This window comes from Spea bombifrons, chromosome 6, assembly GCF_027358695.1.
Source record: "Spea bombifrons isolate aSpeBom1 chromosome 6, aSpeBom1.2.pri, whole genome shotgun sequence".
NCBI lineage: Eukaryota > Metazoa > Chordata > Amphibia > Anura > Pelobatidae > Spea > Spea bombifrons.
In genome coordinates, this window is record NC_071092.1 from 37,189,781 (window position 1) to 37,261,869 (window position 72,089).

Below are 72,089 nucleotides of genomic sequence, written 5' to 3' on the forward strand. Positions count from 1 at the left end.
CTGGAAACAGAAGAAAATAATTAAAATGGAAGGTTCAAGTACAATGGTTTACCCAGCTATACTAGAAAGTAACATGACACTTGTTTCTGATTTTGACTGCTGTTATCAGTAGAGACCACAAGGGGGTGATACATGCAAGTGCCTATAAAGAAAAATTCCATGAGAAATCAAGACCAGAAAACACAACAAGAACCCATTCACACTCAGCATGCACAAACTAGAACTCCAACACATTTCCGTTTAGCAGCTGTTTATCATTTCGTTTGGATCCACTTGTAAATCCTTTAAGACCTCGACTGTGTATTCCCATACACTGCAGTTTATTTCAAAACATTACAATAGTCATCCATGCTGGCACTCATAAGGTTAACAACATAACCCCCCATGTGTCCTCCTCCTGGAAAGGCAGTCCTTTTCCTTACCTTTGTGTGCCAATGTCTTTTGGCAGCACAGAATATTAAGTGGGCTACAGTACCCTGGTGAAACTCACAAACATCTGCACATTAGTGTAATTCAATTTAAGTGTTTGATATTGCTTTAGATGTATGTATCTGTTCCTATATAGTTACTATTTTAATTAAATATTACAATATTTACAAAATTGGGTGAATTTTCTTTCTTTTCTTAAAAAGTATTTAAAGAAATTTTAAAAAAACCACACACACATTGTTGCCATTTTCAAAATAAAGTGATTTGACAACAGCAAATCTTCCTCATAGTTTGTATTCTCCTAAACTTGGAAACCCATATAGTGATCATCAGCTTGTGTGCAGCGGCTCGGTCATGGAAACCTATTTCATGTTTTAGCTTCTTTAATGCCTGAGGAAGGGACCTAACAACTTGCTCTTGAAAGCTTGCAGTTAAACTCTCAGCCAGTAAATGGTATTATCTTAACTATACTTTTCTCCTGTGAAGCTCCTCACGCACGGAGCTTGCACTGATGTTGCTTCCGGAGGCAGTTTGGATCACTGCATTGAGTGATGCTACAGAGACAGGCGATTTTTATACACCATGTGCCTCAGCACTCAGGAGCCTCACTCTATGAGAGTGTGTGGTCTACCGCTGTTATTACTCCTAGATGCTTCCACTTCACCATAACAGCACTTACATTGGACTGAGACAGTGGACCATGCCAGAAATTTTACATACTGGTTGTGTCAAAAGTACCATCTTATGATCGAGCCAATGCTTGTCGGCTGCCTATTTGCTTGATTTTAAACACCTGTTAGCAATGGGTTTGGGTGAAACACCTAAATTCATTTAGGAGGGGTGTCCATATACTTTTGTTCGTAAAGCGTATATCATTTTGCTACAAAATGTTCAAGATATAAAAAATAAGAACATCAAAGACAGGTTTTAGTTTCTTAGATTTTTATTTTAAATTAACATATATTATTATTTCTGTCATGTATTTTCCAGAAATACAACAGTTGGAACCATTATCTGCAGTTTTTAACTCAAGTGTTACCATCAAAATACACATCAGGATGTTAAACAGTATGCACATAGGATAACGTCTGCATTCAATACTCTCTGTACCAGAATTGTCGATATGGTTGTAAGCACAGCTTACGACGAAATAGACTCCGTAACGTGTTTTAAAAATGCAATATTATCTGTCAAATCCTATACAATAGCCAGGGTGTGACTGTAGTAACTAGGGAAACTTTTTCACATATACATCAAGAAATCTTGCATACCTATCAGCTTTTGAATACCAGCGTGTACTGAACTGGGTAGCATGTCCTTCTCAGGGACCACCGTTTATGTTCAGCTGAGCTGACTCAATACTGCCATCCTATGGTTTGGCAGGTTAATTACACCGCACATGCAGTAGCAGCCAAAGCAAGTGCTTTAAGTACGCACCAAGAGGCCCCTTAGATTAGTGGATCCTGCAGACATGACCTATTGTCTTGTTATTAAATATGACAGTAGTCTGCTGACACCACCATTTTTATTTTGTACTGCAAGTTTTGGCATATTAAAAATATGTAAACACAGAAATTAGAAATAAAAAGCATTTCAACTCTTTGAGGCTGAGATCTGAGTGCCTCAAGTCTGTTGAGAAGAGTAGTCTAAAAGTCTGTTACCATAATCATGTTAGCATATTGGCATTTGTCATATAGAAAAACTACTTCTAATGAGACACGTTGGTGTCCTGTCTGCATAATGATATCCACAAATGACTGTCCACCTGTATCCTATCTCCAATCCACTTGTTTCGTGGTTCATGTTGATGATGTTGAATAGTCAGACTTGAAGAATCGACCTGGTCGTCAGTCAAGGCTAAGATCTAGCCCACATCATGGGCCGATAACAATGGTACCTGGTCTGGAATTTTCCATTGAGCTTAGCTGCTCAATGTTGTCACTTTCTCCTCTGCCCTGTTCGTTGTTCATGTGAAAGATAGCTTAAATTTGCTTAAGGAAGAATGGTGTGACAAGTCCTTGTAAAGAGGGGATTTAATAAAACGAGGGTATGAATCTTTCTCCATCAGAATGCGCGCTTGTTCTTGGGCTGCGTCGAAGCATGTTCTACTGGCAATCTTCATTTGTTGGCGAGTGAGCTCCCTTGTCTGATGGTCTATATTAACCTGAACAAAGAAAAATATTCAGTTTAAATACTATTTTCAGAAGCATTTCTTAGAAAAAAATTGCAATCATGTATGATAAGTAAAACATTATTCCTGATCCTAGCCCCATGCCCCAGGCAGATCTCTTGCCCCAGGCAGATATTTTTTTTGCATCATTCATATAAATATATTTTCCTGCCCAAACCATTGCACTCAAAACGTTAATGGCAAGATCTGCTCTGATAGAGTTATCAGCTGGACAGAGCTTGGTGTATCAGACGTTAGGTGTCTTATCCAGTTTTTTAACTTGAAATATTAAACTTTGGTTTAGAGCAGCTTTTCTTCTCTGACGGTTAGAGATCCACATTCATTTTAGAATTTCTGTAATTGTAAATTCCCAGTTGCGAGCTCTAAAGTACAATTCTGTTCTTACCTCTTGCGGCGCTCCACTCTGAAGAAATTCTTGATATATGATTTGAGCTTTGGCTCTCAGCTTGCTGTCGGACTCTATCATCCTGTACTCTTCACAGGCCATCCAGAATTCCAGGTTTTCTTCACTGAATTCTGTTTTCAAGAAGGTTTGGAACGCTAAGAGTCCATCTGCAGACAAGAGAAAACGGGTTAAATGCTGCTGCACTGCATAACTTCATCCATGGTGCCATTATTTATCTCTAATATTTTTTTTTCATCCTTGCTCTATGTTTTCCATAGCCTGTATTAATAAACCTAAACATAATATTTCACATAATTGGATCACTTCCCAGTATTCACCCGTCTTTGCGCTATATATAGCTCTCTTACGGGAATTGGTTTATTCTACCATGTGATGGAAAATAAATCTTACCTTTGCTACTAAGCAGTTGTCCAAAAGATTCCTTCAGTTTCATTGCTTCTTTTTTGGAGTTGCTATGGAAAAAAAGAGGCTGATATGAGATCATAGCAAACACAGAACCTCATACCTCCGCAGTATATTAATGCCATGATAATAAAATAATTACTAGGCGATCGCCTGCTGCTGTCGGAATACAACCCTATCACTCTTAATCACATAAGAGTCTGGATTCTGAGTCCTATTGAACCAGTCCACAGGAGTGCTGGCATTTTACACAAGATAACAAGCTGGTTGAGGGTGATGTGTGTTGTAATGGGATAGCAGCTGGACATCTGCTGGGTGCCCAAGAGTGGCATATATTGATGGTATAATATGAGTTATATTATTACACATATTATGTTTCACTTAAACAGTAGTGTATGTAAAGGTTATATTTATCCTATAGCTTCCATGTAATACTAAACGCAGTCTATTTCCAGTAACCCGATGATCTTTGGGACACAGTGATAGGGTGAAACATCTATTAAAGCATTTATTAAGCTATTTACATAAAGCTGGAAACTTACTTGTTCAGTGTTCTGTTCTTTGCTCTCTTCTTGCAAACAGTTGAAGCGAGAAGATGATGTCCGATCTCCAGTTTGTGAATTAAGTTGCCAATGGATAAGCGTAGCTCTTTCGCCCTGTAGCATAAAAGGCATCCAGGTTACAGAAAAAGCAAAATACATCTTATTTCCTACCATGACTCGCACGCTAAGGCTTTATTTGCCTCGTAAAAGCGGGGCTCTAGAATCCTCTGGGTCCATAACCACGGGTTTCTTACCATTCAGGGCAGGTACAATGTGTGTCTGCATGTCCTCTACACATGATTTCAGTTCTGAATCCCGACGCTGCGATCCTTGCCTTTATAGCCGTGTGGGTTTGTTCAGCCTCCTTAGTAGGAGGATCTGAACGTTACATACATGGGAAGAAGGTGAAAAAATGAAACCACCTCCCACGTCATCTATGCCAGGGTAAAATACAGGGACGTGTTCCTTTTTTTTAAAAAAAACAATTGCCTTTGTTTTCTATCCACCAGTCAGAAGCACGGATACATAAAATAATTGCAGAGAAGATGCAGATAGATGCAGAGACGCAGTCACAAGGAAATGGAGCAAAAATGCCTTTTATTATAAGACAAGAAAAATCCCTGGCAGTAGAATTACGCAATTGTACTGATTAGAACTGGAGGGGATATGGCATTGGCATTGCGTTAACACTTTCAGTGTTGAACAATTGTGCCTTAACAATAGGTCTTTTCCTTGTGCTTTTTTCGCTGCTTGTTCTGCATGCTTCATGAGTTAATAATAGGAAGTCGGCGGACCTCCGGTGACTGTTTTACAGTTTTTACGTAGGTTTCTGTACACGTTAAAATACTAATGATTATATGCCGGACATAGGAAGAATGTGCTGATAATTCGAAGCTTCCAGCTTCTACCTAATGGCATTTGCGATTGATTTATTCACCAATGACGTCAGGCTGCTCCATATCTCCCTAACTATGCCCAGAGGCTAAGCTTAAAAATATATATAAAAGTAAAAATAGACCTGTATTTGGCTTGTACACAGTTACATGGCAAAAGATATTACACGCAGTCCACGGTTCCGATTCTCTTCTGCACAATATATATGTAGGGGAAAATGTTGAAAAAAAACCTATATATTTAGCTAAGACGTTACTTGAGTATAGACCAGGTCAGATATTGAATTGACTGAAATTAGGCTCCTGATTTATTCAACATTTTATTCAATGAGACTATATTGCTCTGCCACACATTGATGTTTATTAAATCTTTACTTGTTAAAGTAAAAAATTACTAAAGGGTTGGTTTGGTAAATTGTGTGTTTAGAAGACATAAGATCTTCTTCATTATGATACATGCTGAACTTGCTGTAGTTCACGGTTCTAATATATAGTTACTAGACGCATAGTTCTCAGATACATAGCCCACACAAAATGTGCCAATAGTAATTGCTAAAAGGTTTTAGGTTTTTTTGTTGATTTACAATCTGGGTTCTGGGCAAGACCTGTGGATGCAATCTAGGTGTTGAGGAAAGTCCTAAGTGTGCAATCTGGGTGCCAGGACTGTCCTTTGGAGGTTGCGACTTGTGATCTATGTCTACAATTTACATGAATTATTTATTTGATCTATACCGTCTATGTAACTTCACATGTTATTTTCAGTTGAGCTGTACCTGCAAGACAGGGTTTGTGTGTTATTTGTTTGCTGTGTACCTGAAATGCTATTTTTCATGTGTTATTTATTTATAACTGCAAATATAGGCTTTGCATGTCTTATTCAGTTGATCTTTACCTACAATGCTGTGTGTTTCCATTGTTTTTTTTTATTATTTGATCTATACCTGAACTATATGCAGGAGGAAATGAGAGGTGGGTCACAATGAAGGAGGTAACAAAGGGACTTGGGGGTGATGACGGAGAGGGGGCACCATGGTGATTACTCGCACAGTGTGCCTGAACATCTAAAACTGTTTTGGGTCACTTGCTGGACCTGCACCATTCATTTGTTATAGTATTGTGCTCCTGCCCATGTGGCGTGAGGATGTCTCACGCAGAGTCACGCTAGGGTCAGAAGGAAGGAAGACAGAACTGACTCTGACAGTCTCCTCCTAATTGGCAAGTACATTTGTTTTTGGTGTTGGGTGTGATTGGGTGCTAGGGAGCACGTGAAGGAGAACAAGCAAATGCTTCTCCAGGGTTCAATCCATATTAAAGATGGCCCTGCTTGTCAGTCTTCCAAAGCCCTACTATGTGTGTTACTGAAAGCTTTTGAGCAATAAACTACAGGAATATATTTATTTAACATGAATAGAAGAGCAGTACATAATAATGATGTAAGCATTTAGGAAAGTTGGAAAACTGTCTATGTAAAACAGTACCTTTAAATGTTATTGTTTATCACATTCAACCTTACAAATTAGTTATTCACTGCTTTCATTTTGCTGGAAAAAAACTTAATGTTGTTTGTAAAATATTTCCAGACTGGCTAATGCAGGCATGGAGACTTGTTTTCGCACCAGTACGCAGGAACAGAACACATTCAATGTGCACTGAAGCATCTGACAGATAATAGAGTCTGTCACATGTGGAGAATCTTAATACATTCTGGGGGTCTTCAACTTTATTTCCTTATATTTTAGATATAAAGTGCACTGGGCCACAAATCATACTGATTTAAATATTTTTTATATGCATTTTATCATTTGTAATTGTTCTTAGGGTGTCAAGCTGGTACTCCATTGGTTAAAAGTTTAAAAAATCTGTTTTTTGTAGGACGGTAATGATTTTTTAAGGTGCTGACACTGTCTGAGGTAGCTGCCCATTCTTCTGTTCTAAAAGCATTGTGAAGCATTGGTCAGTTGGCGAGATCCACCAATCTTGCTTCTAGAGCGAGTCGCGCTCTTCACAGCCTCTTGACACTTACCTCAACCTAGATGTCTCGATTTGGACACCTGAAATGTTGCACACCTGGGTGTGCTCTTGGCTGTGCTTCTTGCAACTCCCTTCTTTGTGTACCAAGCCACTTCACTGTCCAAGGCATTGTCTGAAGACGTCTGCCACATTTATTAGTCTTCAATAAGCGACCTATCCACTATAAGCACAAGAAACCACGAGTGAAACTTGAAAACGCTCATAACCTGTGTAAATGCTGCTGTGCCTTGTGCAAATGTGCAATTTTAATATTAATATTAATTATACTTTTCAATATTAAACAATATATCATATGTTGTTATAAACACCCCTTTCCCACTGAAGAGGTAGATTCCAAGATGGCTGGAGGTTTCCTATATAGGCTCTTACTTGTTTTGTTTGTGATTGACGCTTTCTATGCCGATGGGCAACAAAGATCAATACAGGGAGGAGTGAGGGAACGTTAGGATGCACTTGAGGACACTGCGTGTTGTCTTCTTTTTAACATTATTTACGGGATTAATTTTCTTCACTTATCTAGAAACGATTCAGTGCACTCGATGAAAACACACAGTATGGGGACACCGCAGGCATCTATTTTGGATGAGAGTCTCTTAGAACACAGGGACACTGAGGTCACAGTATAACGTTGGAGCCCTGCCATTCGGGGAAAAGACTATCCAAACTATTTTCTTACTGGCAAACATAAAAAGCAGCTCTGTTCTCCAGTTAAAATCATTTTACTATTATAATATGCATCCCTTTAAGTGGGAATTAGTTTAAATCCTATTATAGGCCTATAATATGATAGAATAATACGAATTGAAACGTAATATTCATATATCTAAAATGGAAGTGAACAAACAAATACTGCAATAAAGTCACAATAAAAATATATGTAAATATCCTGTAGGGCGCTTATAAAAAAAGACACGTGACTATATCACAGTGCGCTTCCAGATCTGCATGTCTGAACATCATTGTACTGTAGAAATAAAATAAAAGGTACTCCATCTATGTTGAACCGTATCAATGCTAATTGGATTTTATGTATGTGAAAAATGCAGTTAGTAATTCAATGACCTGTCTGGGAAAAAACGTTTTCAGTCGTAGAAGCAGGACTATAACTGCTAAGAAATGCTACAACTAAATTTGCTAGATGGGGAAAAAAGTAGGTCTAGACATTTGTACACTGGTCTACGCTTAAAATGTAATGAATCGGGAAAAATAAACAAAACAAACCCAAAAACAACACAACTTTAACAGACATATTAACCTGTTGGTTGCCAGGTTAAACTGGATATGTTCCAGGGTTGCAATGCAATAGTGTATGTAGAATGTATTAAAAATGAAATAGTGCTGGCATTGTAAGAGTTATTTTTAGAACCAATAACAGAATCATGATAATTAGGGTTTATATAAAGGTTGTATTTGTTTTGCATTAGGTTCAATTCATATCATGGAGATCTGGACACATTTTATTGATCGGTTAGCTTAATTAAACCTAACTGTTGAATTGGTTTGATATGAATTGGCTGTCCAGAGGTTTGCCCTGATCTGCAAGTGAATTCAGAGTTAGGTTTACTAAATGTGTACATGAGGTTAAGCTTTTAGTGCTTGTTACTTGACTAGTTGCCTTGGTAATTGAATGACTTACAATTTATATTTGTGATATTGGCATTCATTTTTTTTTCATTTGTCAGAATTTTAGATGGCTTATAGAATAAAGGCCTGTGTGTCCCAGATCCTTGGGGCTGCTCTTCAGACTCCATGTTCCCTGTAAGATCTGAATTTCAAAGGTGGTTCATTCCTGGCTAAGTGGAGTCTTATAATAAATGTCGGTGTTCTATTTATTGGTTTCATGTGGCTTCACTCCTTCTTCTGGTGCATGTGATGCCATATCTTGATTATTTAGGCATGGCAACGCAGATCTCAGACATAACAAACTAACTGTTCCTGTCCTTGATCTTTACCCTATAGTGTGATGATGGACAGTTGATCGCAAAAAGAACAAACATTTATCTTCTACACCCACAATGAAAGGTGGGATAGAAGCCCTGACCACAAACCCATTTCCTCATACCAGTATTGTTCCCAACCCCCGTACCTTCACCCATCACCTCCACATGCAGTTATTACTCCCACTCACTATAATGACTTGAAGCATCCCACTCAAGTGTTGTGTAATTAGAGCAGCTGCTTGGGGAAATGATCAGCTTCACTATACAGAGCAGCTTAGATGGTTATGGATTCTGTGTATGGGAAATGGTATATTTTGCCTTCAGCCACGTTCATCATTATAAGCTTCAGGTCTGATTAGTGCTGGTATTGTGATAAGGGAGATAAGGGAGATCCATGCACACACCATGTATTTTTATGTCAGCCTTTCTGCAGGATGCTTGACAAAAGCGAGAGAAGCAAAGAAAAGCCCCCAAACATATACTTATCTCCAAACCCTTATTGTTTTATACAGTGACAACTGTTATTAAGAGAAGCACAGTTTACAATTTGTTCATATAATCTAGCCATATTCTCTGTACTTGTCGATGCTTATTTAGTAAGTAAGCCATCAATATTGCGGGGAAAGGTGGGGAGCCACTAACAGAGAGGGAGGAAGCCCTTAAAGAGCAATTGTCACCGTCACAGCTTTTAGGATAACTGAATTCATTTGGAAACAACCTATAGCGCGTGCTTTTTGTTTGTCAAGCAATTGAATTTTTTGGGAGGTAATCAGTTTAAAGGTTCAAATACGAACATTTGGGGTTTTTTGGCAAAAATAACATGTTACCAGCTTCCTTTTCTGAAATTACCTCTTTTCTCCAAACCCTTACACAGGACGCCTGAACCAATCAACAGCAATCAGTAACTCAACAACAGGGGAAACACAACTTTAAGAGAGAAGGTGGAATTATCATGCAAATCGTGAAAACGGATGTTCATATTGCTTATTTTTTTATATTCCATCAAATCCGTTTATCTAATACGTAAAACTGTAAAAGGTAGGGTTTGGAAAAGTGACAGATCTGAAATAAACTGGTTTAGTGGGTTGGAATGAATAGAAGTCCTTTGATGGAATAAAATATATGCATTATACATCTCAATAAATGGACCTCTACCAATAGGCTGAACAGTAACTGAATTGATATTCAGTAAAATGTGAATCAAGCCCATCGAATCTACACATTTTTACTAAAATTACAGGATGGCATAAGAAATATAGTTTAGAATATAGACTACTCCTCTATTGTGTTCCCCATACCACATGATCAGACATGCTAAACTGAAGATACATTTTACTTTAGACAGTAGAGTGACAATCTTGGAATCCATAGGAATTAAGTCGTTATTAAGGCATTTTCAACATTAAAATCTAATTTCCTAGCATCTCATTTGGCACCCACTGGCATGACCTTCTTCATGTGGACTACAGGGTCACTTTGCTTTTCAATGATTAGTGTAATACACAAAGAACAATTTGGTTATCAATCAGGTTTTGAGGTTGTGTACTGATATAAAACAATAAATAATAATAAGCTTTACCCAAACAACATCAATGTGTATTTCATGCAATAAAGGGATATGGATATCTGTATATTATTTACATATATATCTTTATTTATATAGTGCCAGTGTTGCACACTATACAGATAACAGTAAGGACATAGTACAAAATGAACACATGGATCAATATACACAGAGGCCCACTACACGTGCTGAAATATAGCACTGTTTAGTAAACAAGGGCCTAAAGAATGCATCGCAAAACACAGACCCTTATGACCAATTGGAAGACATAGACAATAGGAACATGTGTAATTTCACTGCCGCAAACTGTACTCTATGGCAAGGAGAACAAAGATGGGTGAAAATAGATTTTAAATGATTAGATTACGTTTTATAGAAGAAGCTATACAGTAGGTATTGTTAGACATCTATACAAGATTGTAATACAGAATTTGTACAGTTTAACAGTATAATATGTGAAGGGAAGGAGAATGACCTTGATTTGTAATAATTCTAATGGTTGTAGAAATAGAATTACAATAGTACTACTCATCCTTGTCACACAAATAGTTAAGAAAATAAAACAGAATGTGATGCTTTGCGGGCAGATTTACCACTAGGACCGACGTGACAATGAAAATAACTTCACGGGCTGTCTGGTGGGTTGCTATGGTTTTGTTTCAGATGCATCTGCGAGCAAGGAGAAAAAGGGTAATTTGATGCACCGGATCTCTGAATTTCTTGCTCGGAACAACATCTGAGCAAAAGGGAGAAAGCATTGTAATAGGCTACACAAGATAAGAACACAACCGGCACAACCACACATTTCACATCCAACACCAAGGGACAATGTTAACCAGGGTTGATCTGTCCTGAAAACAAGTGGCACCTTGCATTTGAATATTGGGGCTGTTTATGGAAACCGTGCGTTTGGAACGCTTGCATCACATCAAACACAAAGTGATCCAAGTGAAGACATTTGCATTTATCAGTGTAAGGCTGCCACCAGCTTCTTGGACCCAGACTCGGAAATTCTATTTCATTTTACATAAACAATGCAAAAAGCGCACCAAGCAACAGTCCTGATAATTAAACGCTCTGTCAGCTGCTCTGCTCGATCTGTAAAAAGAGGCATCGCTTGGTAGTTATGTCTTCGCGAAAGACTCTGCTTCTATTTTTGGTTATAGTAAAAAGAATTTCCGGCTCACCTCCAACCTGGACGGTTGCTGGGTTACAAATCTGTAAAAGTTATCTCTAATTGGAAGAAAAATAAATCCGAATAAAAATCCTGACGCGGAATTGTAAAAGCAGTCTGTAGTAATACTCTACTGGTTGCTATGGCAACTGCACCAACTGTACCACCTGACACAGAATTAATCTAGACACATAACCTGCATAACCTAATTAATTCTGTCTTTAACTCCTTATTGTGTATGTATAAATAAATAAATAAATATATATATATAGTAATCAAATAAAGTGTTGGTTTTGGACAACGTGTACACTTTAACTATGCAGTTATTATTATATAAAATAATTGAGCCATGCCACTTTGGCTACAGTTATTTTTTTACTCTGTTTTTACTTTCGTTGTTATCCGACATCTTGTATAAACGTGTTGCCGTCATGACAGAGGAGGGAAAAACATCAACTGTTATAACATTTTCTAGAATTTGGGGTTCATATCAAAATTATATTTTTGAATTCATTTGCAACAGAAATAAGTAAAAAAATAAAGTCTTCAATTCTTTGAATGCATATCTTACGGTACAAGTGCAAATTTAGGCACTGCCCCTATAATGCACTTATACAACCTTTATAAATCACCTCCATAGTTCACTATAGCAAGGCTAGTTCTTGGGGAAGAATCGTATGCGTGATATAGCAACATTGTAACTTTAAGTGTAACGTGAATGATACGCTTATTCATACTGTTATTAAGGGAGAACTGGTCTCCTACGCCATAACTTCAAGAGATAAAAAGGTTTATCTTGAATCATGCCCATAGCTGCGGAAATAATAATAATAATAAGCTTTTATTAACCAGAGCAATAGATATTGCTCGTCATATGAAGATATTTGTGCATGACCAACTATCGCCTCATTGTCTTTAGCTGATACTTGCGTGATAGGAAACTGTTTAAAGAAGAAACAATATATCCTTATGGTTTATGATTATAGTTAGTGGACTGTAATTCTATAAGGATCAATACATTTCTAGAAGACATGTAGAATAGTATGTAGAGGAGGCTTCTGGGTCTGGATAGTGAATGCTACCCAACATCGTGCTCTGCTGCCTTGAGTCCCCGTTGCCTTCAACTGGGAAGCTCACTGAATGGTAATTTCACCAAGCAATCCATCCACATTATGGCACCTATTACAAACTGGATCATTAATGTATATTAATAGCTTTACACTTTAAGGATATGCTGACTGTTAAAAGAGATCCTTTACCATTATGTTTTTATGAATACAAAATTGGCATTCTAGGCATGGGTCAGATTATCACATGTTGGCACATATGCTTAGGCGTGTGGCTGTGCGAGCAAACTGCTCTTATATGTACCCAGACATCAGATGTAAGACTTATGAAAACCAGGTGATAGAAAAACATACCTGTTTCTCTGAGGAACTGGAGAAAAAAGCTAAAATTGCTTAAGATGCATGCACGATCCATGATGGTCATTGCACGCCTTAGAACAATTCTGGAGCGAGTGCAATAGTGTTGTCAAGATCCCTTGGGATTGAGGCTTCCAGCTTAATATGCCACTAATATGTATGTTGGATCTATAATGAGTCACATATAAAAATTGAGTTTTTACATAACAACATGTTACACAACGTGTCTGTTGGTGTTTTAAGAACAGAAAATAGAGCATAACAAAAACAAACTTGCTAAAATGAACCACAGCTGTGTTTGTTTAGCAGAATAGACATTATCGCTCTAAAATTCAACAAACAATCTCAGGCTAAAATTAGGCATCTTGGGCAAATTTTATACTTTTCACAAGAATAGTAAACTTCACTGTGACCCAAGATACGAAACTACGTAAGTTGGACAAGCCCAATGTTTGGCTAACTACCTGCTCTTCAGCAGGGGGTAAGTGGGAGTTCACCTGACTAAAATGCCTTCTCACGTTCCATTTTTGGGTCTACAGCACAAATCCAATCCTGACATTGGAAATCAAGAAAGATCAGCAGTTATGTGCAGAAATTATATCATTTCATCATTATATCACAAACCATTTTTATTCCCCCCCAAAAAAACTATTCTATAATTGACAGAGCTTTTTTTAAACACTTTTAATTGCTACATATGGGTCAGAAGCACAGGCCAAAGTCACAGATCATATTTGCACAAAAGACTGCACAAAACCTCCTGAAGACTATCTCCCTTATGTTGGCAGAAATTCTATTGTCCCACAAGTTGTTGGACCCTCCAACACTGCAGTCTACACCACCTCAACCTTTATTCTATATATATATATATATATATATATATATATATATATATATATATATATATATATATATATATATAAATATATAAGCTCAAGTCCATACCTTAGTCCCCATAAAAGATCAAGCTAAAGAGGACAAAAGAAGAGTGATCTATACCCACCTAGGTAAAGACTCCCTTGTACAAGTAATGGGTCAACAAATTGTTTTAGCTCTTAAACCATGACAGATACATATGTCTGCCTCTCCTTGTAACACTTCTTCATTTATGGTAGAATATCCATCGCTTTAGGTTATGTTTATCACAGTAAAACTGGATCAGGTCAGTGTCAAGGCTCTAAATATCAAGCGACCATTGAAGAAACACTGTTTCACTGTTCGCGTTGATTGCTCTAAATTTACTGATTTGTCCAAGAAGCGATCCAGATTAAGCTTAATAAACATAACCTTTTATTTTATGCCGAAACAGATGCTGTCTCAATTTCTTATTGAATAACTATGATTAACTGTAATGAATTACAACTGGGTTTTGTAATCTCTTTTATCCAAATAACATCCTTCTCTCTCTTTAATTAAAACAACGTCAATTAAAAACGTCAACCAAACAAATAGAAAATTCATGCTCGCATCCAATCAAAGGCATAATAATATGAGCTAAATAAAAAAAAGAGGTCAGTCCAATTTCTATATTAAAACTGGTCTGCTCGATGTCAATCATAGATTTGTCAAAATGTCACCTATTATTCCTTACCAAAAATCTAACAAAATCCTGCCAAAGTCACGTAATGCAATCACTTTAATTTTAGAGTTCTCATAATCCGTAGCTTAGTGAGTTTCAATCCCACAGCATCATCGCTGCAATCTAACTAATGTACGGTGAGCGGGTCCTGGCAGTTTCTAGCTTCTCCAGCCTTTATAGACTGCAACCCCTATAATGCTTAGCCAACTATAGAGTTAAATGACTTGTAATCGGTTGCAGTGAACAGATGTTCCTTTTGACCCATTGCATGCAAAATCCTATAACATACACTGGTTTCTTTTCATTACTTAAAGAGGAAGTCCCACTCACACTTTTTTATTAATACAACTATAAAAACTGCATGTCGTAGTAATTTCCACAGAGCAACTCAAAGATCTGTGGGAAAAGATATTCCCATTTCTACCATAAAGCAATCAGCTAGCCATATTTGCGACTGGGATGTGGCTTCCAAGAACATGAGAAGTCAATACTAAACTACGGTGCATATGATGTATGTACTTTTTTTCCACCGTGGATACTTTGATTCATTTCTAGATTAGTTAATGGATAGAAGGATATTCCATTTAATATTTATGACCAATATTAAATGAAAATGACATTCCTAATTAATTATAATGACACTTTCTACTGTTGCAGTGATCCTGGATGTAGCAAGCTGTGACTTACATCTCTGGATGTAAACTTAACCTAGAGAACCTTTCTCTACTAACCTTTATTTAAACATATCCGACAAGAGGAACATTCTTAGAAACATGGTGACCCAGACCATATCAAGATTTGATTCATATGCATGCTCCGTTGCTCAAAAAAGAAAATAGGGCTAAACTATAGCAAGAAAATTTGTAAAAAAAATAAAAATTAATTATTGTTTACATGTTTACAGACGCTTGCCTGTCTCTAATTTCACTTCACATTCCACATTCCTGTATACTTCCTATATGACTTTTTTATTGCCAGCCCTTCACTCTTCTTTGCCATTTGATTTCAGGGCAGTACTATTACTGAATGACTTACACGTGATTTTTAGGAGACAACAGGGGATGACTGGATGCGTCAAATAGGCAGTGATGATGCTGTATTGTCTCAAGCAATGATAATCTGGTCAATTTCCTGACCATAGTGCAAGGCAGTTATTGGGGGAGCAAGCAGCTCCTTGCGTCACTTTAGCAACGTCTTCATACTTATTACTAGTGTTGCATTAGCATGGACTCTTCTGGGTATGACTAAGTAGGTCGTTGTAGATTTGAGAACGAAGAAACCTTGGATAGGAATCCCTCTCCATTAAGCTGTGTACCCTCAACTGGGCAAGGTCGAAACACGACAGAGTGGGGTGCTGCAAGTTTCTTCTTGTCATTTCACGAGTAGGGAAATCAATATTCACCTGAAGATAAAATCAAAATGTGACAATCTTAAAAGACAGAATGTATGGTGCTACTTTTGGTCTGCTTTCTTAGGATCAGCTTTTTGTCCTTGGCTGAAAATCACCTGTCTGGCCTTATTTCATGCTACTTAATACTGGACTGCATGACATCACAATGACATTGAAAGATGGGTGATGACATTACGTGCATGGATATATTTGTTATGGTCAGCTCTAGTATATCGATGTAAGAGTATGTGCGAATGAATGCATGGATATATTAATTAGAATGTGTCACTGTGCATAAGTGTCAATGTATTTAGACGATGTGTATTTATATCAGTGTGCATGTTTGTTTGTGTCTGTCTGCATGTGATGGGGACATTATTATGCCTGATGACCTATGATCAGACATGAAGATCTTGCCCTGATCTGTTGTATCCTCAGATCCTGGGAAGGCTCAAAGGCTCACTGCAGTCATGCAAGTCATATTCAACCTAAGCAACACATAGAACACATTTAAAGAGATTTTGTGGGATCTAAGATTGTTAGACACCCCCAGTTTTCCGTTGAAGAAGACTGACCTAGGTATTACTTAATTAATGCTGAACACTTTTTTGTTCTGTTTTTGTAGAAGCTGCCACTTAGTAAATCAAGCTTTCTGTTTAAGACTCATTTGGATAGTGAAGGAAGGGATATACCGTATTGGCTCGGATATAGGCCGCCCCCGTATATAGGCCGCACCCTAAAAGTTTGGTGCTTTTTTAAAGAAAAAGTTTTTTTTCTTTAAAAAAGCACCAAAAAAAACATGCTGCCACTCTGTCCCCCCCGAGATATGCTGCCACTGCCCCCCCCGAGATATGCTGCCACTGTCCTCCCTCCCCGCGATACGCTGCCGCTGTCCTCCCTCCCCGCGATACGCTGCCGCTGTCCTCCCTCCCCGCGATACGCTGCCGCTGTCCTCCCTCCCCGAGATCCGCTGCCGCTGTCCTCCCTCCCCGAGATCCGCTGCCACTGTCCTCCCTCCCCGCGATACGCTGCCGCTGTCCTCCCTCCCCGCGATACGCTGCCGCTGTCGCTGTCCTCCTCTGCCCCCCCCTCCTCGACTTACCGGAGCAGACTCCCGGGTGTCTTGCGGGGCCGGCGAGGGACATCTACGCAATACGCGTATGCAACTTCCGGTACCGGTACCGGAAGTTGCATGCGCGTATTGCGTAAATGTCTCCCGCCGGCCCCGCAAGACACCCGGGAGTCTGCTCCGGTAAGTCGGGGGTGGGCAGAGGTAAAACGCTTAGATAACCTCCCGTGCCGGCACCCCCCCCCCCCGTGGGAAGTGCTGGCAGGGGAGGCTGTCTGAGCGTATCGGGGAGAAGGATGCAGGTCCCCTGCACCGCTGCGGGGGATCTGTATCTTAACCCCGCTGCCTGCCCGGCGCCCGGGACTGCATGTCCCGGGCGTCGGGCGCTAGAGCCCGAATATAGGCCGCACCCCCACTTTAAAAACTTAAAGTGGGGGAAAAAAGTGCGGCCTATATTCGAGCCAATACGGTACATTTTGATAAAATAATAACTTCTGTATAAGTAGACAAAACTTGATTCTACGTTGACTTCTAATTTAGACTGAGCATCTTATTGTGTTATATGCTAACTATTTCAACCCCAAGCATGTAAAAACATTTGTTCTTACTTCTCTAGGAGCCTGGACATCAATGAATTCCTGGAAAATACGTCGTGCCTTGGCAGGCAGCTTATTGAGCGATCGGGTCTTCCTGAAGTCCTCACACGCTATCCAGAACTCTAGGTTCTCCTCACTGAACTCTGTCTGCAGGAAAGCACGGAACGCAGAGCGGCCATCTGTGAAACATTGACAATAGGGCAATGTGCTATTTACTGTTGCGTTAAAGGCAAATCCATTATCACTGTAAAGTTCTACTGCATCATTGGGGTGTTAATAAATTGACATTAAAAAAAATAACTTTTTTTCCCAGATTTTGCACCCCAATATGATTGTGCGAGATTACATTTGCACTTTAAACATGTTTAGAAATACACATATTGGAATACAGTTTATAGAAACATTTTTACTATTTATGTTTTAAGGCATTATTGTGTAAAAAAGGAATATATCTCTAGTAAAGATAGTTCTCCCAGCTCAGAATCCCATAAATGCATAGCTGAATAGCTCTGACACTCCCTATAGATATAATATCTTCATGGTTGAATGCCCTCAAACTATTTTGTATCTCTGTAAGCAGATCAGTAGAAGAATTATTAAACACTCATCTTACAGACAACATACAAGCCAGAAGGATTGTTTTTCCCTCAGAAATCTCATGGTGCTGCCACAACCACATGGGTAGGTGCATGCAAATAAGGTTAACAATTATGATCTTTGCCTCTATATCCACTTTATACATGGATCCTTTGAAAGTAATTGCCTGCTGTACAAGACAATCTTTAGACAAAACTCAGGGAAGAAGTGCAGTAGCCAGATCACTGCTCATAGACAACTGTTTTGTCCTTAATTGGACTCATCAGCACAATGTTGTGATACCAGCTTAATACTTGAGGCTTGGGGTAACCAAGAAATACCATTAAATAAGTTATGGTGGGTAAAGGTGATGGAAAACCCTTCCACTAAAATTTAGGGGGTAGTAGAAGTATTATTAAACACTCATCTACAGACACCAGACAAGTCAGAAGGCTTGTTGTTCCCTCAGAAATCTCATGGTGCTGCCACAACCAAAAGGGATTCTGGGTAGGCACATGCAAATAAGGTTAACAATTACCTCTATATCCACTTTATACATGGATCCCTTGAAAGTGTTTCCAGCACCTTTACCCACCATAACTTATGTAATGGTATTTATTGGCTACCCCAAGCCTCAAGGATTAAGCCAGTATCACAACCTCATGCTGATGAGTCTCATTAAGGATGAAACAGCTGTTCATGAGTGGTGAACTGGCTATTGCACCTCTTACCCGAGTTTTGACTAAAGGCTGTCCTGTACAGCGGGCAATTACTTTCAAAGGATCCATGTATAAAGTGGATATAGAGGCAAAGGTGATAATTGTTAACCTTATTTGCATGTGCCTACCCAGAATCCCTTGTGGTTGTGGCAGCACCATGAGATTTCTGAGGGAAAAACAAGCCTTCTGGCTTGTCTGGTGTCTGTAGATGAGTGTTTAATAATACTTCTACTACCCCATTAAATTTAAGTGGAAGGGTTTCCCATCACCTTAACCCACCATAACTTATGTAATTGTAAGCAGAACACATATATAATATGCTCCCGTAGCATTGTGTGGTAATTGTCTAATAATGATTCTGATAATACCTAGTTAGCGATTGAACTCAAAATCACTCAAGCTACAAAGTTACTAGTTCCTTCAAATTGCTCCTTGTTAATTTTCCGTTATCGTTGCACATATACAGTAGGGCTGCAACTAACGATTATTTTAATAATCGATTAATCGGCCGATTATTTTTTCGATTAATCGATTAATCGGATAAAAAAAACAATATGCAAATTTTTCGTTTATTTAAAAGAATTTTGCATTGTGCCCCCACCCCTTTGCACTGTGCCCCCACCCTCACTCTGCCCTGCATCCCCACCCCCACTCTGCCCTGCACCCAGTCTCACAGCCTGCCCTGCACCCAGTCTCACAGCCTGCCCTGCATCCCCACTCTGCCCTGCACCCAGTCTCACACCCTGCCCTGCACCCAGTCTCACACCCTGCCCTGCCCTGCACCCAGTCTCACAGCCTGCCCTGCACCCAGTCTCACACCCTGCCCTGCACCCAGTCTCACACCCTGCCCTGCCCTGCACCCAGTCTCACAGCCTGCCCTGCACCCAGTCTCACAGCCTGCCCTGCACCCAGTCTCACAGCCTGCCCTGCACCCAGTCTCACAGCCTGCCCTGCACCCAGTCTCACAGCCTGCCCTGCATCCCCACTCTGCTCTGCACCCAGTCTCACACCCTGCCCTGCCCCCCCACCCCCACTCTACTCTGCACCCAGTCTCACACCCTGCCCTGCATCCCAACCCCCACTCTGCTCTGCACCCAGTCTGCCACCCTGCCCTCCCACCCCCACTCTGACCTGCATCCAGTCTCCTGGCCCCACTCTGCCCTGCACTCACATCCTGCCCTGCATCCCCTGCCCCCCCACCCCCTGTGCCGCGGACCCCCCACCCCCTGTGCCGCGGACCCCCCACTGTGCAGCGCACCCCCCCCACTGTGCAGCGCACCCCCCCCCCACTGTGCAGCGCACCCCCCCCACTGTGCAGCGCACCCCCCCCCACTGTGCAGCGCACCCCCCCCCCCACTGTGCAGCGCACCCCCCCACTCACTGTGCAGCGCACCCCCCCACTCACTGTGCAGCGCACCCCCCCACTCACTGTGCAGCGCACCCCCCCACTCACTGTGCAGCGCACCCACACGCACACTCTGCCGCGCGCACACACGCACACACGCACACACGCACACACGCACACACGCACACACACACACACACACACACACACACACACACACACACACTCTCTGCCGCGCACCCAGTCTCGCACATAAACATTCGCACAGACAATAGACATAAAGAGTACTTACCTCCGCTACGAACTTGTTCCACTTCCAACTTGATAGTAGACGCGCGTCACATCCGTCGTCACGTAGCTTGAAGAAGGCGGAGACTGCAGAGCGTGGAGCAGAAGCGGGGAACGCTGGCGGAGGTAAGTAAAAGGAGCCTAGTGCTCCAACGACGAATCGATCACTCGATTAATCGATAACGGAAATCGTTATCGATGATTTCCGTTATCGATTATTATCGATTTTATCGATTCGTTGTTTCAGCTCTAATATACAGTATATGATGTAGGGGGATGTTGCGAAACCTTACAGACTGAAAAATAAACTTTTTGTTGAAAAGTATCCAATATGCAGAAGCACTGTATCCTTGGTAGTCTGAGAAGGCTGGTTACATTTTCCTGTCATTATATAAAGAGTATAATAAATCAATTTGCATAATCTTTATTGTCATTACAAGTTCAGAGCATAGATATGTGTCCTGACACGCACTACATACTGCTTGTGTGTTATATTTAACACGCACAAAATATATTATTTTGGTGTTTCACTGTATAGTTACATTTTTGGTCTATTTCTGAATTTGTTCTGGTAAAATACAATGCAACTGCTGGATTACAGAACAAAAACGGCCAGCCATTCAATATATCCTTCAGTATTTTGGGATTTTACTGATCACTGCTGGACAGAATGTTTATAAAACAACATGATGAGCTAGAATTGGGTCACTCAAAACTCATATAGCATTAAAGGTGGCCTTCACCCAGCTTCCTAGCCCTCTGAGACTCTTGGGTGTTGTAGTCCATTGCCCCTGGTATTCTGGATGCTGTGAACCACAGATTACATGATACTCACACAGCTTTCTGTCTGTTTTAGACTTTGGCGTTGTAGCCCACAGCGGTGGTGGGTTTCCCCTGGAGCTCTGGGTGCTATGACTTTTAAACTCCCTGGCTGCCTGAGACTTGAGGATGTTATAGCTGAAAGGCTAGGCTGTTTCTTGTGACCTAACTGTATTACTGAAAACTGTAACTCACAGTACTGACAAGGTTAAAAAAGAGCCTATTAATACAAAAAAAGGTAATTGGACTTGGCATCCCCAAAGGAGGTAATGTGCACTCAAGTGGAAATCCTACCGTAACACTGACTTACATTTATGAGACAGGAGCAAGTCAAAAGAACGAGCCCATCTCCTGGCTTCCTCTGCTGTCAGTCTTCTGCAATGAAAGTAAATGACACATTAAAGGTTAGGATTCTAGTGACCATGGAAAAATAGAATCAGACATTTACCCGGTGCGCATCTCATAAATTCATAGTGCAGCCTGATATCGAGCAAACTAGGGAGATTGGATGTTGGGAAAGAATGAGCATCTGATATAAGGTGGTGATGCCTACAGGTTCATGGCTGGCGATTAATAATTCTGTTAACAATTCTTTGGGGTCAAGGTGCTTGCTTGCGGTTTTTTTTTCCAAAAGTAATGCTATTAGAGGGCAGCGTAAAACCTAATGCAGCTTGTGTAGTAACAGAGCATTATAACAGATGTACTCGTTGCTACATTTAACCTCTTCAAGCCTGTACATGTTTGGGCTCACAATGCATTGCCGTTAATGGGTTCAAGGAGTATATTACCATATGCAAATAAACAGATTGTATAGATCTGAGCGCATGCCCACACACACAGACAAATAATTACACTATTTTTCATTTTAAAACATTTTTAACTGTTTATTCATGTGACTTTTAGAGCTGTAAAGCCCTGTAATAAACCCACACTCAAAGATGGACCCTCCATTCCAAAGGGTGACACCTAACAGGTATTGAATTACACAAATACATGCATTGCCCAATTGGGCTATCATGCTCATGGGAGATCAAAAATCTTCCATGTACCCTTCCCATTTACACTATAGATACATGTGTCGCATGACACAGCATCCATAGTGTCTTGTATCCAACACTTCCCTCTGATGTAGTTTAACCACATCAGCCATGTTTTACAGGACACATATAATTTTTACATATTGCTGACAGCCCAGGTACAATTCTGCCCTGTAGTATGGGGGATATATAACTTACCAATTGGTTCCCTTTCAACTACCTATTTTTTATTATCTATACATTATCTATACATTCCACACTCTGCAGGGCAGGATTTTATCTGGGCTGGTCAGCAACATGTAAAATTTTTATGTGTTCTGGAAAACATGCCTGATGTGTCACCCTAGTCTGACCTTCGGCATAAAATATCATGTCCTGATGTCCGACACATAAGATGCCACGCAAGGAAGAGAACCTTGTTGATGTAAATTCTGTGGGTGATTGGAATAAAAAAAAGCTTAACAGAACTGTGGTAAATAAGTAACGTAGAAGTAGACATTTTCAGTAATACGTGTCATTATGTATGAGTAAGGCTGTCTTCAAAAGAGTCAGGCAGTGCATGAGTTCAATGCTCAATGACTGATTAAATGAATCAACAAATGATTCGAAAAGCAGTTATTGTAGCCCACTCATAGCAATGCAGAGATAATGCTTTTCAGTGTTTCCATATGTGGGCTACGGATACAATTTCTCTACTGATTCCGGAAATCATACTGTAATTTTATTTAAGGGTGCCGTTCCACTACATAAAAATGATTGTACTCTGTAGCCTGTTAAGTAAATATACCTTAACGGTGGCATATTCTAGCCTAGGCATAGGGTGGCGGGTGCAGGAGGGCAGTACCCACCGATATGGTGTCATATCATAGAGCTGAACCGCAAGCCAGGCCACAGAGAGGCTGTTGGTGAGGCAGAGGACAGTGCCCAACATAAATTACATTCGAGCACCTTAGCATTTTATAACATCTGCCATTTTATTCTTGTGTATCACATGAAAACAATGCAGAAGCGTTTGGTAAAAACCTATCTGCGTCTGCTTTTGTGTGACATGACAATTCACACTTCCAGGCATACAATATGAATGAGGCATTCTTGATTGAATTACTATTTCCTGGAAGGATTTGGGCATTCAGCAATAATTAACTAAATAATGCCACATTTAGTCGCAAAAGTTATTCATTCAGAAAAGTAGATGCAACCGATCATAATAGTGCAATTGGAATTCCAACCCTGATTGAGACTCAGCGAGCCCTAACGTTTTCTGATTGAGAATCTATAATATACTAGTAGAGTATGCCGGCAGCAGCACACCTTGGCAGAGAAATACAATTTTAAACTTATCCAGGCGGTGGCCTGAAAAATTCCTGTAAAATTCCCTACATCACGGGGGCATGATGGGTTTTTACCAAGCTATCCCGGCCCATAAAGAAAATGTGAAAAATCATTGCATTAATGTGTAATAAAAAAATCGTCTAGTTTCCTTACCATTGTACAGCGCATGTGAAATTAAGAAAAAAAAATGTAATAAAAATAAAACTACAACCACGGTAATGGTTACTCGGCGGCATCACAGTGTGAAGAGCTACGGGACTAGATATGTACCTTGATATGGGGTTGATTTCTAATGGTAGTATTCGTGATGGCAAAATGGTATGCATTAAATCACCAGACACATGCAGAGGCTTTATCACCAGTCCAGAGGTGATGGTTACTTTTGCCATTTGTGGGGACTAAATGAAGCGTGCCACTTTTTATGAGCTTTTTGTCCACTAATTTACTTTTTGGCATGTCTGTCACATAATGGACGATGTTGGCACAAAACTACCTGTACATTAATGCAATCATTGTTTTGCACATTTGTATGAATTATTAAAATTGAGAGCGATGATAACAAGTCGCACATTAAACTTCAAGATGTCGTCGATTTCCTTGGCAAAAGTAAGCAAATAAAGGAGGTAAGGAATCGAAAAGTGTCATTCCTTGTGTCCTTATCTGCAAGTCTATTCCTAGAATTTCCCGAGTGGGACCTTTTGTAAATTCAGAGCAGGATTGTTTTAGACAAGCCCATAATGGCATAAAGGTATGTTGTTTTGCTTGCTATCTTAAATCTACAAAGCTATTCAATGGATTTCTGGGTAAAACGCAAGAATATGAGACGGTGGCAGGCCACGTTTTGTGGTATTTTCCTTGTGAATTGAGGCAGGTCGCTTCTGTTGCTCAACAATAACCTTTTATAAAAGGTATAACATCTCAACACATAGATCTGGTGGCACTGCTAGCTATTATCGTCAATCTAAAAGAAAGTTGCTTTAATTGTCAATAAGTTACACCCCAATATATATTTCCTGTGGAACAATACGATTTGACGGTCCATGTTGAGAAATAAAAGTGGCCGCATTTTGTCAAACATTGTCAATGTGTATCAGGTTTTGTTTGCTTTCTCTAATGGTCTTAAATCTGACCTGAACGTGGTAACTTTCCATGCATTGCTGGGACAGGGGTGCAAAACACACTAAGAGTGTATGCGAATCTGAGTTTTATGAAACCATGAAGATGTATCTGGAAGTGACGGCACATAAAACACCAAAGGCTACTCACTTTAATCCTTGATTGTTTTTGCCATCATGTTGCAGTGCTGAGAAATCACTCAGAGAGTCAGACTTCTGCGACAGGCAGCTCAGGTGAGTCCGGATTCCTCTGCTCCTACTGAGAAACATAGAGACGACAGGATGAAGACCAACAATAAATTATACTGAAAAATGTTTCAATATAAAAAAAAATAGTGGTGATGGCTATAAAACAATTATGGTACCAATCGAGTGAACAAGAGCTTTCGTTTGCAACACTCCTCCGGTACTGAGAGAGTTAAAAGGCTTCCATGAATCTAATTTGATGTTTCTGGAAGTATTAGATTGCTGAACCTACTAAGTGAATAAATTGCTAAGCTAACCTAAGGTTAGGTTGCTAAGTGATAATTAAGGTGGTAGGGTTGCCATTTTTTCAGCACTCAGCGTTGTAAGACATTGTGACACAACAAACACAACCTGAGCGAATGATGGAGGCCAAAAGGGACAGCAGAACGATGACCAAGACACTGCCAGCTTCCTCTGTCGTTATACCCAAACCCCTCTGGACAAAAAATAATGAGACAGTCATTTGGAGATAAAGGACGCCATGTGGAAGTTTGTCCCTAAGGTTTTCTTGCATATACAAATAAGCATTCAAATAATAACTAATTAAATAAATACATTGACCTTGACGCAAAATAATATCATATTTGAAGACAAAGCCGATAATAAACACCAACCAAATTTAACAAGACAAGGTGGCAAAACATCCCCCACAATTAAATATAGTATAATAGTCAATATTATATTATTATAGTATTATAGAGTAGTAGTATAATATAGTCAATAACACACACCTATTCTCCTTTAGGGTACAATACAAAAAATAAGGTTATACCAACTAACCTTGCTGCCAGTTGCCAAAGACATCACCTCCAAAATCTGCTGATCTATGGAATTCAGTCAAATACTGGAAATGTTTTTATATATCAATGACCTTGAAAACAACTCGGACAACCCTTCCTGACACATAAAACACATTAAACCCTCATAGTTTACTATATTCTACAAAACACATTAACACACAAATCCTGAAGTAAACGAATTACAGTCAGGGTATTATTTATTTGCATATCCCTAATCCATTTAGAAATAAAATCTGAAAAGGAACTTCTTTGGCAGACTAACTGGTGCCTCCAGCCCTATCTCATCATTCCTTTCTATGCATCTTTGAAAGAAGTTAAAAAAAAAACAAGTTTGATCTTTTCTTCAAACAATACACAAAAAAATAATTGTGAGATATATGTGTGGCACAATTGTTGGCACCCCTATGAATTCAAAGGAGAATAATATATCAATAATTAAGCAGTTCCAGTCAACTGGAAATTTGAAGATGTGTGTCTATATTGTCTCAACTCATAGTGAGGATGATGGTTCGAGCGGCCAAAAAATCCACAAGGATCACAGCTGGAGAATTGCAGTAGTTAGTTGTCTCATGGGTTCAGAAAGTCTCTAAAACTACAATCTGATGTCACCTACATCATCGCAAGTTGTTTGCAATGGCTTCAAGGGGAAAAAAGCCTGTATTGTCATCCAAAAACGAATTGAACTGTGAGACACTACTGGAACTTGAAATGGGATCGGGTTCTATGGTCAGATGAAACCAAAATAGAGCTTTTTGGTGGGTTTGGCGCATATGGAAAAAGTACCTCATGCCCAGGTTAAATATGGTGGTGGCTCTTTAATGTTTTGGTAGCTCTTTTTCTGCCAAAGCACCTAGACATTTTGTTAGGACACATGGTATCATAGACTCTATGAAATAGCAACAGATATTAAATGAACAACTGACTGCCTCTGTCAGAAAGCTTAAAATGGGCAGGACAATGATCCAAAACATACATCAAAGTCAAAACACAAAAATGATTTACTGGCAAAAAAATCAAGGTCTTACCATGGCCATTCCAGTTCCCTGACTTGAAGCCATAGAAAACCTGTGAGGTGAACTGAAGAGGAGAGTCCACCAGCATCGACTTCAAAATGTAGAGGCTCTGGAGAGATTCAGTGTAGAGGAATGGTCTTAGATCCCTCGCCATGTATTATCCAACTTCATCAGAGCTTTTTTGTTGGCAAAGGGAGGTAGCGCAAGGTTTGGACTAAAAGGGTGCCAATAATTGTGCCACACATATTTCACTTTTTTGGATAAACCTGTGTTGTGTTTGCAATTACTTGATATCCATGACAGCAGAGTACTTTTGTGTATTTTTTTTTGAATAAAAGATCTAAAGGTTAAACAAGAAAGATAATTTCCATAGCATTCTTTGCTCATATTTAACAAGAGTGCCAATATTAGTGGAAGGCACTGTCCGTGTGTCTTCCGTATACACTTCCTTTCCATGGTCACTTGGTTTGTATGAGGAGCTAACGTCATGGGAGAAGGCACACACTTAATAGCAGCTGATGCCCACATCATCCACTGTAGAAGTTACCCACCACCCAAGTGAACATCTCAGACTGGAGACTCCATAAAAGCTAATTTAGCAGCTTCTTAGGCCAATGCAAGTAGATATTGGTTTGGGGGATCATTGGTGCATATTAGGCATTTAGTCAAATGTGCCTCAAAGCATAGCTTCATGTTTTTGTAGTTTGTGTATAATTAAACCCATCACATGTGGTAGTAGCCTTATTATTTTTCCAGTAGATATTTAGGGCAGGTAATAAATGTTATTTTTTGCTTTTGAAAGACAGATAGTAGCTGTGATTGATAAAAAACGAAACCATAGATATTTACAAATAATCCACATAAAATTATTTTGATGCCAAACAATTCCAGATAAAAAAACACTTATTTTACTAATCCTGTTCCACAGTTTACTAAACTCTTTTCTATTCAAATGCACATAGCCAGATCAAAGACATAAATGTAAGGCTAAAGATAGCCAAGAGAACATAAAGACAGAGATCAGAGCAGATACATGCGCTCCAGGGACTCACGCCTCCAATCAAAGACATGCTAAAATGGCAGACATAAGTCTGCAGATTGCTAACTTTTATAGGTTTGTATAAATCAAAAACTTGGTTGTGTTGAGTGACGATAAATACAGATTATGCAGCACTTATATTTATTATTAATGTATCAGTGAGATGTCTCCAGGGGTTCACTGTTCATGATTCTAACATCTGAGAAAAAGTAATTTCACAGTAATCTACAGAAGGAAATCTAGCACAGCGGAACCCTTAAACTCCTTAAAAATGGTTCTGGAAAAAGATCAAACATCATCTTTCTTAAACACCATCAATAGTCACCATAATCCTAAAATGACAAGTAGTCCAAACCACCATACATGTTTCTATTCTAAACAGGCAAAATAAATTGTCAATATTTGCCAAACAATTTAATTTATTTAAAAAATATCAAAGGTCATTTGAAAGTTGTTAAATCTTAAAACAAAATAATGAGTATTTTGTAAGTTATACACTCTTTATTCCATCCGATGGATTCACAGCTGGTGTTTCATTGTTGTTCTAGCAGTGAGTGGCCTAGTTTCATTTAAGATCAGCATAGGGATCAACAATGATTGTCTGTAACAATGGTGGGTGAAAACAAAGGTCTCTAACGGCAGAAGACTGTCTGCTCTCAGCTGTAAACCAAATGCATCTGTCTAGGAAAAAGCACATGCTGTTTTTTTCAAAAATCCAGGAAAATGTAGGTAAGCATTAAATGCAAGGGTAATATGCATGTACAACTTTAAGGAGCTAAGAACAATCAGTACAGTCTCTTCATTTTGTTACCATATGATCTCCAGACATTTACTGAGATAAAACTTTGAAGGTCACCAATATTTTGTACTGGGTAGTACACAATACCTATGGGTATATTATATATCTATCAAACTATAGGACTGGCTGGTTCAGATACATTTGTACAAACATAACATATGGTGTTCTGCAGTTTCCTGGTTAACTTATATACACTATATGGGCAAACGTATTGGGACACACCTCTTAATTATGGAATTCAGGTGTTTCAATTAGACCCATTGCCACAGGCGTATAAAATCAAGTACCTAGCCATGCAGGCTGCATTTTTTTGTGAAATGTCACCCCTGCTAAATATTCCACAATCATCTGGAAGGCCCTTGTCTATTCCGCCATGACTGTGCCCCAGTGCACAAAAAAAGGTCCATAAAGACATGGTTGGATGAGTTTGGTGTGGAAGAATTTGACCGGCCACACAGAGCCCTAACCTCAACCTCATCAAACACCTTTGGGATGAACTGGAACAGGGATTGCGAGACAGACCTTCTCATCCAACATCAGTGCCTGACCTCACAAAAGCTCTACTGGATAAATGGGCAAAAATCTTTTACATCAGAAAAAATGGGCAGACACGATGGGCCAAATGGTACTTATCAGCCGTTAAGTGATATGTTTCAAAATGATGGTATGTATAAAGAAAATTGCTACTTTAAGTTACTTTATGTTACTTTATGTAATATAGCCACAGAAGACGGCTTCATTTTTTTTCCTGTTCCGCTGACATCAGTGAATGATCCTGCTGATGTCAGTGGGCGGTTCCCAATGGTGTCAGGAGCGTTCCCGAAGACGCCGGGGGCAGAAACCCCGCCACTTAAAGGGGAAATGGACGTGATGTGTCAAGAGGATTCAGGTGTCGACCCGGGGAACCGGGTATGCTGATACAGAAAAACCACCCTTTATAGCATTTTAAGTATAATTAAGATGAATCAAACAATGTTGCCAATGCTGCACGGATAAAGATTTAGCAGCACATCTATATATAATTGAGACTTCCGTAAATGTGCCTTAAAAGTCTAGGATGCTTCTGGAGCACACAAACTAAATCATACTATTTCCAGGAATGGATCCAACTCTATCATTATGGCGATAAAAACAAAATGAGTAATATGCTGAAATCCGTTTACTACCTGGTGGATTAATGTTGCCTTTTCACCCGTTCCAGCTATTAATACACAGCTCCAGTGTGTACCCATTGCCAAGAACACTGGCCTAAAATTAGGAAGATGACATTTTCTGGCATACTGAATTTATTCTGACAAATATCCTGCTTGAAATTGTCTGACTAACCTCAGAGAATCGCTTTCCTTTTTTAACAATTTTGTTATAATACTTTGCAAACAACAAGAAGCGGAGAAGAAAATGAAGAAGAAACCTTTCTGTTGCTATAAAACGATTAAAATGGATCTAAACTAGGACTGGATTAACCGGCTGAGAACAGGCGCTGATTAGTAGCTAGGGGCGAGTACCCAACCAGTAGAGGCTGATATTTGTGTCATTCTGGAGGACAAATGCAATTCATAAAAGCAAAGTAGACTAAAAGAGAAAAACAAGCACATCTTCTAACCAGATTAACAGCTCTATGAACCAGGTATGCGCAGGTATATGTATGTTTGATTACGTTCATTCAAGTGCCAAACATACACCACACACCAGGCAAGGCAATGCATACCACAAACAGCGATGGCATTTGCAAAACAAATTAGTGGCCAAGCTTCTTCTATGGCACCCTCCGTGCGAGTTCCTGGAGAAAGTCCATACAAAAACCAATGGTAGGAGAGAAATTTCTTCTCCACATGGTCTTTGAGTCCATTTTCCAGAAATAGAAACAAAGCCTGTGCAAAAGGACACTACCATAACAGATGTAGTGAGGTTTTATCCACCATGATGAACCGTGGGCAGTGTCTGAACCTACACAGCCCCCTAGTATGTAGAAATGTCCTCAAGGGGATGCCTCCTTAATGTTCATCCATGCCATGACTTTGTGTCTATTAGTCAGTTTGATCGATGGCACATTAGTCCAGACTCTCTGTCATGTGGCCCTGGAATCTGTTTCATTATGTCCTTGGTTCTGATGAGCTTATAGATCACTATAGGGGACCACAAGTCTGCTTTAATTACCTTCACAAACTTGGAAACATCCTGGTAAAACCAGGGTGAATGCTAGTTGTAAGGGATGGAGGTGTCCCACTGGTCCCATTTGGGCTCTTCCAAGTAAAAACAAGACATGGAGTTCCTGGCAGAGCCATTTGTAGTGTCTTCCAGGATCTCCACGCCACTAAATTCAACGCATGAACCTCCCCACAATGGAATCATCCTAGCTCTAACTTTCAGTTTCATTCCCTTCAACCTTCTAATAGATTGTAAGCTCTTAACAGCAGGGCCTTTTCTCCTTCTGTCTCATTATGTCTTAGCATGTGCCATTGTTAGGATACAGTCATCTTTAATATTACTGTTAATGTTCCATCGCTTTATAAATAAAATGTAATGTGCATGTATAGAAGAACCATTTTACTTTTTGGGAGTAAAACCTATACACTATTATTATCATTATTCTCTAAGCCATTTGTTATACTATTTGATTATTTTTTGTTATTTTACTGCCATTCCTATTCTAGATATTTTAGAACAATGGCTTGATATTGTCCAAAAATCTACTTGCCTGCTGTAAAACCACCCAACATAATAACAGGGCTTCATGATTTATATGACACGTTATTTTGTTTAGTGTAACTAAAAGAGCTCACCTAATATTATTTTATTCGTGCATAGACTAGAGAATTCCAGTATAAACTGCAAACATGGATACATGAAAATAAAGCAGTGACCTATTTCTTAATAAAATATAGCTCCACATGAATTGAAAAAGCACAAATTATGTCAAATGACGCCTTTTCTGAAAAAAATTAAGGAGAGGAAAATAATTCAACCTGTTTTTCTATAAAAAAAATAAAATAAAAAAAATAAACAGTGATTGTGCAGCAAATTTAATACCTTCTATTCACAGCTTGCTTCTGTTACAGTTCGGTTGCTTTCACAAGTATCTAGTAGAATTCAAAAGAAGCAAGGACTCATTTGCTTTCCACAACAGCAATTTAAGGGGAACTGTCGCATCAGACGTTATTATTTTTATTTCACATGGTTTTTACGTTGTTCAGATTTATGTTTAAATCTGACATCCACTAAAAGCATAATCAGGGTAATTCCTGGTTATGCTTTTAGTAAAAGTAGAGGCACATAAAGTAAGGGAATTTAAATATGCATAGGGTAGGTATAGAGCTATGCAGAACCGCCTGGGGCTTGGAGACCTGCTTTCCACCGTGGCCCTACTACGTGGAGCACCTCGTTCACAGCAGACAGTGTCAACCATGATTCACCTAGGGCTTCATCGAAAAATTAAAACATGAAGGGCCAAGACAAGAACTGATTAAGGTCTGAGTCTTTGCATCATGAAAAGTCAACAGACTAGATGGACCAAATGCTTCTTATCTGTTAACTTAGACAAATGTTAATGTATTCCTCTGGATAACTCAATGAAGACTACTTTGGAATCCCACTATCCTCTGGAGTAGGCTTTTACAAATTTAAAACACTATGTTTTGGTGAGATGACAGCTCTTAGATAATGCAGAAGATACAAATACAAGCTCTATTGTTTATGGCAATCCTTTAATGTAAGCTGTGATCAATCTGTATAGGTGTAAAAAATATAATAATAAATAATAAATATAATTAAAGATAGATAGATAGATAGATAGATAGATAGATAGAGGAAATAAATATCTGAAATGATACTTCCACTTTTACTTCATCCTTATAATTACTGCAGAGGTCGGCTTTTTGTCTCTACCTAGACACCAGTGTCTGTAGAAAGGCTTGTGAAAGTGATTTGTGCCTAGAAGTCATTTAGTTGAATATCTATCATGGAGCTTAAAGATGCCTTATCTTTGCTCTTATTGGAGCTCCAAGCGTTACATTTGTTTCGGAACCAGGACATGACTTGTCAAAACATATTTGGCAGACGATATGTAAACTAACAAACAGCTCCTGCTGAAGGCATACTGCAGCCAGATAATTAGGAGTTGTCAGCAAAATAAAATTATGTGACATAATTAGAGTGATTAATGAGCCATATTTCTCATCAACCATTCCCCTTATGAGCCAACCCAAAATAAAATGCTCCCTAGATTACATGTTTTGTTTACATCAATTAAGGTTCGGCCAAGAATGACAAATAAACTCATGCATGATCCCCATGCATTTTACCTTTAAAAGAACCAAAATCAATAGCTTTAAGTTGCCTTTGTCTATATTTTGGCTGATAGAGAGATGGATTTGTGACAGCGGAAATGTACTTCGAAACGAATTTTTTTTTTAAAGATGCATTATCTATTTTTATCCTACGGTACCTGCTGGTTTAACAGGAAATCTGAAATTTAAAAGTGATGTCATATACTGACCTATAAGCTCAACATTTCAATGCCCTGTCCTTCCTTGCTGTCTGCACAGATGGCCACATATGAGGGTCTCATACAGGAGGAGATTTGTGGTTTCACAGCTAGTTCCCTGAAATCTGATAATCTCTTTCTATTAACCCTGCCATTATTTGAAATTACAAAAATCACTTTTTATAGAAAAAAAAAGAAAACGAAAAAAAAACCCCAACCCATCAGCCATAGTAAGCACCGGAGCCATCTTGATATTCTTTGTTTAAATGAAATCAATTTTGAGATTTTAGTTTTTTTTCTGCCACTGATACCAACGAGCCATGATGATGAAAAGACACAGTGGGGAGATCCGAGTGGGAATGCTACGTGAACTTGGTTACCACCTGGGAGATGGGATCCCCATAATGCAGGATTCTGTCTTCTAAAACTTGGTACATTTTAGAACACAGACCCTGCAATATCTGAAAACATAGAATGCAGGCCTGGTCATGTTATAATACAATTCCTTATTTAAAATGATCATTAGCCCACCAGATGTCCTAGGCAAGAGGTCCTTTAACCTTTCTAGAGATTACAAAAATTGTTCGACACTCTGGCCAAGCGTAATAATACTTGTAGTCTATCATAGCTAGAATATTATTATTATTATCTTTTAGTTACATCTGCAGTGCATCTTACCGTCCCTACATTCAAAGGATCTGACAAAACACAACTAGAATATGACAGACTAAGACAAACCGACATATTGGGTAAAAACGGACCTGCTCACAAGTTTACAATGATCTGCTGGCCCACAAGAAGTGATTGACATTGTATTATTTGTCAAAGGCTGCCTGAGCATGGTGGGAGCTGTAGACCACCTCCGCTGCAGTGACAGAGATTGCAGACAGATCCCTTACAGTGTGTGATTTCTATAGATCCCTAACATCGTTAACAAATAATTGTTACTTCTGCACCCCCGTGATATGGGGTATTGCTATATATATATATATATATATATATATGACAGTTTAATGATTTCGGTTAGAGAATGAACCTTTACATAGTCATTGTTAAAGCACTGCATTGTTCTGCCGCTGCTACCGTTTAGCTGAAGGATCTCGGTCAACTAAGATTTTATAATCGCCTCAACTGATCTTGCACTAAAGATAATTAATTAAACTGAAGGGCTTCTTTATAGAATGCGCATTCTGTGTGGACTGCACCGAATGAGGGATGTGTCATTCTCTGCAGGGAATTGAAAATGACAATACAGTAGATGCAATTACGCCCCATTCTTTCATTAATACTGATACAAACAACACATTAACTAGCACCGATGGGTCGGCAGTGTTTGCTTCTGTTTATGCATGCATTGCCATCTGCATATATCTGGGGTTCCGGGTTTATGAAGACTGGCAATTAATTTTTTTACATCGACTGGACACTAGTTGTAATGATGCAAAATGTGATATGATCTGTGGTGTGTGATGAGGAACGTACACATAGGGTTAAGGTCAGAACAGAGAGAGGGAACATAAATATTGATGGAGTCGCAGAAGGTATGGTTCTTACCCTATATTAGACCCACATGGACGTGCCGGCTTTCCATTTTCGTGACCCCCTAGTTCAGCATCCATTTCTTCTGCTGAACGAGCCGGACAGCTCAGGCTGAGAGAACGGAGCTTGGTGCTTTGATGCATTATCCAGAGAGGACAGACCCCTGCCTGAGAAATAATCCCCCCACACCAAGCCTCCTGTCCTTGTTTGTGTGACAGCTCAATCTCAGCCCTGTTAATCCTGCCCAGGCGTCTGGTCAAACAATGCAACGCATGGTGGGACAGCTATCTATACACTAACATACTGCTGCTATTCCTTGCATTGTGTGATGATGCTCGGAATTCGACTTGCTGCATGGGTACCAAAACACTAACAGTCACATGATGTCTGTTCTATGCATAACCTCTCCTCCTCCCTTATACCCCTCTTTACCATGTTCTTCCAGCTTCGACAGTGACTGATGGCATTGACACCGATAGAAGGTTTAGTTATTATTACCAAGCTCATCGAGGCGTAGGGAAATGGTAGAAAGAAAACTCAGAAAGAAAGACCTGAAAAAAAGCTAAAAAAATAAGATTAGACACAATTAAACACAAATAGAACATCATAGTACTTGCTCCAGAATATACATATACTCAGTGAAACAATATTGTGTTATTTTTTTTAAAGTTTCTTTTTGTCTAAATATAAACTTTAAATTCAGATTAAGTAACATTTGGATTGTGGAAAACATTCAGTTTACTATCATGCCTATAGCCTAACAAGTTAGCACCCTACTTGATCAGATGGCCGCCTAGAATGAGCTGACTTCCTAATTAGGGACGTAATCTGTGGGTTGAAGTGTTTTGGTGGGCATCCCTTAATGCGGACCCTAAGGCTGAAGCATAATTTAGCCCCAGGTCTCTGGAACTCAGAGGCACCCTTAGGCTCATGCTATGCGTGCACCACTCTTAGATACCGCTGTAACCCAAATGCACCCAAGGTGCTTATGCTCAGTACTGGTTTCCTTCCAACTTAAACATTATGATTGTGTTGGCAGCATAAAAAGAACTCATCTTTCAGGTATCTTCCAGCACTATGAATGCTCAACATCAACATCCCATAAAATCATTCGACCCAATGCAAAGGAGCTGAGGAGCACATTCTCACAAGTCGCAGCACTCACTTCCATTGTCCCACCTAGACAGTCCAGTTCAATTGACATAGGCTGAGATGACACATGACTATGACAATTAGATATGGAGGAACTTCTGAATATTTTGATTAGTAATCCCCAAAACCCAGCGCTGCCTCCCAGTGCCTATGGAATGACACTTCCAGAGCTGTGCTTTTTCCACAATGAACAAACTGATCGAAAGGACCTGAACCTTAATTTGTTTGATGTTTCAGATATTTGTGTTGCTTTCTTCCCCTGCCTTTTGATTTATTCATTATTAATTATGCAAAGACATATAGTTTAAAAGTCCAATCAGCGGTATAATAAGTAGATGTTTTTGTCTTGATTTGCACGTCACTCTCCCTTTTCTTCACGCCCCCCCCCTCTTTCTGGGTGCATAACAGCCCTCTCTTTATGTCCTTTCATACATCCTTCCAGTTACTGCCTCTAACATTTAATTGCTTGACCTACGTCATAATGATAGATAAAGTAACAATAGACCAACCAGCAGCTGGAGCAAGCCGTGCCAAAACAACCAGCCAAACCCATATTGCTTTGTTTCACCAGGAACCATGGTTTGAAACTTTAAGGGAAGTGTGGATTAGTATGGTACAAAGTTTGTAAAATTGGTCTTTATTTCCATAACAACAAATAGTATGTTTTTTTAAGTAGTCAATCAGTTTTTTTCAGGAGAAAGGATACTTTACTAACTATCCACCCATATCACTTTTTAGAAAACTCCCTGTTTTTATATGGCAAGCATGTGTCTTTTTTTGTGATCTGTAAGGTTTGATTGCTATCTCAGTAACACTTTTTATTAACATGAAACCGTACATTGAATACCAGTTTTTTACGTTTTTGTGAGTTTTATGACACATACTGACATATTTTGTATTTTCTATGATATAAACAGAAGGTAGAGAGAGAAGATATTGCCCCAAATAAATTATTTACGCTGCCACAGAGTCAAAAAAAATGTTTGCAAAGAACACACATACAGATCATGTGTGGAATGCTTGCAACAGCGCTTAATTACAACAGACTGTGTAAATTATGTATTACATACTTTAGAACCATATGCTGCAACAACACTACCGGCTACGATTGATATATCTATTGTTCCGTGGCTTACTTTCTCTGCTTCCTCTTCCTTGGGCAGAAAAATACAATCCAGACTTATGTCATTTCTCTGCTCGTAAATTTACATAAACTAATACACAAATAATCCTTTTCCAACAAATAACTTACATAATATAATGACTGCGCTAGTCGTTGTTATATCATCTCTCCAAACCAGACAACCTCCCTAAGGAACATTCTCTATGAATACTTGGATGTGTAACTATAGCAGCCTCGTTCCCTTCTGTCTTTGGGTCCTCATCCTCCTCTAAACCCACAGGACCTGGAAACTCCAAAAACAGACTCTCACTTTTTTTGTGCATAGGCTTGGAAAATCAGGGCAAGATCTCACTCAGTCCTGGCTTAGTTTGCGCCATAAACAGCTCTACTATGTTGCTCAACCGGCCAAACTTGCCAGTGGGCATCCTTCCATGGACATCATGAACTATGATGGTTACTTTAAAGCTAAGTTTACTGTGGAAAGTTCCGTAGAAGGTTTTGATATCACAACACTGCCCACCAATGAGAAATCTTGTCTGATAGAATAGCATAGAATGCAGCATATGATGGAACTATATAAATCAATTATTAAATTATAATAGGGGGCGGCTTACCAGAAACCTGGTAAGTTTTTTTTAATTGAATCCCTGGTGACAACTTGCTCTGGAAGTCCACGTAATTGACTGGGCTAAGAAATGTCAGTGTATTCACATCGTAATAAATGTCAATGTTATTATCATATATCTACCCAATGTCCCAAGACTAAATCACATCTCTCGCCCATGGTACAGACAACATTTTTGTGAGGATTTTGATATTAAGGTCTAGATGGTTATTATAGCACCTAGACTTTGCGTTCAACCTACGGCAAAATAAATATTTGTGCCATAAAAGTGTGAACCTATTCTATTAATTTAATGGTTAAAAGATATTATCTAGTCTCTCCTTGGGAAACTGGTCAGTCCTGTGTATATGATGGTGTTATTAATGGCATAATGATCGTTTTTTTCAATTAACTACTCCTTGATTGGCAGGAGTTTACGACAGGCAATGAAGCAATAAAAAGGGATCCATTGTATGATGTTTTATGCAAACAGGATGAAGTGCGGGGAAACTGGCAGCTGTTGATCTATTCATTATGCTGAGGCAGAGTTGTCTTTCTAGATACTACAATAGGTTCTCACTTTGCTTGCTGTTAGACCCGGGGCACACATCCAGTCTGGGGCAGTTTGCCTGCGTTATATATGTAACCGTGATCATGGTGCCTACTATTTGGAAATTCATGTATGTTGTACATTAATAACGTTCTCACGTTTGTGGGCTATTTTTAGTGTTTTGCTGACAACTTTAAACAATTAATAAAGTAACTCATTTGGTTTTTAAGGCGGATTTACAATACATGCCAACGCAAGCGTGCTCCCCAGACCCTCTGTTCTAAATCGGGTTTCACAGCTAACTCTTCCCACAGCTTGAATGCTAATAAATCAACATTTCTGCTTTTATAAGTGACCCAAGCCCCTAAAAATACCCAGATAAAAAAAAATCGAGTCTTCGGGGTACCCAGCTCCACTGCACCATTTATAGAGGGAAAAACACAAAGGTGGATCCATATTCAAAAACAATATTAAACCACATGTGCACAAGAGAAAAACATTAGTTCCCATTGAGGGCACCAACCATAGGCCAGGGCAGTGAGGAAAAATAGCTACAGACTAGTATATAACCTCTACTAATGTATAGCAGTCATCTAAACCTAGGAATCATTCTGAATACTTCTTTTCTTGTATTCATGGTTAATGTTAAGGTATATTACAATAACGGAGACGGGCAAGGTTTCCTTACAGTCCTTTCAATCCACATTATAGCTTTGTATTGTATGCTGGCCATGAGAGGAGGATTTGAGTATAGCATGTATCAAGAACATTTCTCATAGAATGTTCCACTGTATGCCAACGATACAATGTGTGTTTCATAGCCTTATCTGGAGTAGGTGATAAACTCTTTGAGTGCTCAGTGCCACGCAGGTCAAACGTGGTTCCAGAAGTTATGTACTTTACTTTTGGGGTATTTAAGAAGGTCCTGTCACAGTGCATAATAATTCATTGTTGGACTTTTTGGTTCTATGAAGTTATTCCTCACCTTTGTTGGCTCCACAGTCAGTTAAATTGGGGTATGTCATATTGTTATGCTTACTATGCTCATTTGTGACTATACATCATATTTTTCTTTTGTCTTCAGTTTCTACCTATTTTAAGCACAGGTTATGGCGCCAGAAGTTCCTATGCAAAGGGGCATCTGGAGGCTCTTGCCCTGTTGTAGGTTTGTCATGGAGTCTCTTACTAAGTTAAAGATGTCCTTGCAATAAACCTGTCACTGGCTACACACTTCTTAATGATTGTAATCTGAATCCACATCGTGGGCACTTCCTTATTTAAAAAAAGGTCAATTAAATGTATATTCTGACGGCAAACTTGTTTGTGTATACATTGGTAAAACATGAATTGTGTACTATTTTTGTAACAAGCATAAATCAAATGTTATGCTACAGATAAGGGCTTTTTATTTAAAGAAAATCCTAAATTTAGCACTGTCGCATTATTAAATTGAACCAAGAGTGTTGTTTGGTATGCCCACTCAATGGGGAATAACTTTATTGAAGGCTGGGCTCTATAAGCGTAGATACTCACATTAAAAGGACTATATCTTCTCATTCTGTACCAATATATCTTAACATGTGTAAATGCCGTTGTCCATTTAGTATATTGTAACTTTTAATGTGGTTGTTTTTTTTTTCAATGGACTTTTGCAACAGCCCTATAGAACCTGCCGATGCTCTACAAATGTAATGCAATTTAAGAACTGGTCCCACAACATCAAAAAGCTGTTTTGTTATATTATGACTATAATTAGTAAAAGCCGCCATGTTTCTTTAGTACCATTCACTAGACCCCTTTGATGACTTTGGTGCCCTAGCCTGTTTGTCATTTGTCTGTGCCAGTGGCATAAACATGATGCACCTGGGCTCATCCATGGCTGTGAACTGAATGAGTCCTTTCACTATCATTATCTGAGAAACTGCACAGTAAAGCAAACATGGCCACCTCTTTATACCCTCACAGCTATTTCTTTGTGTTATATAATATACCTAACATCTCAGCTAAATTTAGAGTCCTTTGATAAAGGTGATGACAAAGAAATCACAGCATTGTGAACATTCCAAACGTTAACAATTTAAATGCCCATTTGGATGCTTTTCTAGAGATGTGATTGAAGGCTACACTGAGACTTGTTATGTTACGCAAGAACTAGATATGTGCACATGGACCAAAATATTTAAAAACAATTTTATTATTTAGTTATTGGTCCATTCATTATCAACAAATTTCTATTTCTGCTTTTTTGGTTCGGACATAATTCAGAGGGCTTTGTTGTCAGTCACTCTCGTTCACTGTCACGCTTTTACAAAACAATGCCTATTGTTTGTCTCAAGGACCTAAAGGGAAAGTACCACAGAAAAAATGATTTTCTCTATTAGCATAAAATACAGCACTGTCTACAAAAAATTTAGTTTAGTATTCATGACAACTTGTTTTATTTCACTTTGATCCAATAAACTTGCTTAATCAACAGCCCTGCAGGCTGCCATTGTTGAAAGTTGTGATATTTTGAGTGACTTCGCCAGCTCAAACACTACACTGAGCGGGTTCTTTATGGCAATCCTAATGAAGTCCATTATTTTCACAAGTCAGTCAGTCTGGCTGGGTGATTAACAGTAAGCCATTCCATTGTTTATCATGGGCAATATGATAAGGAGTCAAGGTGTGTGTCTAGTAGACAAGGCAAAAGTAACAGAGCTAGAACACATGCAGATTAAACATTACAATATGTCACTCAATTAGTTCTATTAAAGTTCAATATAATGAACCTTGTGATTGAGTAAGATTAGTCCGACATCTTTTGCAAATCCAAAAAAAAATGTTTTCAAATAAGTTTTAACAAAATAACAGCAACAAGGTTTTGCCTTCAGAAGAATGTGATTCTCCATCCCCACATTATTAAACCACTACATTGCAGAGCCAGGGGTCCTATTCTAAAATGCTACCGTTTTCTTGCCGCAATCAGGATGGAAGATATTTGTGCTTTTGCCAGAAGGAGACTGTAATGAGATATGACAAGCATGTCAGTATGTATATATTCATAGGGGATCATATTACATCCCATAGCGTGTTCCTGACCTTGAATAATGAGATGGATATGTTTAAATATTTTGATAGTTTTCACTGCCATTTTCCTTCTAAGTAGACTGTTTTCCATCCTAGGATGAATGCCCCTAGCCAGTTTTTAATCCCTGAAAACATTACTTTGTGAGCTCACAATTAAAGGGGACTAACAATTCCATGTTGAACTGAGAGGTAACAAAAATCTAAAGACTTGTGTGAGACTAGGATTCACCATAGGGCAGGCTGTTTTTGGCTCAGCCAGTTTCATCCTTCATGCGCATAAACAAGAAATTAAATAAAAAACAGGATGTAAATGGATAAGCACCGATTACTCATACCCCCAACATTTCAGGTTTCCAAATCAGGACACTTATGTTGGGAGCGCTGGTGTTACAGAGACCCCCACAGTCCCAGCATTGTAAGTCTGTTACTATGTGTGTGTATGGTAGTGTGTATATGTAAGTATGTTAGTGTGTGAGTGTGTAAGCATGTGTGAGTATGCTAGTAAGTTACTGTGTGTGTAAGTATGCTACTGTCTTTAAGTAGGTTAGTTGTCTGTTATATGTGATAAGTGTGAGGTGTTATGTGTGATGGTGCAAGGGAAGCATTTGTGATATGTTATAGGTGTGATTGATGTAAATGAGTCATGTGTGATATGTGATAGGTGTGAGGGAGTGAGTTGTTATATGTGATAGGAAGTTATGTGTGATTGGAGTGAGGTGTGATTGATAGAGTAAGGATGTTTTAGTGAGTGCCTGTCTGTTATGGTGAGTGTGTGGGTTCTATAGTGCCTATATTAGTTACCAAGAGGATGGCTCAGGAGACCACTTAACGTTACCTACCCCCATAGGCCAGAAGGGGCCAGCCCATCCCTGGCTTGTGTATAAGTTACATAGTTACATAGTTATATAGGTTGAAAAAAGACATGCATCCATCAAGTTCAGCCTTTCCTATATCTGTTAATTGCTGTTGAGTCAAAAGAAGGCAAAAAAACAGTTTGTGGCTCTTTATAATTTTGCAACAAACTAGGGGGGGGAAATCCTTATTGACCCCAGAATGTCAGTCAGATCTCTCCTTGGATTAAGAAGCTGTGTTCCCATAACTTAAAAATTATATCCTTAAATAGTATTGCATAACAATAATAATATAATAATATTATTTTTGCAAGTATCCATCCAGTTGCTGTTTAAACGTCTGTACAGACTCAGATAAAACTACCTCTGCAGGCAGAGAATTCCAGATCCTTATTATCCTTACTGTAAAAAACCCTTTCCTCTGCTTTAGTCTAAATCTCCTTTCTTCCAGTCTGAACGCATGACCACGTGTCCTATGCATAGTCCTGTTTATGAACAGATTTCCACACAATGGTTTGTATTGGCCCCAAATATATTTATATAACGTTATCATATCCCCTCTGAGGCGACGTTTTTCTAAACTAAACAGATTTAAATTTGTTAACTTTTCTTCATAACTAAAGTGTTCCATTCCTTTTATTAATTTTGTAGCCCGCCTCTGCACCCTTTCTAGTGCTATGATATCCTTCTTTAGAATAGGTGCCCAAAATTGCACAGCATATTCAAGGTGATTTATAAAGAGGCAAAATTACATTTTTATCCCACGAATTAATGCCCCTTTTCATACACGACAATACCTTATTGACCTTAGCAACTGCTGACTGACATTGCACATTCTTTCCTAGTTTGTTGTCTCTCACAATTTCCAAATCCTTCTCATATGTTGTTATCCCTAATTTACTACCATTTAGGGTGTAAGTTGCTTGTGCATTCCTTACCCCAAGTGCATAACTTTGCGTTTATCTGCCATTTGTGTGCCCACTCCCAGTATGTGTTTGTATGTTAGTATGTTAATGTATGTATGTGTTTTACTGCGTGTGTAAGTATGTTAGTGTGTGTTTAATTTGTTACTATGTTAATGTGTGTATAAGTATGTTACTGTGTGTGTAGGAGGAGCTTGAAGGCCCCAACCATACATCTTGTCCCAGCATTTTGTATTATGCCACTGGTTGGGGGTGTGGTAAGAAAAAGGAAGAGGTGTGGCCAGATGTGTGTGGGGCCGGAATAGCATCCAACTTGTGTTTCTCAGCCTAACAGCAATGGGGGTGGTCATGTGGGGGCTATAATGTAGGTCGGTGCTGGTGCAACCTACCTACTAAGGACACCAGGACAGTCCTCATAAAACATGTGACTGCAAAAAACACTGCAAGATAAGCAGATGAAATCAGCATACATAGACAGTTCCTAGAGCTTGCCCCTCCAGGGTTCTCCCACCCACCCTCCATATAGGAGGCAAGGCAGGAGGGAGTGTGTCGAGGTTAAACAAGCGGTGTGAACTACATATTGGGACATAGTTAGCAGTAGGGGCAAGGCTTTTTTCTAATGCAAGTGTTTTTGAGGACACAGGGTTAAATGGTCATTTGTGTCTACAGATGCCTGGAATGCAGGGCCGGCCCTGCCATGGAGCAGAGTGGGGCAAGCCCCAAGCGCTTTTTCTTTTTTGAAGCGGAGGAGAGAGGGGCGCCGAGTGGTTTTCGCTTATCAAGTTTTCAGTACCCGCTCGGCGCCCATCTCTCTCCTTTGCGAGCCCTTTAGCTCGATCTCGGTGCCGGCTTGTAATGCAATAAAGCAGCGTGCACCGTGGCAGAGCAGGGAGACTCTGCCACCCTAAGGTAAGTGAAGTACAAAGTGGGGGGTAGATAATGAGCAGTGGCGTCGGCGGGGGCATTATTTCAAACTTCGCCCCAGGCGGCACTATGTCTTGGGCCGGTCCTGCTGGAATATACAACTTTGTTAACAGATTAAGAATTTCTACATAGTTTACAGCTCACCCACCATGATGTGCATAGGCACTGTATTTATCTTGGGGGGAAAACATTTCCAGAAATAGGTAAATACTGGGTTACTTCCGCCAACTGTTTGGTCACAACTTCTTTGTTGCAAATGCACTCAAATAGACCAAGCGGTATCTAACAGAGAAGGCAGTAAACTAAAAATAATCTTTCACCAGCAGGTAGCATTCTTTTCCCATTTTACATGTGTTAATGTGATTCATCCATTGAAGCCGGCAACACGGAGGAGGCTACGTTGCCTTCCTGACCATGAAATTCCTTTCATTTTGTGAGCATAATTGAAAATGCTGTATTGAGGAAAATGCTAGGTCTGGAAATGAACTGCTTTCTGAAGGTTAAATAAAAGAACTCTGAATCACAAGGTGTTTTCTCAGCTACCGACACTATCTGTGATCTCAGTAAATCACTATCGCGTGTTTGCAGCTGTGATATTAATAGATTCTTCCTGGCATCATATTAACATTTACATCTAAATGTGTCAGTCACCTATCGCTGTATGTAAGTCTTTGGAGAAATTAACAAAATAAGTGATATTTATTCAGTTTTTACTGTACACGCGGATGCCGGATCTAGGTTATGTATGTAATGAAAATATAGAGCCAAAGATATAAATATATAAATAAAAAAACAATACATTCTGAGGAAAACCTCTATATTTGGTTTAGTAATTTCCTCAGAATTGTATACATGATATATATATATTACCCTCCAGTCATTATTTCCCTTAAACAGTTCTGCCAAAGTAGGAAAATATCCACAATGTTCTCCCACAGTAGATTTTTGCAGATTTAACAGCAAACTACAGAAAAACAGCAGTGTGTTTTAAAACAGGGGTGTGCTCCTTTAGCGCATACAAGAAAGGAATATAATCATTTAGCATATGATGTTATGTGATTCCGCAGGCAGCCGCAGAACTCTATGGGTGGACAGCTTCCAGACCAGCTACAGGGCAGGCGGTCTATCAGAAAAGTTTCCAGTATCCACGTAGGTCAATCCTGCCCTGGTTTCATCTATATACAGTTTTTTTTTCTTTAAATTGATATCTCTCATGAGTGAAGGACTGGGACAGTCTTGGCCCATTCACATACATCTGAGAACAGCTAGCTGTATCTTCAGGACAAGAATGATCAATCGGTGGCTAAGGAAACAGTCACTTGATCCCTATGGCAGAGAAGCAACCTTGCACTTTTGCCTAAGCCCTACCAAATAGCCCATACAGCCCCAATTCATGTTCAGCCAATAAGAACTCACACACGGTCATCACAACATGGCCACCACACTGAAAGTCCAGAATTAAACCTTTGATTATGCCCCTGATCAGCACATTAAAAAATATATTTCAATGGTCTATTGCACCAAGAGGAGGTACTTAAACCATAAGAAGCAAACATATATATATATATATGGAAACATTTGGTCTATGGTCTAGTCTGCTCATTGACCTGCTGACTCGATCAGTCCTTGGTGTCATCTGAGATTCAGGCCCATGCATGTTTCCAATTTAAATTTAATTCATAACGCAGCAAAATGATAACTATTAAAATACTTTCCTGTGCATTTCTTCGTATATATGCATATGATAAGATTCCAGGAATCATTACGTTAGGGCTGTCCTACTTCCTTATGGATTAAAAGGGGGTTTCTATCGAACAATGGGATTCCTTGAATCCTGTTTGGAGCATAAACGTCAACATAAAGCTTCCGAAGGCCAAAGAAGAGTCAACCGAAACGCTAATCAATGCTAATCAAAATAATAAATCAAACAGAGTCTCGGTTTATCATACTAATCCTGACTGGCAATGCCACTCTGAAGATGAGCCAGAGTAAAATGGTATTCTAAGAGCTGCATTATTAAAAACTGTGGACGTGTCTGGTTTTCAGCCAACAGATTTATGCCAGCAATATTATTAAATGTCAGGCACTATTATTATTTGCCTTCAAAGGTTACTACGTGGATATTGTGAGTTACACTTTTAATGAAATTTGCTGTGCGTATAAATAAGGACCTATAAACAAAATGCACCACTGGCACTACATGGGGGCCAAATTGCCAACAATGGGAGATGATATCTTATAGGAACTTTTCTAGGATAAAGGAGTTTTGCAGACTGTTATACACCATATGACCAAAAGTATATGGACACTCCGAATTATTCAATTGTCAGTGTTTCAGCCACACTTATTGCTAGAAGGTGTATAAAATCAATCACATAGGCAGCCATCTCCAAACGTGCAGTAGAATAGGTTGTACCGAAGGGCTCAATGATTTTAAACATGGTGCTGTCATATGATGTCACTTAGTTCCAGTAAAGGGTAATGTTAATGCTACAGAATACAAAGCCATTTTGGGGAAGGTTCTCCCCTGTTCCAGCATGACTGTGCCCCAGTGCACAAAGCAAGGTCTGTAAGGACATGGTTGGATGAGTTGGGGGTGGAAGAACTTGACTGTCTGCCCCAACCTCAACCCCATCGAACACCTTTGGGATAAACACTAACGGAGATTGCGAGCCAGGCCTTCTCATAGTACATCCGTGCCTGACCTCATGAATGCCCGCAATGAATGGCAAAAATCTCCACAGAAACACTCCAAAATTACTTTTTCTTCCAAGGCGAGTGGAGGCTGCTATAGCTGCAAGGGGTGGGATAAACTCCATATTAATGCCCATGGTTTTGGAATGGGAAGGCCATCAAGCTCATATAGATGTGATGGTCATGTGTCCGCATACTTTTGGTCATGTAGTGTATGTGTGCACATTTAATATATATATTTTGTACCGAGTCGCATTAGTGTTTACCAGACGCTTGTTGAGGTCGGAGCAAGATATTCCATACTAGGGTTGGCTCTAGGTTAGTACAGCCCCCACTATGCAAGAATATGTCAGAGTACCGGGTTTTACGCCAGTAATAGAAAGATTCATTGTGCATAAGCCAATTAAATCAATTTATTACGTTTAAGGTATTATGAGGTATTTGTATATAGCTCTCTCTTTTATCCCTTTAAGGGATCCTTAGACCAAAGAGTGTCCTGTATTGTTGCAAAACCTGGTTGTATGGTAGCACCATCACATATACCACCTATCACGGGAGTAATTGTTTGTAGTTAATACTATGTCAAGCTTAAAAAGAAAAGCCAAGAGACTATATACTATACAAAGATGTTCTATGGTGCCCAGGACTGGCAGCCAAACACACCAGGCAAATTTCCAGTGGACCTTTCACTGGGCTTATGTGACCGATGTAATGCTTTAGTGTATGGTCAGAGATTTGTCGGCAGCTGGCCTTAAAGTGCCAGGGCAGATTGGTCCTTTCCATCCTCGTGCAGCTGTGTCATAAAATCTGGCCTTTAGCGTCCTTGGTATACCCTAATATATTTTGACATTCCTCTACATTCTCTTATGATCAATTCCTGTATTTGAGATGACAAGGCAAGATGACTACTCCGGCCTTTTAGTGAAGCTTTCTTTTGTACAAAATAATGCCTTGAAGAGCTTATGTGGGAATAACTGGGATGCATGTAATAATTTAGTAGCAAAAAGGGAAATATCTGAAGGAATATAAAGTAGTGAACATTAACTATAATAAGGTATGACGTGGGAACACTTGGTTTGATGCAGTGCCATTCCTTTGAGTCCTTAGGTATCAGCGCCAAACACAAAAAGATTCACTGCATGCACTATGGAGGCATAACTTGCCAGAAGAATATATGTCCAGCCAAGTACACTGTTGGCTCAATATAATAATGATGGATTACAAAATCACAAAATATGTGATTGTGGGTGCAATTCCTATTAGTTAGAGTATGACGTATATATGTCCAATTTTGAGTTACTTTACAGTGCTGCTGAAGCTATGTGTACATGGCAATAATCTTGCCAGAACTTGATTTTGTTACAAAAGGCTGAGTAATACAGAAGTATGAGTTAAACTTAATATATCTTTGAAGAACCCAAAAACGATATTTATATTCTATAATATTATTATATACTATCATCAGTGATCATATAACTGCATATTATTTTTTTTAATAATATATAATTTTTTGGCAAACGGTTTAAGTTATTATATTAGTCAAGCAGGAGGTTTTGTTTCCTGTTCACTTTAAAGCATTTAAAATAATTTTAAAAAATAACAGATTTATCGGCTATGTAACAACAGTAAACATGTTCTCCTATACAGATAGGTGAAACTGAAATCGGAGCATCTCAATGGACATAAATGCTACACATTTTAGTATTATAATATTTTAATATTATATTATGTATTATATTATATATTATAATATTTGAAAAATGGTAACCCTTTAAGAAAACAAGAAAACTACACCGTGCCTAAACGTACACATTTTAGGCCAATATGAACAAATATTGTAATTAAATTTGGACGAACAGCAAAGTTATGGCTCTAGGAGGACATAAATGATGGATGATAATGCTCTTGATTGTTTTCAGGACCTCCAGCAGCTAATACCAGTTTGGTGGAGTATTTTTTTTCCGCAATCTTTGAGGTTCCAAGTTGTTGTCCCCTAGGACACAGCATCTAACAGTGGCTCTTCTGCAATTCCATCATCTTTAAAAATATATTAACGTGGAGTACAAAGTAATTTTACTAAATAAATTAAATGGAAACTTTAATAAAGCAAATACATTTTCCCTGCTGCACATTTTTATTCCTTTCAAAACTTGGTGCTACAAAAAGCTCTGGTTGGACGATGGGCCCTAAATAGATCCGGTCAGCAGTTTAGTAAGCAATACTATGGGTAATACTAAAACGTTAGCATTTTTTCCTCTCGATACCAGCCACAAAGCCGATGAGTTTCAGTCACTTGAATCTCACTTCCGTAGGACTTTATTTCGCTAAAGACAAACGTTCCTGATTGGTTATGAAAGCTAGATTTACTGCTGTGATGTTAATCATTGAGCTGTGCTTAATCTGAATCTGAAAGGAAGAGATTGCCCTAAATACAGCACAAAAACGAGCAGGAAAACCTGCCAAAAGATGGGCTGTGCTGGTTGACAGATGGAAGTCTAAGTGTGAATATTCTAGTATATCGTTCTGGTAAAGACTGAGCTGTAGGATCCCGGATTTAGCCCCTTGGGCACTTAATGTTTAAAGTGTTGCTTTCGCATTTTATTCTAGTTTCATGGTACAACTGCAATTTAGGACTGATTCAAATTTGGAATGTCTGCGTCTTTATTTCTTTTTAAGCACGTCTTATACTAGAAATAATGCTGCATTTAAACCCTGCTTAAAATATTAACCTTATGAAATTATGCCATATCCCATAAATTGGCCTTTTGTGGGGGTATACTAAACATATAAAAATGCAAAAATGTTAGCATTTCCTACTGTTTTCATAATATATGACTACAAACTGGTAGAATTGTTAGATGTAAAATAAGAATACATTTTTTGTAAACACTTATAGATGTCTTAAGCAAATGTAATGTTTGTTGTAATGCTTGATTTCAATTTTAGGCCTACTTCAATATTATATCCGCTTGAGATTATTTATCGTTCAGCCATGATTTTCATGAGATGGTGTTTCACCGCATTGCAAAGTAACAGTGTAATGCATTGCTGAGATGCTGACACCTAGTGGTATAAGTATAAGGTTTGTGAACAGTTTTGAACACAAGGTTCATGTCCAGTGCCAGTAACAAGACGGCCCTGGCAATTTAAGGCTGGCAGTCCCTAATAACATAGGTGTGACTGACGCCTGCATGTGACAGGCCATACATTATGTTTTTATGCTTATGTAGTATGCACCTCATACTCTCGGCCAGGGCTGCCATCAGAAGTTTTGGGCCCCCTTCCCCAGAAGACTCTCCACACCCACTGGATTTTCTCTTCTATTCATGTTTTTTGGTGGCAAACATGGTGCAGACAAGGCGTTTAGGTGCAGACATGGCGCAGACAAGCCATTTGGGTGCAGACAAACCATTTGGGGGCACTGACAAGCCATTTGAGGACAGTGGCCAGCTTCCTCTGATTAGTGGTCCAGTGCTGGAGGAAAGTCTCCCCGAGCAGGCCCCGAAGGACAGCAATTGCAATTGCAATGATTGCCCCCTGGTGGCTGCCCTGCTCTCAGCATGTGCCCTGTAAGCAGGATGGCCAGTCCAGGTCCGTTTATGTGCATATTTTATTATTTTGCAGTTGTAGTTAATTGCCCGAGACATTTACTGAAACATTTATACATACAATGAGTAAACAGGATATACCATGCTGTGTATTACATAACAATATGGATTTATATAAACAAAAGGGGAGGAGGGTCCTGCTGAAACAAGCATTTCTTTTCTAGAAAATAAAATGCTACATAAAGTAAAAATAGTAACAATAAAAAAGTGCAGAGAGATTCTATGTGCGTAACTTCAAACTTTATAGAAATACATTATTGATCGTGACTTGAGGTCTATGACAAAAGAAAAACATACTTTAGAATAAAAAATCTAATAAAATAAGAGCAATATCTGTGGCACAAAAAAGAAATAAAAAGTGCTTGTGCGTATAGAATTTGAAGCATTCCAGTATAGGTACATATATGGAAGATTGGTGGCATTTACTTTTATGGTAGGCTGTCAGTGTCATGCAATGGATTAAGGATAGGCAAGGACTAATTGGGGATATAGATGATTTTGACTCAGTTTAGCAATGACTTCCATTTCTTAGTTTTTCTTGGTTGATACAAAATTCCTATTCCATATTTCCAAATTCTATGCTCTGATCACTTGAATATGAACAATTGTCATGTTTTTTCATACCTGGGAACTCTCCGGATCCGCACCCCAATCCTCCAGGTCACAGGAGTGGGGTCCTAACATGCCCCACTCCCCACTCATTTCCTTTTTAAATGGGGGTGTGCCCTGTGACATCAGTGGGAACGCCCACTGATGTCAGGTAGAAGCCCATGATGCCAGCGGGACCACCCACTGAAATCCGCGTATAGTCCTGGCTGCATCCCGCAAGGGTCCCAGGCATGGTGATTAAACTGAAATTAAAATACCAGCATACCAGAAAAATGACATCTGAGAATGGCTAATGATGTGGCACCAAATAAAGCTTTTTTCCATGATTGTGCGCTATTTTCTGTTTGCTTAGCTTTTTATCTGTTGACTGCATTGTTGTTTCTTTAAACCATTTGATATGCTATTTCACTGTGAAGTATGCTCTTGTGTTTGTATTTTCTAGAAGCTCAAGCTCAGGAAAACAGAGTGGGTGAAAAGGATACAAACAGACAGTGCATGAAAGACTGAGTGTAAATATTGGTTGAAGTACATGGAGACAGACGGAGCATGAAATACACAAAGAAACCGTACATGGAGGCGATGGAAATGGATGAAGCTTTGGAGAAATAATACAGATTCACTTTTAATCGTCATAGAGGGGGCACTTCTAGTTGCATGTGGCAGAGAGCTCTTGAATATTAGCGCTGCTTTAATTAAAGATTGGGTCCCAATTGTACACAGGGAGATTATGGGGAGTGCAAGCGCATTAATTCAAGAAAAGAAAACACAGCGCTCCTAGTATGTTGAAGTTTGTGCTTCCACCTTGTCTGTCATCACACTTATTAAATGTGTGTATTCACTTGCAACATCCCTGGAGCGCCGTGTTTATTTTCTTGTATTGATGTCTTATTGTGCTCTCATTGGAGCTACGCATGACTTTCTATTTGTTTACTAAGGTACCTTGTGTACATATCCCTCTTTTTGGCTTTTGGACTGAAAGCTCATTTTTACAGGAATATCTCAGATGGTGTGCCAGGATATAAAGAATATGGAGTTCTTTAACTATAGAAGACTTATGCCATTCAGGCTGTTGTATGCATTTATTATCAAATATCAGTGCTTTTTAGTTAATTCCCCTTGTATTTATTCCAAAACATCATTCTGTCTGTCTATTTGTTTCATAGGGTACAGTACACCTTAATGATGTGGAGGTGCTTCCCAGGACATGTCCAGCCAGCAGCAGACAACTAATCATTATGAACGCCTTTCTCTCTGCCTTCAACTGCGCCATCTAGTGCCAATCAGTGATAATTACAATCCTTGAATTGCATGAACCCTTCAATGTGATCATCCAAATGATACAAGTATTGCAAAAGACAGGACAGTTCTGGAAGAGTTTATGATCATAAAATAGAAAATGTTGAAATATGGAGAAAAAAAATTACTACAACTTGAGGCTTCATATTAAATTTATGTTTATGTATTTGATTTATATGTTTTCATGATTCCAAGGGCCACAGGATAGGGAGTTGGCTTTTTGTGTTCAGTGCCCTTTAGAACTGTTTTCCAAACACAAACAACTGGAGGACACCCGACTGTAATCACAACGTAAAATAAATCACAACAAATAATGCACATGAGTTATAGATTTCCTCAAAGGTATAATATTAATATGCACTACTGTATGTACGACTAACAACAACCTTCATACAAAGGAAATCACTGAGGTTGAAATGAATGCAAATGAGGAAATGATTACATGTTTCAGCTCACATGACTTGTAGTTTAGCTAACAAAACCCCAGAGAGATTTACAGTTTATGTCAGAAATTCCAAAGATTAGAGGAATTTAACTGTCCTACACGTGATGTCTACAGGCAGGAGACAACATTGTGTAAATAATTATATCTGACTTCAAGTTTGACCATAATTATCCTCCATAATTTACAAATACTAACATGATACCAACTAAAATGTTACCAATTTTTATAAGTATGCCGTGTTTATGTTATAGTCACAACTGCTTAACTGGAAGCCATTGCAAATAGTAAAAAGGAAAGTAGCTTCTCTACTCACTCAGATCCATAATCCAGTAGGCTGATTGAAATGTATTTCTATATATAAAAGCATGGGATAAGAACCAATGTTCTTAAAATGTTGGGAAATGGGAAATAGAAAAGAGAAGTTTAAATAAACATTGGTCATTGATCTTGTCTTAGATTCAGAATAGCTTTAGGTCTATCCAATGCATGTTTAAATTGTCTTATTGTATTAGCTTCAGTCTGATGGGGACTATTCCATATATCTACCACCCTCTCTGTAAAGTAAGTTTAATGGAAATGTAAGCATAGCCTAAACCTAACCATGTGTTAGCTGTCACTTTTATCTATGTGCTGATAGTATGTTACCAAGTAACATCATCAAGTAAAACATCATATTTTTTATAGTATTAGAGTTAACTAAAACATTGCCCTCTTTACTAATTGGTCTTTATCATTCAAAATCCTATCACGCTACATTACAGTATTACCCCACAGAAGGAAAAGCTATGAAAAAAGCATGAAGGAAGCAGATGTCAACCATATGTTTAGGCACAAGTAGGATATCAACATGTTGCAGACAAGTACATTCATCAAGTGTCGTGGAATGAACAAAATGTTACACATGTCTTGGATACTGATATCAACACAATTGGCTAGCAATGTGTGCATCATTTTTGTGTATTTGCATGTGATTGTATAATATTATATAATTAACTATTGTATTAAACCACAGCTTTTTAAACAGTTGAAACCAAATATATTGGTGGCTGACAGTGGTGAGTGTAGGCAAATATGATCTCTGTGTCTAACAATGATGTGTGTGTGCTTAGACTGAGATCTTTTTGGCAGAGTATGGTGTATGTGGTAGAGTGTGATGTATATGACTGAGAATAGTATGTGTGGCTGAGTGTGATTTGTGTGTCCTAGAGTTGTGTGTGTGTGTGTGGTCGTGTGTTTTGTGTGACTGTGATTGGTATGTGTGTGCAAATGCACTTACATAACACACAATACACCTACAAACAGTACACACACAGAGTACTTTGGCCAGTCCTTCATCGCCTTACAGTTTGTCGAAATATTTATATATGAGTAAGTACCGAGTGTATGTGATCAGTGTATGTGATGTGTGTGTTTGTGAGTATGAGTAGTAGATTGTCCTGCTATCTGGTGCAAATAATTGTTAATATTGCATGTTCCAAGTACATAAATTAGTTGAGTACACAGCAGGCTTTACTGACATGACCCCACTAAGCGTCATCCCTAAACCCCCCTTCCGCTAAAGCTACTCAACTACAGAATCCCAAAGATGAAATGGGATTACCCTTGGTTGCAGGCAAGTCAAAATGAGGACTTCAGTATACATAGCAAAACAAAATGTACTTCTTTGGATCTGTAACCTACTCTGTAATACTCTCCATATTATGAATTCAGAATTAAAAATTGCTTTGAGTCTGATGTAGTTACAGTTGTACTATTTGTGCTAAGGCGGATCTCATCTGCTTGGCTAGCCATGTACAGAAGGCAGGTATGTTCCAATTGTTTTCCAGTTCTTATCACATGCTAAAAATCTCTAGCCATCACCTAAGCAGCTATAAATCCTAAAGTGCTGTTTGCTTTTACATAAATCCATTTAATCCCTCGTATAAATAGAGTGCTTATTAATAAGATAATGGTAAGTGAAATGTATATCCTTAGTAATGCAGAGAATGCTATTGACTTGGGCTTTGTGAAAAGGGAAAACATACTGGATATCAGACTATATCAGTGCTATGGCAACCTCACCACTATTATACCAGAGATTTAAACCCAAATTAGATCAAAATAGTCTCCAAAACAGATTGATAGTAACTGGTTCTCTATTGCTGTTTTAGATCAATTAGGCTGGTCACAGGCCGGTCCTGCCACCTGGCACACTTGGGAAATGCCTGGTGGGCCACCAACACCCTATACTCACCCGATCTACTACTCCAGCGGTAAATTGGAATACATATGTTCAGTATTGGGCCATCTCACATGCAGGGATAACAGTACCATATAGAGAAACATTCGCAAATCAGCCAGAGGAAGAAGATAATATGCAATGCGTTTTCTTCCAACGCTCTTAGAAATATGACTGGCAATTTACTGCTGGAGACATAAATGCTTTGAAGTTGCTAAATGTTAAGAAATATTACATCAGCAGGCTATGTAGTTACAACGGGACAATGAAATGAAACTATACATTTTACTACAAAATGAATGCACGCTTAGACATACTAGTACAGAAGGAAACGAGGGTCTTGCTCTTGCAAGAAATCTATTAGATGGTTAAGAGGCAACGAAACAGAGGGTGAAGGACTGCCTGGGCAAGGGTGATTTGATGACATGGAGATCTCAAAGTAATGCATCATGTTGGTTAACTAAGATCTAGCAATATTTTGTGTAATTTATTTTCTTGTAAAATATCTAATATAAGCTGTCTAACATGATTAAAACAACAAAAACAATGTACCATAATATATGCCCCCTCCATTATAGCTGTATTTCAATCATTAAGATTTTGTAAAATTAAAACGTTAATGAAATGTTCTGTAGCAGATAATGGTATATTTTCACGAAAAAAAGAAAATCAACAAACAACAAAAATAGATATGTATATGTAGCCCAACCGAAGGAGAACAGAATCGAGGAGGCTGGTTGAAGAAACCATCTACCATGCCACAATAACTGGTGTCATACAATTCAGGAGCCTAGAACGCTAGCTATAGGAAACTAAGACAACTATTAGAACACTGTTAATGAAGCATTATTACAAATTACAATTCTAGACACCTCTGTGGTTCTTGATCACATCCAATCCAGAAGGGTCACACATCTTCTGCAGAGGACAATGAGCATTATTACTTAGGCTGCACTGAACGTGTGATCCTCTTTTCTATTGACTCAGTAAATGGAGATAGTCTTTGGCACATAACTAAATGTCACCTGTTAAGGTCAGCAGTTATTTTACAGTCTGAGCTATAAGTGCTATGGTCTAATTCAAGTGCAAATAACATTAAGAAAGTTGATACTGGAACCTCCCCAGACAGTTAACCCTTAAATACTTCCTTTGCCTTATCTTAAGTAAGGAGCTATTGGCTCAATGAAAAAGGTATTTGTAATAAGGTGCTATGTACAAATGAATGTGATGCCTCTTGTGCTTTTATCCATATCCATATCTTTATTAAGCACGGTTCTAAGTATTAACTATAGAGAAACTTAGCCAAAACTTACATATGTATTACATAACAAAGCACATTCCATAATAATGATATACATACAAGTATATAAATAGTACAGCCCTGATGGACACTATGGGATGTCAGTAGGGGGACCACATCAACCATGGTTTCCAGAACACATAAAGTTTACATACTGATGACCAGCCCAGATAAAATACTGCTAACCCCCTGTCCCCCACCACTTTGTGGGGTCTATCAACATTACAAGGATACTACGCTTTTTGAGTATGAAAGGCATTGAGTGTGAACTGGTTTGGGATCTTGGGCTAGTTCATTTAATATTACAGTTGACTGATACTACACCAATCTCTTTTCACTTTTGAGGAGCAATCAACGTTATGAGCAATCAACGTTATGGAGCAGTCTCAGGTTTCCCAACCTAATAGCAATGCCTCCATGTTAGCATTTACCCCCTCAAACCTTAAGAGACTTGCCTCCTTTTCTGTTTTTATTGTTGACTTCTTTGTGACTGCAAGCTCATTTGGAGCAGAGTGTCAAAGCTTCAAGAATTTAAGCCAGAACATTCAATGATACAGTAGAGTGAGTTACCCCCACTACAGCCCCAGTTACCCCACCACAGCCCCTATCCAACATCACAGTCACTGCCCCCAACACAGTCCCTGTCCCCTATGTATGTGGAATACTGCACAAGTTGTTTTATGGAATCAAATATAATGTTATTAAATAAATAAATATAATTAAATCATTTTTGGGTCGCAACTTAATGACCAAAGACAAATGTGGGTCCTGAGGATACACAAGTTGAGAATCAGTGCTCTACAATGTATGGCGCTTCTGTTAAGTCTTCTCCATGTCTCCTCTGTCTTCCAGAAAAATGTTTATAGTCTGTCATATAGGAAAGGAAGAAAAGTTTGTATCCTAAAACTTTTTAAATCCCTATTTTCTACTTTTTTCCTATTTATTTATTTTTCTCTTGGTACTTGGTTTCTCTTGGAAATATGGTTTTGCTGGTCCTGACCATTTTAAATGAGAGACATTAAATAATTAAAAAATATGGTATATGGACACTCTTGCATTTAAGCTTCCGCATTTAGCCGTCTATATAGATAATCAGTGGAGGAATTAGGAAAACATTTCAATGGATGCTGTCTTAGTGGTTAAACTTCTGAATCTGTAAAACTGGTGCAATGAACTTTGAAATGAAGACATGTGTGGGGTGATAACACAGTCTGTCACTTGTGTGTTTGCAGTTAGTATATATTCTCCTGTAGATGCTGATGTATTAATCTAATGGCATTATGCCACCGTAGTTTCACCCTCCTTCCCTTGCTCATCCACTCCCACTAAGACTTTTTTCCCCTCCGATAAAAAGCAATGTACATCACTTAGAGTCAGCACATACCATTTCATTATGTTATGTGTAAATCTGCTCCTGATTTTTTCTTTTTGAGCATTGAGTATTCAAAATTTGGGTTTGGACAAATTCTACATCCTACGTGGAGTATTTCCTGCACTCCAGGATATCACTTTAAGGTACATTCGCTTAGAATTGTAAATATATTGCTTCTGTAATACCAAATATGACCCCAGTTTTTATAGTCATTCATCGGACACAGTAGATATCAATCTGACCAGTCCACACATATTGACCGGTGGTCCTCATTCCAAAGTTTCATAAAGAATGTTTTGTTTCTTTCCAGAATGCAGCTGTGTCTAGTCCTGCTGGTTCTACTGCCTTTTGGCAAACCAGGTACCTATGCAAGATTTTATTAAATGTTTCCACTTTAAGATGTTTAGAACTATCTTTTGTTAGTTAATAAATCTCACCAACTCTATATAACAAAACTGTATATAAAGGCTTGGGTTTACCCTTCTCTTCAGAAGATCATTATGGTTGGCCCATCACAACACAAAGGTTAAGACAAAATGTTTGAATCCACTGGAAGTCACCTACATATAACTGTTCAGTAAAAACTACCAAGTAAGAAGATCAAATTATTTCTAATGGTGTTACCAAATTGCTGCATTGGCTGGAGGAAAATAAAAATAAAGTTATTGAATGTAAACTGTGATGATTCAAATCATATTAAAAATGGGAGCAATTGTGTCTTCTGTCCTCGCGCAATACATCAATAGTTTTTTAACAAAAATGCATGAATACCATTTTGGATAAGCATATGCAGTAGAAATGCCTGCAAATAACAAATAGAAATCATTTAGAAAAACTGTTATTTCACTTTTACAGCTCCAACTAAGCGCCAAGAATGTAAAGATAAAGATCCAGGTAAGACTAAAATGGGTAGCCTGTCATCTGTAAAATATTACTGCAAATTATTAAAATACACAGTTAACTAAAAATGAATCTCCGTGTCATGAGGTACAAGCACACAAAACTCATCCAGACCATAGCTCATTTATCTCCCTAGCTGGTGAAGTATTCTGGCCATTATTTAAGGTTCAAATGATATGTTGGGAAATAAAAGCTGATTTAAATGTGTAACCGGATTTATGAAATATACACTTCTGGGATATTTTCAGCTACCCCTATATTTTGCTAAAGCAGCATTTTGTAGCTTCCCCCACCTAATTTATTATTATAGGGCTTTCAGAATTATCTCCCACCCTTATGTTACTTGCTCCATTTTTTAAAGTAAATATCTCTTATTTAAACATACTGACTGAGGAGCAAAAGACAAAGCTATAGATAGCTTGGATAAATACAGTTATTGATGTTTAGAGCTTGGTAGGTGACAGATCCACTTTAAAGAAGTCTGTTCATGCACAAAGTTTGGCAGAAGTAGAGAGAACTCAATGGATTTAATGGGATCTAAAGAGTGTTAGGAAATCTTGGCATAAAGATGTTTACATTGTTTTGACTCATGCCCTCACTTTTGTGACACAAATTCATAGAATCAATAATATCAATTACACCTATTACCAAAAAAAATATTTACATTACAAATCTAAATTAAATGTGTGTCATGGAAAACTATGTAGAAGAAAGGAATTGCCTCATGTTAAACATAAATAAAAGTGTACTTCTTGCACAACCAAACAGGCATTTTATTACATAAAAAGTATGAAAATGTGATCTGCTGTATTTTTATATTAATTCATAATATTTTATACATAGTACATAATAAAACCTACTTGCTGCTTACATGGATTAACCCAGATAAATCATTCTAACACACGAGATCCTAAAGATAACAAAATAAAACGTAACTTTTATTGTTAGATAAAAATGTTATATAGCTATACCTACTTGCCATATTCAAAAATGTTTTGTTTGCATGCCTTGCTTGGAGATATATGTTTATTGCATAGCCTAATAAAGTTCCGTTTCATTTTTTTGGTGGATTTTGCTTCAAATATTTTTTTTATCTAAAAAAGGCATTATCAGATATTTTTGGTGTTCGCATGATCCAGAGTTATTGAGGTCGGCATTTACCATGCAAAGACAAAAATATGAATTTATGTTTTCTTAATATATTCTTAATATATTTCCATAATGAACTAACATGCAACTTTTGCCGTCCTTGCAGTATTTGCTCTATGTTCCACATCTGCACGACAGTTGATATCTTCTATCACAGAGTAAGCTTTGGAAATGTGTTGCTGTTTTATTATTTAACTATAAATGTAAAGCCCATTTTCCCTACTGAATATCATCTAAGTTTTACTACATATTTTATTTTCCTAGGGTGTTCTGCCCTGCTGGCTGTTTAGAAGAACAAGGGTTGGTGTGGGGCACTGACATCTATACAGATGTAAGACAATACTATAACCCAACACAAACAATAATTGTACTGCCTTTAAATGCAGAATTTAATTTCAAAACCCTAGTCAAAACCGATTGAAATGCTGCTTTGTATCGTATCGCTAGGATTCTTCTGTATGCCGAGCTGCTATCCATGCAGGTCTACTGACAAATAAAGGCGGCAAAGTGATTGTGGAGAAGAAACCAGGCCAGGGAAACTACCAGGATTCCACCAGGAATCAAATATCTGCTTACAGATATGGACCTTGGTTTGTCTCATTCATTCTAAAACGGCCTGATACTGACTCATATACAAATGAACCAGAACCTACAACACCCCCAAGAGGTAATTATTTCCTTTTTTCAAGTGAGAGTCTAAGTAAATATTCTGAAAGTTTTGTTCCGTAATTTGGAATAATAGTCAAAGCTTTTAGTGTCATTATAGCAAGTCAATGAACATAGCTATGGCATAGCGTATTATTTACAAAAGGTCACATGCGGGTGACTTGGCAGTTGATAAAGCTTGCAGAGACAAACTTGGATGAAATGTCCAAGTTACATATTTGGAAACGCTGACCCAGCAAGGAAATACAAGTTCGACTTGACAAACAATGGAAGACAGGTATCAGGTACAGTCAAGTGGACTGCTGAGTTTTTAACTTCATTTAACAGACTGACCGACATTATGACCAACTTGACTGCCAGACTCATGTAACAAACTCAGATCCCACCACTAGTTTACGTAATCAACTCAACTGGCAAACATGACATCTAATACACCAGCAGCTAAAAATCTCCAATTCAACAACATTCAACTCCACCAGCGACTTGACTTTTCATAAGTAGACCAAGAGTTACAGCGTCAAACTTTAATAACTAGACAGAATGCATAATCCAACCTGTTTCAGAAGGCTCGCTGTGTTCCTCAAGAGCCGCAAACATTCTGAAGTATCTCGTTGTAGTTAAGGGAGAATATTTATATGAACAAGGGCAGGCTTGATGTCCCTCGTCTGTTATCAGATTTTAGATTGTTATATTTCTTACTGGATTTAGTCCTAGGTGCAGAAATCCTTGTAGGACCTTTTAGATCTCTACAAGTGATATGGCTAGCAATCATTTTTCTTTTCACTAAGCTATGGTTTACAATTAGGTTGTCTGGCCATCCCATGGCTATTACAAGAAAAACTTTACTATGAAAGTGTTAGCGTTGCACCATAGTTCATATACAGCATATTGCTTAAAGAATATGTAACTGTGGCCCTATTTATAGTTTCAGCTCCATGTTCCATGACCGCAAGGCAGCTTAGTGGACCAATGGCAGAGTGAGTACTATGCAGTCAACATGGAAAATTTACAAGGAGAAATTGATGTTCAATTAACAGAATGTAAAAGTTATCATACTGTAATATGGAGTACCTAAATGCGTCTTCTTCTTTGTTTTTAGAGTTATATGTCCATCAGGATGTTTGACTGCAGCAGGCAATGTATGGGGATCCGATATTTATACTGATGTAAGGTTACATCTCAGATCACCTCTAATAAATGTTTTTATTTATTTATTATTTTCATTAAATATAAGTGTGTGTAGCTCATATTGATGATGAATTAAATTCTTTGCCTCGTAGGTTTCTTCCATTTGTCGAGCGGCCATTCATGCCGGAGTAATAAAAGATGATGGAGGGAGTGCATTTGTAAAGAAGAGTCCTGGGAAGGACAAGTATGAAGAATCTGCAAGGAATGGCATACAGACAAGGAGATATGGCACATGGACTGGGTCATTTGTATTCACAACATTATCAGATTTATTGCCGTCCAAGTTGCCAGCAGGTAATTTTACCTGCAATTATTAACTTATGACTGCTGCATATGAATTCTGAGAATCTACTATTAACTATGTTGGCATTAAAACATATTCTGGTTTTATAAAAAGTATCAGCTAATTATACTTTCTATTCTTATGGACTAAATGCCAATGAAAATTATAAATAATTCTTATTTATTTAAGGGAGCACTACTTTGCAGAAAGGGTAGAACTAACTTTACAGCACATTAGACTATTGTCAGATGAGATATTTAATAGTAAATGTCTATGTCTTATTAAATTATGGAAAAATAGATACAGATTATTTTAAATATCAGATATGAATAAAATTATAAAATCTTAAATGGGCCATATCTGCCATTAAATTCTTTCAGTGGCAGAGAGGGGCACTCACACTAACACACACCCAGATACACACACATCTGGACACTCGCACTAACATACATCCAGACACACACGCTAATACACACACATACAGACTCTTAGCACTACCACACACCCAGACACTCCCACCAACACCACTAGACATTTAACACTAACACACACCCAGACACTTAAACTAACACAGACAAGTACAATAACATATCCAGACAAAGACACATTTTCACATACATAACATACAGACACACACACTAAGATAACCAGAACATAACAGCTAACATAACCAGAAACAAGTGTTTACTAACATATCCAGACACACACTCTTACTGACATATCCAGAAACACTTCTTCACTAACATACCCAGACACATGTTCACACAGTAAAATACGTACACTCTAACATAACCAGGCACTAACACTTACATGCCAAGACAAAGACACATGTTGACACACTAACATACCCAGACACACACTTTCACTAAAATAGACAGACACACACTCAAAAACACACTTTAATACCCACACAAACATACTTGGACACACACAAACATACTCAGACATGGACACGTAAACACACACTAACATACCCAAACACACACACAAGCATTCCCAAACAAAGACACATGCTCAGACACTGACATACCCCAAACACACACATACACACACATGCATACTAACATGCCCAGAAACACACAGACTCTATTGGTCGTCAGCAAGGGCTTCTTCATCAACCAATGAAGGGTAGCTGCTCTTTATTGTTCATGGCAGAGAAGACCCCTACCGGCGACCAATAGACTCTCAAGATTGCAAGCCTTCCAGCAGGGCCCTCTCCACCTAACATATCGGTTTGTCTTAGTCTGTAATTCCCATCTTGTCATACCCTTTGTAGATCATATGTATTGTAGGAAGCGCTGTGTGAATTGTTAGCGCTATATAAATAAAAGATAATAATAAGTCTAATGGAGACTATAATATGTATCTTTAACAGGGTTTTTAAAAACCATACTCTTAATAGATTGTTTCTAATGCAGAGGAGATCTGGTGTTTATTTCTAAAGTAAAGAAAATAAATAAGTACTTGCAGTTTTATAACATCATTATTGTTTCTATCTATCCATCCATCTATCTTCATGCATTAATCTCTACAGTTACAAGTCAGTGTACGTCTTCTGCAAAACAGCTATCTCACCCAGTAACCAAGTAAGTAAAGGTTTTTATATCTGAAAGATATGGCATTAAATATTCATTATTTTTTTTAAAGTTTTTAAACTATCATTTGGGGATTTTCTATATTGTAGTATCCACCAAGATGTCACAATGTACTCAACATAGTATGGGAAATTCTATTGTTATTCCCTATGTATTGTATGTATTGGCAAACTATTCACTTAAAATATTCAACTATATTTTCTAGAGTGATTTGTCCCCCTGGATGTCACAATGTACCAGGCGTTGTATGGGGAAGTGACGTCTACATGATTGTAAGTCCAAACACCATCTTTGTTATAATTACACTAGCTCATACAAGAAACACACGTGTGAGTTTTCCTATTTTTAATACCGTGTTTGAACCTCAGGAATCATCCATCTGCCACTCTGCAATGCATGCAGGACTACTTTCTAAGGATGGCGGTTTAATAATAGTGGAGAAGCGACCTGGATTAAAGAAATATGGAGAATCCACACGGAATGGAGTAAGATCAAGGCCTTTTGGTGCTGCCTCTTGGTCATTTATTGTGAGATCAGCATCTGAAGAGGTGACGGAACCCTCTCTAGAACCCACTTCAAGTCTACCTGCTGGTAAAATTACTTTCTTTTTTCTTAGTTTTTTAAAGACGTCTTATTTTTTGGATGATGAATTTGTTCTACATACCAATTATTCCATTCCCTCCACCACCTCCATGCTGCTTTAAGAGGCCTTACAACTTGTATTAATTCTATTTTAAGAAACATTCACAGTCAAATACCCACAAAATGTTTAAAAATTTATACTTTTTTCATTTTCTTGCAGTGTCTGCTCCGTGCTCCATGGCTGGGGATCAGATAACTGAACCAATGGCAGAGTAAGTTTTAGGTGAAAGATGATTCAAAATACAAAAAAGTGAAGTGCAATATTCTAATTAAATATAAGTATTACACCTTCTGGTGAGGTGGTGCTGCAAAGACACAGGAACAAACTCCCCAAAATGTTCCAAATTAAATACAATCAAAACCACACAAGTGTCTGCGCACCCAAATAATAAGTGAGTAAATTATATGTGCAACACAAAAATAATATGTACAAAGATACCCTTCCAGCGAGAGTTCCCACGCACAGTATCCAAAAGGATCATATATAAAGGGAAGAGAAAAAAGAAAGAAAACAAATTATGGTGTAGTATATCAAAGTAGGTCTCAAAAAAACGCTATTAAGCAGATTGGACCCTTACAATTTAAAGGGCACAAATGTGCCCATACATAAAGTGTGGTGATCTCCTTAGGAGTTTCTTTATCCCACACTGGTACTTGTAGATAAAGAAGGTAGGCAGCGGAGGGGAGTAGATAAAAACGATAATTTTAGTGTAAAAAGAAAGGCAAACTTGTTGTTCTCCATTTCGGATGTTACAGAGTCCAAGCTTCAAACTTTCTAGCAGCGCTACCACAAAGAGACCCCGTCTTAGTCCTCTGATCCACTAAGACGGGGTCTCTTTGTGGTAGCGCTGCTACGAAGTTTGAAGCCTGGAATCTGTAACATCCGATATGGAGGACAACAAGTTTGCCTTTCTTTTATACACTTGTGTGGTTTTGATTGAAATAGATGATTGTAGATGGGGCTGGAAGTCACTGACTGGTCAACATGGTATATAAAATAATACAAAAACCTTTACATTAAAGAAATATATCCAATTGACCAAACATTAATGAAGTTAACAATATCAGCCATTTTTAACACCTTTTGAGTAGAAAACAAATCTGTTTTCTGTGTATTGTAGAGTGATATGCCCTCCTGGATGTTTGAATGAGAAAGGCAATGTGTGGGGATCTGCTGTCTACACAGAGGTAAAATATGGCAAACAAATACTTGTTTTACATTTTTCAATAATTGAATCAAAATCAAAGTATACATTTTTTTTGTCCGTCCTAATATTTTGTTTCTCAGGATTCCTCCATCTGCAGAGCTGCTATCCATTTTGGAATAATAACCAACGATGGAGGAAAAGTTGTTATGAAGAAAGTGCTGGGTCTGGAGAGCTACGAAGAATCCACACAGAATGGAGTGAAGTCAAATAAGTATGGATCCTGGCCTCGATCATTTATATTCCACACAACCCCAGATAAATCATCTGTAAGAGAGCCGCAATCACCTTCCAGTCCATCTTACCAGGTACCCACAAAACCTGTAGGAGATACCAAAACAAGAGAGCCTACAGAGCCCACAAAACCAAGAGAACCTTCAAAGTCTAAAGATCCCACAAAACCTACAGACACTACCAAACCAAGAGATCCCACAAAGACTTCCGAACCACCAGGTCAGCATTGGGGATATTGCAGCACCCTTTTATCAGTTTAAAGGAAGGTGTGTTCTTAGGGGTCTATTTAATAAAATAGGGGATCACAGCATAGTTTGCAGGGAAGTTGCTGGTAAAATGTATCCACTTTATTATTCTTTATGGAGAGCGTGTAACATTTTAGTCCTACAATGAGGGGTGAGCTGGCTCAGCAAAACATTTAGTCATATGAGACTTCAGTTATCTGAAATGGTTGTTTTTTCCCCCAACAGTCACAAGTCAGTGTACCTCTTCTGCAAAGCAGTTGTCTCGCCCAGTAACCAAGTACGTATAAGCCTTTTCTTGATGTGAATTTATGTATTCTTTTGCTATTATCAACTATGTTTGGCCTTTTCTAGAGTGATTTGTCCACCTGGATGTCACAATGTACCAGGCGTTGTATGGGGAAGTGACGTCTACATGATTGTAAGTCCAAATACCATCTTTGTTATAATTACACTAGCTCATAAAAAAAACATAAATGTGAGTTTTTCTATTTTAAATACCATGTTTGAACCTCAGGAATCATCCATCTGCCACTCTGCAATGCATGCAGGACTACTTTCTAACGATGGCGGTTTAATAATAGTGGAGAAGCAACCTGGATTAAACAAATATGGGGAATCCATACGGAATGGAGTAAGATCAAGGCCTTTTGGTGCTGCCTCTTGGTCATTTATTGTGAGATCAGCATTTGAAGAGGTGATGGAACCCTCTCTAGAACCCACTTCAAGTCTACCTGCTGGTAAAATCGCTTTCTTTTTTCTTAGTATTTTTTTCAAGACGTCTTATTTTCTGGATGATGAATTTGTTGTAGATACCAATTATTCCATTCCCTCCACCACCTCCATGCTGCTTTAAGACGCTTTAGAACTTGTATTAATTCTATTTTAAGAAACATTCACAAAAGAGTAAAATATCCACAAAATATTGAAAAATGTATGCATTTAATCTTTCATTTTCTTGCAGTGTCTGCTCCGTGCTCCATGGCTGGGGATCAGATAACTGAACCAATGGCAGAGTAAGTTTTAGGTGAAATAGATGATTGTAGATTGGGCTGGAAGTCACTGACTGGTCAACATGTTATATAAAATAATACAAAAACCTTTACATAAAAGAAATATATCCAATTGACCAAACATTAATGAAGTTAACAATATCAGCCATTTTTAACACCTTTTGAGTAGAAAACAAATCTGTTTTCTGTGTATTGTAGAGTGATATGCCCTCCTGGATGTTTGAATGAGAAAGGCAATGTGTGGGGATCTGCTGTCTACACAGAGGTAAAATATGGCAAACAAATACTTGTTTTACATTTTTCAATAATTGAATCAAAATCAAAGTATACATTTTTTTTGTCCGTCCTAATATTTTGTTTCTCAGGATTCGTCCATCTGCAGAGCTGCTATCCATTTTGGAATAATAACCAACGATGGAGGAAAAGTTGTTATGAAGAAAGTGCTGGGTCTGGAGAGCTACGAAGAATCCACACAGAATGGAGTGAAGTCAAATAAGTATGGATCCTGGCCTCGATCATTTATATTCCACACAACCCCAGATAAATCATCTGTAAGAGACCCACAATCACCTTCCAGTCCATCTGACCAGGTACCCACAAAGCCTGTAGGAGATACCAAAACAAGAGAGCCTACAGATTCCACAAAACCAAAAGAACCTTCAAAGTCTAAAGATCCCACAAAACCTACAGACACTACCAAACCAAGAGATCCCACAAAGACTTCAGAACCACAAGGTCAGCTTTGGGGATATTGCAGCACCCTTTTATCAGTTTAATGGAAGGCGTGTTCTTAGAGGTCTATTTAATAAAATAGGGGATCACAGTGTAGTTTGCAGAAATGTTGCTGGTAAAATGTATCCACTTTATTATGCTTTATGGAGAGCGTGTAACATGTTAGTCCTACAATGAGGGGTGAGCTGGCTCAGCAAAACATTTAGTTATGTCATATGAGATGGCTTCAGGAAATTAAACATTAAAACTTGTATCCTTAAATATATCATCATAAAGAAATACATATACATATGTAATATAGTATATTAAATCTATCCTCGCAGGCCTGTTTATAAACACCACTGGCACATCTTTCATTTGTCTTGGAAGAGACTTGTTATATTAAGTTTACAAAGTTTAGATTCTTAGATTTTTTATGCAAACGCATTATGAGCGCAGTTATATGAAATGGTTGTTTTTTCCCCCAACAGTCACAAGTCAGTGTACCTCTTCTGCAAAGCAGTTGTCTCGCCCAGTAACCAAGTACGTATAAGCCTTTTCTTAATGTGAATTCATGTATTTTTTTGCTATTATCCACATCAAATATTCAACTATGTTTGGCATTTTCTAGAGTGATTTGTCCACCTGGATGTCACAATGTACCAGGCGTTGTATGGGGAAGTGACGTCTACATGATTGTAAGTCCAAACACCATCTTTGTTATAGTTACACTAGCTCATAGAAGAAACACAAGTTTGAGTTTTCCCATTTTTAATACCATGCTTGAACCTCAGGAATCATCCATCTGCCACTCTGCAATGCATGCAGGACTACTTTCTAACGATGGCGGTTTAATAATAGTGGAGAAGCGACCTGGATTAAAGAAATATGAAGAATCCATACGTAATGGAGTAAGATCAAGGCCTTTTGGTGCTGCCTCTTGGTCATTTATTGTGAGATCAGCATCTGAAGAGGTGACGGAACACTCTCTAGAACCCACTTCAAGTCTACCTGCTGGTAAAATTACTTTCTTTTTTCTTATTATTTTTTTCAAAACGTCTTATTTTCTGGATGATGAATTTGTTGTAGATACCAATTATTCCATTCCCTCCACCACCTCCATGCTGCTTTAAGACGCTTTAGAACTTGTATTAATTCTATTTTAAGAAACATTCACAAAAGAGTAAAATATCCACAAAATATTGAAAAATTTATGCATTCAATCTTTCATTTTCTTGCAGTGTCTGCTCCGTGCTCCATGGCTGGGGATCAGATAACTGAACCAATGGCAGAGTAAGTTTTAGGTGAAATAGATGATTATAGATGGGGCTGGAAGTCACTGACTGGTAAACATGTTGTATGAAATAATACAAAAACTTTTACATTAATGAAATATATCCAATTGGCCAAACACTAATGAAGTTAACAATGTCATCCATTTAAAGTACCTTTAAAGTAGAAAACAAATCTGTTTTCTGTGTATTGTAGAGTGATATGCCCTCCTGGATGTTTGAATGAGAAAGGCAATGTGTGGGGATCTGCTGTCTACACAGAGGTAAAATATGGCAATCAAACACTTGTTTTACCTTTTTCCATAATTGGATCAAAATCTAAGTATAAAACTTTACATTTTGTTTTCTGTCCTCACATTTTCTTTCTCAGGATTCTTCCGTCTGCAGAGCTGCTATCCATTTTGGAATAATAACCAACGATGGAGGAAAAGTTGTTATGAAGAAAGTGCTGGGTCTGGAGAGCTACGAAGAATCCACACAGAATGGAGTGAAGTCAAATAAGTATGGATCCTGGCCTCGATCATTTATATTCCACACAACCCCAGATAAATCATCTGTAAGAGACCCGCAATCACCTTCCAGTCCATCTGACCAGGTACCCACAAAGCCTGTAGGAGATACCAAAACAAGAGAGCCTACAGAGCCCACAAAGCCAACAGAATCCACACAATATAAGGTACCAACAAAGCATCACGAAGACAGCACACCAACAGAATCCAAACAACCTTCTAAAACATCAGAGCCTACAAAATCATCAGATCCTGGGAAACAGAGGGAACCTTCCAAACCTGCTGACTCTAAAAAACCAGAGGACGCAACAAAGCCCTCAGAAGACACAAAGCCTACAGATTCCACAAAACCAAAAGAACCTTCAAAGTCCAAAGATCCTACAAAACCTACAGACACTACCAAACCAAGAGATCCCACAAAGCCTTCAGAATCTGCCAAACCTACAGAACCTACAAAATCTGTACAACCCACTAAAGCAACAGAACCATCAGAAAAACTACCACCAGGTCAGCTTTGGGGATATTGCAGCACCCTTTTATCAGTTTAATGGAAGGCGTGTTCTTAGGGGTATAGTTAATAAAATAGGGGATCACAGCGTACTTTGCAGGAATGTTGCTGGTAAAATGTATCCACTTTATTATGCTTTATGGAGAGCAAAGTCTAGAATATTATTCCTACAATGAGGGGTGAGCTGGCTCAGCAAAACATGTACTTATGTCACATGAGATGGCTTCAGGAAATTAAACATTAAAACTTGTATCCTTAAATATATCAACATAAAGAAATACACATAGATATGTTATAGATTTTTTAAAATCTATACTCATATGCCTGTTTATAAACACCATTGACACATCTTTCATTTGTCTTTGAAGAGACTTGTTATATTATGTTTACAAAGTTTAGATTCTTGGATTTTTTATGCGAAATAATTATAAGTGCAGTTATCTGAAATGGTTGTTTTTTCCCCAACAGTCACAAGTCAGTGTACCTCTTCTGCAAAGCAGTTGTCTCGCCCAGTAACCAAGTACGTATAAGCCTTTTCTTAATGTGAATTCATGTATTTTTTTGCTATTATCTAATTAAAATATTCAACTATGTTTGGCCTTTTCTAGAGTGATTTGTCCACCTGGATGTCACAATGTGCCAGGCGTTGTATGGGGAAGTGACGTCTACATGATTGTAAGTCCAAACATTATCCTTGTTATAATTACACTAGCTCATACAAGAAACACAAGTTTGAGTTTTCCCATTTTTAATACCATGCTTGAACCTCAGGAATCATCCATCTGCCACTCTGCAATGCATGCAGGACTACTTTCTAAGGATGGCGGTTTAATAATAGTGGAGAAGCGACCTGGATTAAACAAATATGGAGAATCCATACGGAATGGAGTAAGATCAAGGCCTTTTGGTGCTGCCTCTTGGTCATTTATTGTGAGATCAGCATCTGAAGAGGTGACGGAACCCTCTCTAGAACCCACTTCAAGTCTACCTGCTGGTAAAATCGCTCTCTTTGTTCGTAGCATTTTTTTCAAGACGTGTTATTTTCTGGATAATTAATTTGTTGTAGATACCAATTATTCCATTCCCTCCACCACCTCCACGCTGCTTTAAGAGGCTATGGAATTTGTATTAATTCTATTTTAAGAAACATTCACAACAGAGTCAAATATTCTCAAAATATTGAAAAATGTATGCATTTATCTTTCATTTTCTTGCAGTGTCTGCTCCGTGCTCCATGGCTGGGGATCAGATAACTGAACCAATGGCAGAGTAAGTTTTAGGTGAAATAGATGATTGTAGATGGGGCTGGAAGTCACCGACTGGTAAACATGTTGTATGAAATAATACAAAAACTTTTACATTAAAGAAATATATCCAATTAACCAAACATTAATTATGTTAACAATGTCAGCCATTTTCTAACAACTTTTAAGTAGAAAACAAATCTGTTTTCTGTGTATTGTAGAGTGATATGCCCTCCTGGATGTTTGAATGAGAAAGGCAATGTGTGGGGATCTGCTGTCTACACAGAGGTAAAATATGGCAAACAAACACTTGTTTTACATTTTTCAATAATTGAATCAAAATCAAAGTATAAAACGTAAAAAATTTTCTCTGTCCTCATATTTTGTTTCTCAGGATTCCTCCATCTGCAGAGCTGCTATCCATTTTGGAATAATAACCAACGATGGAGGGAAAGTTGTTATGAAGAAAGCACCGGGTCTGGAGAGCTACGAAGAATCCACAAAGAATGGAGTGAAGTCAAATAAGTATGGATCCTGGCCTCGATCATTTATATTCCACACAACCCCAGATAAATCATCTGTAAGAGACCCGCAATCACCTTCCAGTCCATCTTACCAGGTACCCACAAAACCTGTAGGAGATACCAAAACAAGAGAGCCTACAGAGCCCACAAAGCCAACAGAATCCACACAATATAAGGTACCAACAAAGCATCATGAAGACAGCACGCCAAAAGAATCCAAACAACCTTCTAAAACATCAGAGCCTACAAAATCATCGGATCCTGGGAAACAGAGGGAACCTTCCAAACCTGCTGACTCTAAAAGACCAGAGGACGCAACAAAGCCCTCAGAAGACACAAAGCCTACAGATTCCACAAAACCAAAAGAACCTTCAAAGTCTAAAGATCCCACAAAACCTACAGACACTACCAAACCAAGAGATCCCACAAAGCCTTCAGAACCTGCCAAACCTATAGAACCTACAAAATCTGTACAACCCACTAAAGCAACAGAACCATCAGAAAAACTACCACCAGGTCAGCTTTGGGGATATTACAGCACCCTTTTATCAGTTTAATGGAAGGCGTGTTCTTAGGGGTATATTTAATAAAATAGGGGATCACAGCGTAGTTTGCAGGGAAGTTGCTGGTAAAATGTATTCACTTTATTATGCTTTATGGAGTGCA

General features: G+C 38.5%; 2 protein-coding genes across 3 annotated transcripts; both read right to left on the bottom strand.

Annotated features, from left to right (window-relative positions):
* Positions 1-1,369: 1,369 nt before the first annotated feature.
* Positions 1,370-4,314, bottom strand: LOC128500752 (regulator of G-protein signaling 16-like). The gene is made up of 5 exons (XM_053470009.1): positions 4,225-4,314; positions 3,971-4,084; positions 3,417-3,478; positions 3,006-3,172; positions 1,370-2,593 (listed from the first exon to the last, which is right to left on the bottom strand). Exons 1-5 carry the CDS (start codon positions 4,266-4,268, stop codon positions 2,396-2,398), a joined length of 585 nt encoding a protein of 194 aa, XP_053325984.1. The 5' UTR covers positions 4,269-4,314; the 3' UTR covers positions 1,370-2,395.
* A 10,948-nt stretch (positions 4,315-15,262) lies between these two features.
* LOC128500156 (regulator of G-protein signaling 8-like) lies at positions 15,263-35,121 on the bottom strand. 2 transcript variants are annotated; one of them, XM_053469196.1, is made up of 5 exons: positions 34,796-35,121; positions 25,013-25,117; positions 21,688-21,752; positions 17,643-17,809; positions 15,263-15,977 (listed from the first exon to the last, which is right to left on the bottom strand). In XM_053469196.1, exons 1-5 carry the CDS (start codon positions 34,921-34,923, stop codon positions 15,795-15,797), a joined length of 648 nt encoding a protein of 215 aa, XP_053325171.1. In that variant the 5' UTR covers positions 34,924-35,121; the 3' UTR covers positions 15,263-15,794. The 2 variants fall into 2 exon arrangements, with proteins under 2 accessions (XP_053325171.1, XP_053325170.1); XM_053469195.1 differs by having other exon boundaries at positions 25,013-25,120.
* Between the last annotated feature and the right edge of the window lie 36,968 nt (positions 35,122-72,089).

Coding starts and splice junctions, on each gene's coding strand:
- LOC128500156 (XM_053469195.1), bottom strand. CDS start 34,923: ATGCATCAAAGCACCAAGCTCCGTTCTCTCAGCCTGAGCTGTCCGGCT. Junction 17,810..21,687: donor CTTGCTCCTGTCTCATAAAT/GTAAGTCAGTGT, acceptor AATGTTTCACAG/ATGGCCGCTCTGCGTTCCGT. Junction 15,978..17,642: donor ATGTCCAGGCTCCTAGAGAA/GTAAGAACAAAT, acceptor TTTTATCTTCAG/GTGAATATTGATTTCCCTAC.
- LOC128500752 (XM_053470009.1), bottom strand. CDS start 4,268: ATGTGTAGAGGACATGCAGACACACATTGTACCTGCCCTGAATG. Junction 3,479..3,970: donor AAGAACAGAACACTGAACAA/GTAAGTTTCCAG, acceptor TTTTTTCCATAG/CAACTCCAAAAAAGAAGCAA. Junction 2,594..3,005: donor AGAGTGGAGCGCCGCAAGAG/GTAAGAACAGAA, acceptor TTCTTTGTTCAG/GTTAATATAGACCATCAGAC.